The following is a 58,762-nucleotide window of genomic DNA, read 5'->3' as shown; positions in this document are numbered from 1 at the left end:
GTTTTGTTGCCTCCTGCACCAAGATGAGACCCTTCTCTCGCTGCCTTCTGTCAATACTGTAATAGAAACAGCTTTTGCTTGGATTGGCTGAAGCTCCTAATGTGCACCCAGGACCAGAAGGACTAGGGCTGGTCTCTTGCTATTATTTCTGTCTTTTTCAAAATACTGCTAATCTCACATTGGGGGACAAGGGTCTTCTCACTTATATTTTTACCCCCAACAACGTACATGAAATAAGCACTCAGAAAAGGTTGTCAAATGAATGGGGGTCTTAAAGCCCAGGAGGTCCAGCCCTTCAGGACGGATGCATCAAGCAAGACTCTAAGGATAGGATTATCCTCACTCAGATCAACCGGGACCCGCAGTGTGTGCTCAAGGCTGAAAGAGGATTTATCAAATTAAAAAGCCGAAGATACAGCCATAGTCCTCAAAGAGTTTTCAGTATCATTTGCAGCAGGAAAAAAAAAAAGCATCTTTATGAAAGGAGACAAGTTACGGTACAACTGCTAGCTTACACATGCTCCAGAAACTCAGAGAAGATAAAGAATCTTCCAGGCACGACCTTAGTTAAAGGAGAGTTCCGAGGGAAGCTGGGCTACAACTGGGCCAGCTTTGTATTCCAAAAGAGGAATCATAGTGTCAAGCACAAATTAGAAATGGAGTTAGGTGTGGGGAGGTGGCTAACACTCAGGCTCCTTTTCCGGAGCTTACACTCTTGAGGGAGACAGACAGAGGGAGAAATAACTGGAGAGAAAAGAATGCATTAGGAAGAAATAGGACCCGGAGAGATTAATATAAACCGGGTAGATCTGCAAAGGCTTAGTGAGGTTCCCCTTCAATGCTGGGGAGGAAAGTCTTATAAAAATAATTCAGATATTTAAGACAGGTGATCCCAGACTAGATAAAGACACAGGCCTATGGAATTAAATTTTCCAAATGTGGGACTCTGACGTGCTATTTTCTCTGCTCACTGGACTGCCAGTCTTCCCAATACATAAGTCTCTTGGACCCCCATCAATCACAATGGCATGTCTGGTATTTTCCTTCATATATAGCCTGCTGTCCTGCCTGAAGAAGGCACCCTGTTAGAGAGGTTAAGTCAGACACTTGGCTTTGAATTACAGATCAACCACTCAGTAGCTGCATGATTTTGGGCCAATCGGTTAATTTTTTTTTATTATTCTCAGTTCTCTGGTGTGTAAAGTGGGAATAAAAAATAATTTACATCATTTGAAGATGAAACAAAATAGTATTAGGTTGGTGCTAAAGTAATTGCGGTTCTTGCAATTATTTTTAACCTTTTAAATAGCAATTATTTTTGCACCAACCTAATACATGTTAGTCAAGTTGTTGGCACAATGGATGACAAATGGTAAGTGCACAATAAATGTTAGTAGTTATTAAAAACAAGAAGTGGGTTTAAACTGATGTCCAATCCAAACACTCAGGGCTAAGAAAGTCTGTCATAATTGAGCCCTGGTTAGTCACTTCTGTACAAATTAAGGGTGTCTACCAGCAGAAGCAAAGTCGATTTCATTTTTTAAAACGCTATTCAAAATAACCATGATCTCACCAGCTTCTCCTTGACCTTCCAAATGAAGGAAATGGTGGGTGGAAGGAGAAGGTCTCCCTATGACCCTGCTGGGAAAGGAAGAGGCCCAAGTCTGTCAGGGAAGCCTAGTGCACAGGCCACACTGAAAGCTTAGCTCTTTCCTGGTGCCACCTCCCAAAAGGTTCTCTAGGTTTGCTGGGAGGACCCATCTACTCAGCCTCCCCGAAGTCAGGTCAGGGGCTACAGAGATGGGACTTTCTGTCTACCAACCCAATAGCTATGGACTTCAGAGAATGTGGTTTTAAAAAATGCAGCAGCGGGTCAACCCGGTGGCTCAGGGGATTGGAGTGCCGTGCTTGGCAGCCAGTGTGAGCGGCCGTGGGCTACCGTGCACTGCCATGAGTGGCCGGCAGCCGGGAAGAGCTGCCGTGAGCTGCCAACCGACAACCGGCGACTGACTGCCTCAGCCCGGGGAGAGCGCAAGGCTCATAACACCAGCATGGGCCAGGGAGCTGTGTCCTACACAACTAGACTGAGAAACAACGGCTTGAACAGGAGTGGGGGGTGGGGGCTGGAAGAAGGGAGAAAAGACAGCAGCTCTGTATAGCATAAATTGTCAGGAAGAACTCTCATTCCCAAAAATCAAAGGTGCCTTCTGTGCAGAGAGATTACTAGAGTCACTTAAGGCTCCCTAGAAGATTTTTGGAGAGCTCTATTTAAAAAGTCCTGGACAGCTGCAGGGGCAGCTGGGGAAAGGAAGCGCCAGCCTTCTGGGTTGGTATGTGTGTATATGTGGTGGGGGCCAGGGGACACCAATTTCCTGTTTGGCCATTCTGCTTTGGCTAAAAGAAGAAAGGGTCTTTGCTGTTTGTTTTATAGGTTCTTGGAGAGGAGAGAGCTGAGTTGTGGATGTGAAGGTCCTGTGGGCCGAGAGTGGAGGCCGCCTTAGCCTCTGCCCTGTAACTGGGGGTTTATAGCTCCCCTGGTGACTTACCTTTTGAGCTTTTTTGTATCTTAGGGTTTAATGGTAGTGAACTGGCTCCTCTTGATAACTTATGGGATCCGATGGGAATCTGTTGAGGCAGTGAATCACTGCAGATAGATGCCTTGTATACATTTAAATTTGAATATAATGTTCTCTTAACATAATCACGTTCAAAGATAAGATCATTAGCAATCATTTATATAGGCACTCAAGTAATAAAAAAGTTACCTAAAGGCTACGATGAGTCTATTTTCAAGGTGCTCATGTTGAAACTGCAAGATTTGGCCACTGCCTCCCTCATCAGTTTGATCTCTGACATTCCTTGCCAACCCCTCATTCTATAATCCTAGGTAAATGCAGCCCGAGGATATGACAGAGGGATTAATGAAATAAGCTCTGCAGCCAAACTGCTCTCTCCCTTACAAACTGTGACGCTAGACAAGTTTCATTTCCTCTCTGTACCTCAGCCTCTTTATAAACAGGGATTATGGTATGTAGGGGTTTTTATGGACATCAAGTGAGCTAAGAATGTACAGCACTAGAATAGGACCTGACACTTAGTAAATAATAGTTATTATTACCAGAATGTCATTCCACTTGGAGGCCTGACAAACTCCGACTTCTTCTTTCAGACCCCGTTTAAGTGTCATCTGCTGTGTGAAGCCCACCCAGACCTCCCCTGGGCAGACTTAACAACCCCTTCATTAGTTCCACTCCTGTATTTTATATGTACTTTTATATGTCTTTTATTACATGGAACTTCAATCATGTTTAGTTTTCTGAATCCAAAAAGAAGGCTTCAAGGCTTGACGTCTGAAAAGAGAATTATCACTATGCGAGAGATTCTTGCTTTTATAAAGGGCAGCTCATTAACCCATTTGAGTCTGTAACTACTGAACTTGAACTGAACTGGTGAGGGCATATTTTGAGGGTGGAGTGCTTTCCGTGCTGGGCCTGCCTATTCCAGAGCTGTCAACATCCTGCCTTCCACCTGCTACCATTAGGGAGGCTGCCAGAGTGTAGTACATGTGGGAGCCCTGCCGCTCCCCTCACCGCCCCAACCACGCCTTCTTTCAGTTCCACAAAAGGCTTCTAGGCCTTCCCTACAGCTGCGCTTTCTCCCTCCAGGCTTCCCTTCTCCCTTTTCTTAGCCATTCTTCATTCAGTTTTCATTCCTTCCTCCACCCCCCAAGCCTTCTCTTATCTCCCAAGATGGTGAAATTATTCTCCTAGGTAGCCACTCAGCCCCTCAGCCTTACCCCTATCACAACCTGTACTACATTTTGTTGTAGTTCTATGTCTCCTTTTCTGCTAAATTGTAGGTTTCACAAGCCAGGGCATATGCTGCAAAACCAGCCCTAGGCACAGGCCCTGATCCATAGTTGATGTTTAATAAATGTTAAGAGAACCAATGGAATGAATAAATAGAATGTTTGGTAGTAAGCACCTGCATTACATTCCCCTGCCTTTTTTTATCTTCTCAAGGGATTCTATGCACCGTGGGGGTGGGGGGTGGGGGTAGCAGGTGGGGGAAGGCATCTCTAGGGTATAGAAAGAAATTGACTGGGAGAGCTGGACCCGAAACATTCAAACTAGAGACTCTCAGAATGTGAGTGTTTTGTCCTACTTCCTTCAAAATCCAGTCTTACCCAATTCACATGTTTTGAAAGAAAGAAAAAAGGAAAGAAAAGAAATACAGACAAAACACTTTAATGCTCAAATGTAAGTTTGGTTTCCTCTCAGGCCATACTGCCTGACACAGAAGCCACTAGTCACGTGAGCCACTGACTGTGCTCTTGAAATGGGGCTAGTCCGAACTGAGATGTACGACAAGTATAAAATACACCCTAGATCTTGAATGTGTGAAAAAAGGAATGTGAACTATTGGGCTTGTTGATTACAAGCTGAAATGATAATACTTTTTATATATTGAGTTAAAGAAAATATATTAAATTTAATTTCACCTCTTTTCTCTGTTTTCAGTATGGCTAGTAGATAATTTAAAATGGCATTTGTGGGCATGTCAAGGGTTAATGTGCAAGCTGGGTCAGGTGCTCAGATCTGCGTTTGCATTCTTTTCCTGGTCAACTGGATGCCCTTGAACCCTGGCATTTTCTCCACTGCTTTTAGTGTGATCTCTGGGGCTAGGACTTCAGTGTGGCAACAGGGTCTGCTCTGTGTTCTGCCCTTGGGTCCTATCTGCTCGGTTACTCACCACAGCTCTCGGTTTCTGTCTCGGGCCCTAGCCTGTGACCTGACCATAACACTACCCAGTTCCCTTTGGCCTGTGGTTTGGTTTTGGTTTTCTCTGTGTTGACTGCATGTGGGAATTTGGCAAAAAGAAATGAGGTGTGTTCTTTCGGCAGATATTTTGAAATCGCCTAAGGGAAAATATTGACAGATGAGAAATACATCACAAATGCCCCCAGTTGATAATTGTAATAAATATGTGCAAACTGTTTTCTCCTCCATTCCCTTGAATTAAGGGATGATGGATTCTCCCATGAAGCAACTGTCTGGGTAGAGGGTGGGGTGAATCAGTTGGCCACACAAATGTCCTGAGTCTTCAGCTGTGACTTTCTCTGCTGTGTCCAATTAATTCTCTCAGTACAGAAAGGTCAGCTCAGTTCTTTGGCCGGAATTTTATTCTCTGTAAAGTGACACTTTCTCAATCATGCCAACTTTAAAAGTCTATCTGCTTATATATGTGAGTGGGAAGAATAATTCTAAATACTGATCTTAAGCACACTCGTCTCTTCCAACTCTTTCATCGTTCCCTCGGTGCCACCAGAAGTTCTCCCCCTCCTCAGTCATGCCAGCATTTCTGCTTGTCTGTGGGACAGAACTATATCTATCTACACCTCAATCTATATCTCCCAACTTTTAGAAAGAAAAACATGCCTCTCTTGACTCAGTGGCTCTCTCCAGTAGTGTCTTACTTTTCTCTTTCGTTTCACACTGTGCTTGTATCACATGTGGTTTACTGCCTCGCCATTCTTTCTCTCTTTTCTTTTCTGCCACATGCCATCTGCTGTGACACTGTAGTGACCCTCAAGACACTGCATCAGTAAGGACCCGTCGGTTGGCAAATCCAGCGGTCCCCTGTCTGTCCCCATCCTTCCTGCCTTCAACACGGTGACTTTCAGCACTCACCACCCCTCCTTCTGATGCTTTTCTCCTCCTGGAGCTCCCACTACCACCAGAAGTTGTCGAGCCAGGCACGTCAGCTTTTCTATAAGTTTACTGGCCCTGAATAGTCCCTGGCAAGCTCATCTCCTTTCTCTATGCACTAACTATCCCCTCTTTAAAATGGTGTGCCACGACTTTTTCTCTCTCCTCAGACCTCCCACCAACCAACCACCACTCCTCACTCCTCCCCCATGGGTGACATTGGTGACATTCCTTCTCATTTGCCTGTGGTTACTTCAGAGCCAGCACCTGCAGCCACACCACATTCAACCCCTTCCCTCCAGTTCACAAGCGGAAGTGGCTTCCTAGCTAAAGCCAGGCCCTCCACCTTTGCCGTGCAGCCCTCCCTCCGTGCCATCTGATCACCAGTGATGTGTCTTCAGCCCCTCCCATTCTACTACATGCTCAATGTTTAGGATCTCGTCCACCTTAAAAAAAAAAAAAAAAAACTTCCTTGCTCTCTCTTTCCCTCTAGTTACTGCCTTCTCTCTCCTCTTCCACTTTAGCTAAAGTTCTCAAAATCAAGCCGATGCTGTTTCCTCCTCTTGCTTTCCACTCAGGTTTCCACCCTAAGGCTCTACAGAGATCTCCCTGCGTGCCATGAATTCTAAGTGCTTTATGGGAATTCCCTTACAGATGATGATGGTGATAGAACTGTCTGTGAAGTACCTGTGGAGGGCAGATGGATTTAGTACGTTCGCCCAGCTCACCTGGCAGGGGTTGGACACCAGACCGTTGAGTTGAGTCTGTGCCCTTGACCACCATGTTATACTGTGGCCCACTCCTCAGACTGATGGGGTCTGTTCTCAGCACTCAGCTCAGTGCCTCCCTTATAGTTGGAGATCAGTAAATGTGCCTGAATGACTGAACACATATTGCCACCCTGGTTCGGGTTCTTATTTTCTCACTCTTAGAATCACCCAATCAACGGGTTCTTAAAAAGTGCATGGGTTTGGGTTCATGTCTATTTTGCTGAAAAAAGGCATCATTTTCATGAGTTTTTCATAGGAGTCTATGTCCAAAAAAAGTTAATAACTTCTTGATTCATTCATTTTTCTGTCTTAAGTTTCATTTTCACCAACATCCTCCCCCTTACATCCTGTACGTTGCCAGTAGATGACTCAATTATCTATGTTTTGTTTTAATTCTGTCTGGTAAAAACACAGGGACAAGTAACCTCCCTCCACCTAAAAAATCCTGAATGCTTCTCTGGTTGGCTGCCTCCAAGATAAAAATCAAACACTCTGGCCCAATGGCCAACACTTTCAGTAATCAAGCCCCAGCACATTACCAGTATTACATCCCATTTTTCTCTGTTCCAAACTGATCTTCTTATAATTTCAAAACTTCTATTTAAACCCATGTTGTAGCAGTTCATTCAATAATGTATGTATTACATGCCTGACCTAGGCCAGGGGCTATGCCTGGGGCTGAGCACACACAGATGAATACGACACAGTCCTAACCCTTGAGTGGGAGAGAGCTGTGAAGACAAAATCCCCAAAATATGGGATGAGAAATTATTCATGGAAGTAATTCCTGCTTGGAGGTAGGGTGAAGCTAAGAGTAAACGTGGTTTTCTCTTTCTAAGTTAAACATGTCTGTATGCTTTACATGTTTCCTTTACAACAAGCATGCATTAATTCTGTAACCAGGAAAAAAGTCACATTAGGTAACGATTATAATTAGTTCAATTCTGACTACCTGAGTTCCAAGGGGGAAAAAACCATAACTGTCAAAGAATTAGTAAAATGAAGCTGCAAAACTGCCATTCTGTTGAGATTTTGCTTCTTAGCAGTTATCACCAGTTTGGCTCAAATAAACTCATAAATATTCCCTTTTAAAAAAACCAGTTAATAAAATGAATGAGGAAAGAACAATCAACCAATAGAAAAGTGGGCGAAAGCTCTGAATATGTATTTCCCAGAAGATATAACATTTATGACATTTATGGCCAATAAATATAGAAAGACACATTCAATCTCATTAATCATCAAGAAGTACAAACTGAGACCGCAGTGAGATTCCACTTGATATCTATTTGAGTTGTTACAATCAAGAAATCTGACCATACCAACTGTTGGCGAGGATGTGGATCAATGATATCTCATATACAATGTTGTCAGAACTGTAAATTGGTGAAAACCACTTCGGTAAACACTTTGGAATTATCTTGTAAAGTTCAAAGTTCACAAGATAAACTTTAGCCTTAGCCTCTGACCCAGCAATTCTACTCCTATGTAAACACGCAAGAGAAATTCTTGCACTTGTGCACCCATGGGTTTTACATGCACATTTTTAGAAGCAGTTTTGCAACGGCAAAAACCTGCAACAACCCAAATGTTCATTCCTCAGAAATTGGTGGTATTGCATGGGGTTCCCCTAAAGCAGAGATTGGGACAAACACTTGGGTGCTGGTTATTTATTTGGGAAGTGATCTCAGACAGCAGTGAGGCAGGGGAGGAGGACAAGTCTAGGTAGGGGTGTGAGTCCATGGGGACCTGTGAGAAGGGTACAAAATGCCTCTCCCAGAATTGCCCATCTGAAGGATGGGAGCCTGGGGCATTTACTCCTGGGCTCGTATTCCCCAAGGTTAACTCTCCTTACTGTCAGTCAGGCTGTGCCTGGGAGGGGGCTGAGAAGGCACTTATGGCTTTTGAGAAGGCCCGGAAGCAGAAATTTGGAGAGGCCCAAGGCCTACTATTTGTAGTGGAATTGTCAGTAACTGACTGCTCCCAGGAAACTGGACACGAAATATTTGGCTAAAATCAGAGGTGGGCCAAAGGGAAGAACACAGTGTACCAAGAGCGTTTGCTACAAGGAATAAAGTAATATTAGCATATTCACACATTGGAAAAGTCTACGGCAGCCACAATAAATATACTCATCTACGTACATGCAACAAACCTGAGATAAATCTTAGCAATACAACATGCAAAGTGAAAAAGAAGTACTAGGATAGTATGTGGGGAATGATACTCTTTGAATAAAAACAACAACTAAAATTAACAATGTGTTGGAAATGTGTATACACGTCTATACACACACACATATATTTTGTATGTGTGTATACATATACATAAATTTTTGAAAATTTAAAAAAACCCACCTTTTTCTGAATATTTGAATTCCAAGGAAAAAACTGCAAAAGATTATTCAAAGAACAAATAAAGAAATCCTGAAAATGAGAAAAGGATAAACAATTAATAGAAAAATTGGCAAAAAGATATGAACAGATATTTCACAAAAGAAGAAATATATATAGCTAACAAATATATATAAACACATTCAACCTCAACTTTTTGAAAAAAAGCAAGATATTTTAAGTTTAAAATTATTATAAAGTTAGGGCAATTTTTTAAATTAATTTTTTATTTTTAATAAAATATTTTTTAAAATAAAATATTTTTAAGACCAAGAAAATAATTACCTACAAGATTAAGCACTGGGTGGAGGGCATATATGTAAGTTGTCAATTCTAATTTTTACAGTGAATTATAAGTAACAACAGAGAGTCACACACATGAACCAATGAATGAATATAGGGTCCTGACCTATGGATTATGGTTAATCCAATCCTGTACATCTGAGGTCTAAGAGATAAGATTATATGGTATGATAAATACATTCAGGGGCACCCAGAAGATATACTGATAAAACAAAGGAGGGAGCTGGAAGATACTTCCTCAGTTCTGGGAAGGTCAGGGGAGGGTGACAAAGAGGTGACAGTTAATGGGCTGAGAAGAACAAGGAGAGAATTGCCAAACTGGGGAGGAGGCAGAGGGTGTGGGAGCACTTTCCAGATGGAAAGAGCAGTGCGGGCAGAGGTACAGGAAGGAGACAGTGTGGCACAATCAATAGATAATTACTGCTGGGAGGAAAGGAGAACGAGAGAAGTAGAGGCAAGTGAGGGATACAGACAAGAAAAGGTCCATGACAGGAAGGTTAGATGCTATTCCCCATCACAAGCAAACAAGAGCCCTGGAGGATTTAAAGCAGGGTGCTGACATGATTCACTTCAGGAGGATTCTCACAGCAGAGCAGAGGATTGGTTAGAGGGTGCTGGAGGTAGGAAGATGAGTTAGGATATTATGATCTCAGTGCAGGTGAAAAATAATAAAGGCCTAATTTATGCAGGAGCTCTGGTGTGTGTGGGCATGTATGGCCTAAACCAAAAGGTTTTTAAGTAGAATGGGCATAATTTTATTTCCCTGTTCTCCTGTGCTTTTTTAAATTAGCATTTATCACCCTTGACACATTTGCTCTTCTACTATCTGTCTCCCTTGCCACCATGGAAACTCCACTAGAGAAAGGATATTACTTTTGTTCCCTCAATCTCTAGGGCACATGATAGGTACCAAACAATTATTTGTTCAAGGCATGAGGTTTAGCTAGGAAGGAGAAATATAGGGTAATTACCAAAAGGGGAATAATTTCTAATGCTCTGGTCTAATTGAGCTTATACATATCTCCTATAACCTCTTCCTGGGCTCAGACTCTAGTTTAGTATTTGATCAGATAAAATGTTCCCTCTCTGGCCCTCATCTTTTTCTCAGCCTGAGTTAACAATCTTTCTTGCCCGTCTACCTATCCTACCTGCTCTCTAGCTACCTCCCCTTGGAATCTCCAGAAACACTGGTTTTCCAGATTCCCTTAAGGTCCTCGGTCACATGCTCAGACAGTTCTCACATTGTTATAAGATCATACCTGCTAGATAATTCTGTCTTTGTTTCTCCACTGTTCTTGAGGGCTGACCTTGAAGGACATCTGTGCTCATTTGCCCTTGGTCTTCCTCTTGGGTTCAGTCAGTGGGAGGTATGAGATCTGAGGGTGAGAGAGAGAGAGAGGTAGAGCTGTATTCTTCCAAGTTCCCATTGGCCCTCACTCTCCTTTAGCTATTGCTCTCACTGAACTCTGGTTCCATTTCTGTGGCCCTCTATGGTCAACAATGGCTTTTCAGCAGATGCTCGTCTTTTTGGCATCCCTCACCCCTGCCCACGACTTTGCACACAGTCCATTCATTAACTCTCTTCAGTTATACATTTTAATGCTGATCTTGGCTGATACAAAAGCACAAATGAAGACTGTATCTTTTTAAATAAATTGAGGTGGGAGTCACAAAATTCACTCTTTTAAAGTGTACGATTCAGTGATTCTTCGTAAAGTTGAGCAAATTGTATCTTTTTTCATTTAATATATAATTAAATGTTTTCCAAGTTACCCTTTTCTCAATACTCAATGGTAAGTTGCACAATGTTATGTACCATAAATAACTTAACCATTCATGGTTTAAACTTTCACTATCACAAACAAGGCTATAGCAAATATTGTGCATGGGGCCATTCTCTTTTGGGGAGGATAATTACCCAAGGGAAAGTTTCCAGGAGTGGTATTGATGAGTCCCATTAAGGCTCTTCAGAAATACTCTCAAATTGCTTTTTAAAAGGATTATACCAATTCACATTGCCACAGCTTTCTCTGAATGTACCAATTGCATCATCTCATCAGCACTGGAAAGTACATAATTATATATATATATAAAATATGATAAATATATATCATACATGTATTATATATAATATATATCATATATGTGGGTATCACAGAAGTGATATATATAATACATAATGATATATATTATATATAATAATATATATAATATATATATCACTTCTGTGATATATGTGTGTGTGTGTGTGTGTGTATCACTTCTGTGATACCCATACCAACCCTGAGCCATTTTTTATAATTCATTTTTTATAATTCACTCCTTTAATATACTTTTTCAATTAATTGATTACTATTGGGCCAGATCCAATTTGTTCGGGCAGAGATAAATCCTTATTCCCTAATCCTTTTGTTTTCATTGGAGGACAGGTAGAGGAGAACGTGTCCTGATTCTTCCAGAAGGAGTGACTTACCTAATTGGTGAATTTGGATCTGCCTGCCCTCAGAGAGAGGACAATCTTCTCTCACTCGGTTAAAGTTGCTAGACTTCTGCATGGGGGAGGTTGAAGTTTGGGGGAAGCTAATTTTAATTCAGGGAATATTAAAAAGTCTATTGGTCTTCTTTTTAGCTTTATTGGTAATGACGTGGATATTTTCATCTTTTCATTGGTTCCAAACTTGTAAGAAAGGGATGGTACTCACTGTCCCTGTAATTCTCCAACAGTTGTGGATAAGAGGGCCTCTATGTACTGTCATAGTGAAGACACATTATTTTCCCCTTTATTTCAGTCTGTGATTCTGTTCATTCAAACGAAAAGTTGTCTCTGGTTTGCAGGTGGTAGTCTAGCCTTGTATCAAGTCCAATCTGTATCTCAAGCTAGAAAAAGAAGAAAACATTATGGCTCCTGAGAAATATTGATATCAAGAAGTATTTACTGAAGGGAAGAAGAACTCAAACATGGCTCCTGCCAATCCTTCTGTACCCTCCGCCACTGCAAGTCCTGTTGATTTCTGGGACAGGTAAACATGGCATGCTTATAGTCACAGCCTGTATGGCTATTTAAGTGAGGACTGCAAACATAGCCTAGCCTCTTTTCAGTGTGCTTTAAGGCATTTTGTAACCGTATAGTGGGTCATAAAATCAATGTAGTAGGTCCTGACTAGTATTTAAAATGAAATAAAAATAACAAAGTTGAAAATATTTGCATGCAATGGGTATATATGTGTCAAAACAAAAATGTACATTTTAAGTATATGTGGTTTATTGTATGTCAACTACACGTCAATAAAGCTGTTAAAAACACCAAAAATAAAATCCTCCTTAAAATAAAGATGAACTTGAAGTAGAAAAAGAAAAAAGAAAAGAAAATATCAGCATGCAGAGCATAAAATAAGGGTAGTATTTCAGGAAACTTTTGTCTCAGAGGTGTGTACAAGTATTGTACTCAAATGTGTGTACATTCCGGGTTGAGATGTGGAATGTATTTTTTATGGAGGACCACAGTCAAAAAAGCTTGCAGAGAATATTATTCAGCCATAAAAAAAGAAGGAGATCCTGCCATTTTCAAAATCAGGATGGACCTTGAGGGCATTATACCATAAGTTAAATAAGTCAGATAGAGAAAGACAAATTCTGTATGATCTCACTTATATATGGGATCTTAAAAAAGCCAAACTCATAGAAAGTTGTAAAAAAAAAGCTTGCAAAGTACTAGTTTATGGTGCACATTTCTTCTTCCTTTCATGTTTGCTTTTTGCTAATTTGCTCTGAAAGTTTGGAATGCAAAAACTGTTGTTCCTACTTCATTGCTCTCAGTCAATCAAATGTCCAAATATCACTATGATAGAAGGGCTGACATCTCGAACCTCATTAAGTAAGAGGGGACAGGAAAATTTACTTTAAAATTTATCTACACAGTTCAAGTTCCAGGGGTTCTTCCCAGCCTGCGAATTACAAAGGGCTCAGGTTGGCATTGAGGCCCATAGCCCTAGCTTACCTTTACAGACTGACTCACCTGCTCACTCTTCTTCCCCAGGAATCTTGTGCTCTAACCAAACTGACCTCTGGGTGTTCCCAAAACACTCCACGCATTTCTCATTCTGCAGCCTTGATTGCATTGCTCCTTCTGCCTAGGTCAGCTTCCTCAACTAGCCCATCTCTGCTTGCCATTTTTCTTGACTTTAAGAGAAACATTAACATACTGTAAAAATAAGGAAATACAGAAGTCACAGAAGAAAAAAAACCCATTTTTTATCTATGCATGATATATATGTATATTTATATATTACAAGCTGATATATCATCTTAATCTTTTTCTTCAACATGACTTTTAATGGCTACAAATAAACTATAATTTATTGAACAATCACATAACACTGGGCATTTTGCTTGTTTTCACATACTGCTCTGTAGTGTCCAGAGTATAGAGACACATTTCCTAATAGAGCACAATAGAGTACTTTTTGGAAATAGGAAATTGGGGCCAGTGATAATTAGAGAAATGTAAGTTCCCCCACAAATCTTTGGAGATATTTCAGGTATGCTGGTTTCCCACTTTAAGTGGAATAGGGGTTTGAGCCAATTGCAATTTTTTTAAAAGGACAGTCACTCCAGCAGGCCTATAATGACTTTGGGGTCATCCAGGCAGCTGATTCATGAAAACATGCAGGGCTCAGTATGCAGGCCTCCCCACCTCAAAATATTTCTATCATTATGCATTAAGTCTGGTAGGAAGAGGTGTGCCTTTTCTCACCCCATCGCCATTTCCTTTTCTGAGACCTTAATTATCCCTTCTCTTATCTTATTCTCCTCTCTCAGCTCCAGAATTTGAGAGCTCCTCCTCAAACTGAAACGAAACAAAACAAAACACCTCTGCCCTTTACTCTCACTAACCCCCCGCCCCTACTGCCAAACTTCTGGACAGACTCGCCACCGTTCCTGCCTTCAGTGCTTCACCACCACATACTTTTTACCAGGTGGCGGAAACTTTGTTGCACCGCTCCTGTGGAGAGGCATCTCTTTCCTGGTTAGCAGTGGGAGCTCAATGCCAGATACCAGGGCTTCATCTCGGTGCTCCTACACCCTGACCTAGCTGCCACCTCAGTGCCGCCCGTTTCCAGGTACGCTGGGTGCTTAGCACTCCCTGCGGGTCACTATCCTGGCCTTCGGCCCGCCTCTCACCTTGCACGGTCATAGCTTCCCCAGGAACTCAGAGATGTCCCGGTCCACCTCTGAGAGGCACCCGTCGCCAGCCCTGCAACTCGGTTCGCGGCTCGTCCCACGGTTACCCCTGAGGCAGCGCGTCCGAGCGCCCCTCACCTCCGAGCCTGCGTGCAAGCCCTGTGTCCGTCTGGCACTGACCAAACACTCGAAGCGCCCCTACTAAGCGCCAGGCGCACGCCACCCTGCTTCCTGTCACCACCGCCCCTAGCGAGGCCCCACTACGTGCCAGCAAGAGGCCACGGTCCCGGCTCCAGAGGCGCGCGCTGGGGCGAGACATCGCGCAGGCAGATCCAGTCCCCCTAGTGGGCGACCTCGGCCCCACCAAAGGCCCTCGTCTAGGAGGCGCGTCACAGGACGACAGGCCCAGGTCTCAGGGAGCGGCCGCCGGGTCCAGCCGTGCGGGGTGCTCGCGGGGCTGGAGGGGCGGGGGCCCTGGGCCGGGGTCCCGGGTCCAGCCCCGCTCGCCGCTGCCGCCGTGGGGCCCGCGCGGCGCAGCCCGTCGCGGGCGGGACGCGGAGGCCGGGGCCCGGCCGGGGCAGCCCCTCAGCCACACCGCCCTGGGCCGGTGCCCAGGTCCGAGTCGCCTTCCGCCCGCTCCCCCGCCCGCGGCCCCAGCCGGGTCCCGCCGCCAGGCCGGCTCCCGCCCCCGCTCCGCCCCCGGAGCCGCAGCCCCGCCCGCCACCGCCGTCGCCATGTTGTGGCTCCCGCAGCCGGCGCCGGGGACGCGCGCGGCCGAGCCCGGGGCCTGCCGCCGCTGCCGCCGCCAGGTAAGCGCCCCCCGCGGGTCGGGCCAGGCGGGGCCCGGGCCGGGGCCGCGGCCCAGGCCGCCGGAGCGCGGGCGGGGGCTGAGCGGGGCCGGGGCGAGCCCACACTCGCGCCGCGGCCCGGCCCTGCAGCCAGGCGGACCCTGCCCGCCGCCCCAGGCGGAGCCGCTTCCCTGACCGCCGCCTGGCGGGCCCCGGCCGCCACCCACCCCGCCCCCGCGGGTGCCGCCGGCCCCTTCCGCCACCGCGACCCGCGGGGAGGCCGCGCACGCCGCTGTCCTCCCCGCGCGGGACAGGCCGCCTCGGCGACAGCCCGCGGCCCCCCGCCGGGACACCGATAACGGGGCCACTTTCCCCCGCTGGGACGCCCTGTCAGCCCGACCGTCCCCACCGCCCGAAGAGCTGGCGCCGTCATGAGGCAGACACTTCGCGGATCGACCCTTTTGGGCGCCCCTCAGTCCCCTACCCCCACCTCCGCCCAAGTTCTGACCCTGGGCAGACAGGTATTCCTGCCCCAGAGTTGGGGGTCCTCAGGGGGTGACTAGGCCTGTTGGTCAGGGTGGAAATTGTCTCTCTGCAGGGGCTCTTCCTGCCAACCTGGGGGGGAAGGCTCAATGTGACCCGAGGGAGGAGAGGAGCGTCTGCTGGACAGATGGCCTCCTGGCCTTGGATCCGCGGCTGTGAGGGGGAGGGGTCCGTAGGTCCTTAGGTATGTCTGCTTTTGAGAACCCCAGGCTTATTGGAGCTGCTCAGGGATTTTTTTTTTACTTTCTTTTTTTTTTTCAGTAGGCCAGAGGTGGCATTAAAAGTCCTGAATTGGAATAAACCCACAAGCCCATCCAGGGAAGCATGTCTGGCCCCCAGGACTTGCCTAGAATAGGACTGGCTGTAGGAGAATGGGACTTGGGGCAAGATGGTGTTTGGCCTAGGGTTAGCCCACTTGCCTTCAAGCTCCGTGTTCATGCAGGGCCTGTACGGAGCATCTGTTGGCCTGTACAGTGTGGCTGAGCATACATGGTGTGCACAGAGAGATGCCTGGCCTGGTGGGTGCTTGGTGGGATTGCAGGGATCTGCTTCCCCAAACTCACAGGTACATTACACAGTGAAAGAGAGGAGGAAGTATATTGCTTGCACACGTATTTTGACTATTTCCTGCTGATCAGGGTTTTGATTCATTCAGTAAGTTTTCACTGAGCACTTATTATGTGCCAGGCACTGGCCTATGTGTTGGGAATACAGTGGTAAAACCAGAAAGATATGTTTTGAGCTCATAACCTAGTGGGAAGGCCCAATAATAAATAATCTTGAAATGTCATTCAATAACAAATATTTATCAATAAATATGTGCCAGGCATTGTTTTAGAAGCAAGCAAAAATAACTGCCCTTGTGGAACTTTCTATTTCGTAGGGGAAAAGATAGACAACAAAGTAAAACGTGTAAGAAAAAATATAGTCTGTTAAAAAGTGCTAAATTCTGAAGAGAAAAGGAAAATAGGGAAGGAGGATATGAGATATTTGGTGGGGTTGAATTTATATTCAAGTGGCCTGAGAAGGCCTCCTAAGACGGTATCTTTTGAATAAAACTTTTAAGGAAGGATTTCAGTCATCATTTTAAATTGTGAAGAGTGCAAGGAAAGAAAGATGAAGAGATGGTGAGAAAGAGTAAAGGGCCTTGATTTGAGTTGGGGGCTCAGGGAAGGAAGTGACGTTTAGGCTGAGACCTGAAGGAAGGTTAAGAGTTAACCATGTGTGGAGCAGCACAGAGCCCGGCATGTCAGAGGAAGTGAAAGAGGCTTGTGTGGCTGGAGGGGGGAAAGAGAGAGGGGAGATAAGTTTGTGGAGAGGGGGGTCAGATCACAGGGGGCCTTGGGGACAGAATGCCTTCACTCCTTAGTTTGGATTGTATCCCCAGTGTTATTAGGAACCTTTGAAGGTTTTTAAGTATGTGACACAATGACATTTACATTTTAAAAGGTCTCTGGCCTTTGTGTGGGAACGAGATAAGCAGGTAAGTAAGGCAAGGCTTTCGGTGTTGAGTGGCCTAACTACTTGATCGGCTTGGAAAAGCCTCAAGCAGCCTGGGGGAGATCCTTTTCCTCAATGAGTCTATTTTGCCCAGCTTTTAGGAAAGGAAGGGAAAACGAATTAGCATTTATGGAGCTGCATGCTAGGTGGGGCAATCCATTTAGAAACTTTTGCATACATTATCATATTTAATCTAGTTTTCTCTGCACCCTGAGAGAAAGGGGTTGTCCTGCCCCTTGACAGATACAAGCCCAGAGGGGACAGAAAACAAGCCCAGAGGGGATAGACTACTTATCTAAAGCCACCTTTGTAACACAATCTGCATTCAAACCCCAGTCTGCCTGATTCCAGAGCCCAGTGGCTCTTGTGCTAGACTACTGGAGTTTGCATCTTGCTTTTACCACTTGCTAACGAATCATCTTGAGTTATTGAACCTCTCTTGTGCCTCAGTTTCCTGTTTAGAAAAGCCTCAAGTTTTTCCCAGATTACCTGCAGTTAAAAAGGACCTATCTCATAAGGTTGTTGTGAGGATCAAATTAACTAAGCCATGTAAACATGTAACACTTAGTTCAAATGTTAGTTGCTATTATTATTTAAATTTTTTAAACACCCATGCTGCCTCTCAGCATATGGTGGTCATTTTGGATGAGATTAAATATATAATTTAATTCTTAAATTTTGTGAGACGCTTGTTCCCTCCCTTTTCCTCTAAATAACTTAATGCCGTGTTCCATGTGATCAATCATTCAAGGTTGATCTCCCATTTCGAACCTGAGGCTGTGCTCCAACTTACGACTTACGGATACAAAGTGACTTCCTTCCCTGAAAAAGCTCAGGGTGTTCAGGGGAGGTCAGATATTTAAAAGGATGAGAGCTACAATGTACTTAAGAAGTTCTCTAATGCACCCTTAGTTAGAGACCTGTGGGAAACAGTCAGAACTAAATGCCTGGGGAAGTAGGGAAGGCCTCAAGGAGGAGGTGACTTTGGAACTGGGCTTTGGAGGAAGAATGGCGATTTTACAGGCAAGATTGGGCAAAACTTTCGAGGTAGAGAGAATCATGTATGAAAACATGGAGTCATGAGAGGCTTGGTTTGTTCCTGGGTGAGGCTGGAAAGCTAAGTTGGAGCTGTGAAAGGCGAATCAAGAAGTTTGGAATTTATTCTGTAAAGGACGGGGCGCCAGTACTAGGGGGCCTTCGATACATCACATAGACGCAGTGGTAGGTGTTGTACTTAGAGGGTAGAAACAGATGTCATCCTGGAGGTGGCTTTATTTTGGTGGGATCACTATGCTTCAGGATCTGGTTCTCCGTTTCGTAGACCCAAAATTCAGTTTTTAGGGCACTCAGCTGATTGGGTCCTGGGAGACTGACTTACTAATCAAACTTGGATGAGACTGATGCATAAACTCAGGGTATTAATTGGCCATGAGAAATGAAACTGCAGAATGACAGATGTTTCTGTCCGCTGGCCATTGCCTCCCCACACCCACCCACTTCTGGCGGGGGCTGGGTAATACTAACAAACTCTTGCTCCTCAATTCCTGTTTGTTTTTCTCAGGCTCCATGAAAACTAACCCTTTCTGTTAACATAATCTCTCCTCAGAGGCTGTACACTGTAGTCAGCAGTGGTTATTAATTGATGGAACAAATGATTCTGTATCGGTTGGGTGGGATCTTGTGTTTGTGTTTGTGAAACTTAAGGAAGAGGAGGAATAGCTTTTTTTTGGAAATATACTATTGGAAAAGGGGATTCCCTCAAAATTGGGTTCCTGGAGGAGATTCGCAGATTCTAAGTGGTGGGTAATTTTGTGGCTCGGAGTGGTTGTGGACAGGTGCATTGGAAGTTGCTCTGGGATCAGAGGTCTGTGAACTTCTGGAGAGGTTGGGGGACTTAAGGTTGTATTTGAAGGAGAGACTGATTCAAAAATCTTTATCTTCCCAACACATTGGAGACAGAAAGGAAAGTAGTAATGCCTGCCCTCTACTCACAGCCCAGTAACGCATGGCAAGCTTTCCTGTTGGATTGCAATCTTCATGAGGTTTAAGCTTCCTTTTCCACTCTTTCTGCTTCTGCAACACTGAAAAGAGGGGTGGACCCTCTAGAGTCCCGAATCTGTATTTTTTTTTTAACAGTAAAAAATTAAATCCAAATAGACCAACCTAGATTGTGGATTGATTTTCTTTTAAAACAATAAAATCAACTACCCACGAATGTACATGGTAGGACATGTAGGAAGTACCGATAAGTATACAAAGGAAATAAGACTAACTGGTAAATCCTACAACCCGGAGCTGCTGTCACCATTTTAATATTCAATGTTTGTATTAGACCTTTATCTCCAGCTCTATCTTTACATGTAAGTTTGTTTTAACTTTTCCTTTTCCTACAAAAATGGGAACATCCTGAGGAGGGGAGAGTTCTGAGTGCTGACGTCGGTGAGCTGGAGCAGTTGCGTGTCCCCACATCTGTGCCTTCCCATGTGTGGACACCGTGGCCAGTGCCCTCCCCTTCGTGCTCTGGGAGGGTAGGCTGTGATATCCATTAGCTAATTACTTTTGAGAAGTGTTTCCAGGGGATCAGGGTGTTACTCCATCCAAACATTTGCTTTTCTTTGACAGCGGGGAAGTGTGTATAGGTGTTGAAATGACATAGCCGATTCTTTTTATGACTCAAAGAAAAGTTAATGAACACCTTTCAAGTTTGGTGTCACCACGGAGTCATTTCTCAAACCTGTTAGCACTACTGGCTGTCCTCGTTCACTGTGTGACTTTCGGTAAATCCTGTACCTTCTCCATTTCAGATTCTGAGGGTTTTGTATCAAGAGGTAATGGTGGCCCTCTTTTCTCATTAACACACTGCAGGAGTTGAAAAGGATGATGGAGTCTATGTTTGTGATTGACTGTGGGAAGATGCCACACACACGATGTTGAGTGGAAAAAAATGTAGCACGTCTGCTGAACAGATGAACTCCTGGCTTCTAATCAGTGTGTGTGGGGGGCAGGGGGTCGGTGACTTTATCATTTCTGCTTGTGAGAGCTTCAGAATTACTGGAGCCATCTGAAAAGTTTTTGAGGAGTCCCAGTGGTGGGATTGTGGTGGTGTTTACTTTTTTCTTTTTTTTTTTTCCTACCATCTGCATTTTCTACAAGCTTATAGAAGACACCTTTGCAAAAACAAACAAAAATAAATATAACCAGTATATCTATTTTCATTTTGGAGGCAAGCGTTGAATTCCCTAAAACAGAAAGTCAAACTGCCGCGAGCTTTGTCCCTGTAGAAGATGTGTGCTGCTGGAGGTGGTCACCCCTCCTTGGGCACATCTCAGAGAAGATGCCTGGTTAGATGTGCAGTAGGCACAGCTCTTCTGACAGGTGATTGAGGCTAGGACTTCTGACTGCGGTAGGCTCTGAGTCCAGAGAGCAGGGCTGCACCCTTCTGGGTGGGAGGAGCTGCTGAGTAGTCTGACTTGGATTCTAGCTTCATTTGCTGGGTGTTTTCTGTAAGAGTGCTTTTACAAAAGTGCTTAAAGAAATCACTCCTTTCAGGCGTGGCCCAGGGCTGTCTCCCGTGGACCACAGCGCTGAGCCTCCTGTGGGCGGATATGAGGATGCTAGAAACCTTGGCATTACAACCTGGGGATCGTGGCACTCCAGAGGGAGGGGTTCCTGTGTGTGAGCCTCCTGTGCATTCCTGGGATGTCCCCGTTCTGGGGGCTCATCCTGTTCTAGAGGTGAGGGGGGCTGCCTTCCTCATACCTACCTTGTGTTTGGTCATAGGAGCCCGTTACCACACTCTGTGGGCCAGTGGAGGGAGTGGGCCTGGCCCCGCTTTTCTCCCCAGGTCTGCTGCCCTTGACAGCATTGTATGTTCTACCAATTCCGTTCCTGAAGTTGAGGTTGATCCTTTAGCAGCCGAAGGGCAGAGTGAGACCAGAGGGAGGAGGCTGGAAGATAGGTGTCCCCTGTAACTGCAAGCCAAGCCTCTGAGGGCTAGTCCAGGGCCTGCAGGCACCTCTGACTGAGGCCGGGCTTTGGCATTTTCAGAGGAGAAGAGAGCCCGGGGGGTGCAGCAAGCAGCTGTTCAGACTCTTCCGGGGCTTGGCGCAGCCGAGGCTCTGGCCTGTGTGGGCCAGGGCTGCATTGCCTTGTTAGCCAGACTCAGCAGACCTGGCCTGAACTGGCCGAGGTTGTGAGAACTGCCTTACGGCCTGCTACCTCACTAAGGCTTCCCGTCTTCAGGTCTTTACAAATACTAGATGTGTGGTTAATACTACCTTGGAATGTTTGCTTATATTTGAGATCCTGTGCAGCCCTCACTGATCAATAATCCACATAATCCAGTTGCTTAGGAAAGATCCCCCCTGGGCCCTCCCCAGAGCTGGCTGCGCCACAAGCATAAAGGAATCGTGTGAGCTGAACTTTGCCCTCAAGGGTTCCCCCACTGAAAGCAATTAGAGAACGCTTTGCTTCCAGACCAGAAGTGTCTTAAGGGGGCCTTTCTTTCTTGCTGAGGGTGGTGGTTACTTTCACACAGGTCACCCCCTGAGATGGCTGCGGTTACCTCTGGGGAACGTTCTCTGGTACCCAAAATGGATTGAATGGCCATTTGGGAGGAGAGAGGTGGTGGCAAGGATGTAATCTCATCTTCCATTGCTTCACTGTCTCCCCTTGACACTGCTTCTCTAAGCACCTGAACCCTTCAGGGGAAGGTAGCCACCTGCCCACAAAATATGAGCCCCAGTGCCTGTCATGCCACCATTACAGCTCCATTCCTCTGAGTCAACCCTGTTGCATTTCCATTTGGAGTCCACTTTTAAAATATTTATGCCCCCAGGAGGGGTCAGACTCTTAGCAGTTCATCAGCAAACAGTAGCTTTAATTACCAGGAATTAATTACGTCAACTGAGAGAAAGACTGGCACCCGGGCAGGCACTTGGGGGTAAGAGTGTCCGAAGGGACACTTTCCTGCAGGGCGGCAGTGAGGGAAACTCGCATGCACGTCAGGCAGGTGCTGCTAGCCCGCCTCACTGCTGACAGCCCGCCTCACTGCTGACTCTGGGCCACCGTGGAGCTCCTGGCGGGAGCACAGGGGACAGTGTGGTCAAGCACTGGTGGGGGACTTTGGGCCAAGTCCAAGTCCTAAAGGGTTGGGACGATTGTTTTTTCCTTCAGTGAAAAAATAATATATGCTCAGTTTAGAAATTTTGGGAACATTCAAGAAGAAAACAAACCCCTCGTAATTTTATACCCAACGATAGACTGCTGAAATGTATAGGTAGCGGGGAGCAGGGTAGGCCCAGCTTACAGAGGTTCTCAAAAGCCATGTCCGAGGGTTGGAGCCAACGTGGGAGGCTGTAGGAAAGGAAGATCGGTTTTCAGATGACGGAGGAGAGAGACTGGAGGTGGCGAGGAAAGAGGGAACGAGGAAAGGGATGGAGCCATGGAGTGGGACAGACGACATCAGCGGGACTGGTTGTGGCGGGACGCTCCCCAACTCCTATGTGGCTGCCTTGCAAAGGTTTCCAGCCTCCCCACCTGGTAGAGTTTAAATGAGTTTTGGAAGCAGGTGGAGTCTAAGTAGGAGAAAGGGAGGGAAGGGTGCCCCTCGGGTTCATGCGTCTGGTGGTGAGTGTGCAGTCAGATTCATGGACTGTGACCCAGGCTAAGAGCCCGTGTGTTTCTTCTGGTCCATCCGAGAGGAGCTGTCAGTGCTCCCAGACTTTCTTCTGAACCTGCAAATGTCAGGATGGCATCTGAAAATCCATGTGTTTGATCACCTTCTTTCACCCTCATTTTCTGTCTCCAAAATTATGTATTTCTCAGATCAAATTGTCTTTGACTCACAAACTCATTTGGTTTGGATTAATTGACTGGAAATATTCCTAAATGGTTTCTGTTTCATTAGGCTTCTAGCCTGTTTTAAAAAAGGCTTTTTGCCTCGATGAGATCAGTGGAGAAGTGATTTTGGTATAATCGGTTTCTTTATGAGCTTTTGATATAAATTATGTTTTGAGATTGGTGTTTCTGATGCATTCATTTCTAGAATAAATATTTGAGTGCTTGCTATGTGCTAGGCACTATTCTAGGCATTGGGGATATAGCAGGGAACAAAATAAACACAAAATCTTACCTTTATGGAGCTCCTATTCTAGTGTGTGTGGGCGTATAGACCATAAACAAGTAAAATATAAAATACGAGAGATGGTGGAAAGTATTACGGAGGAAAACAAAGCAGGAATGGAGGACAGGGAGGTTTGGTGGGGAGGGAAGTCAGAGAAGGCTCACTGATAAAAAGACATTTGAGCGGAGATCTGAGGGTGGTGCGAGGGAGCCAGGCAGATACCTGAGGGAGGAGCCATCGACGTGGAGAGAAAAGCAAGAGGAGTTTAAGGAACAGCAAGCAAGTCGGTGTAACGGACCGGAGTGAAGAGGGGAAGGTGGGAGGAGGAGGCCGGGGTGATCCCACTGAGCCTGTAAGTGGTGGTGGGGCCCTGCGTGAGATGGGGGCCCTGGGGCACCGTGCAGAGCACAGTGGGCTCCACCTCTTTGGGGGAGGATTGCCCTGGCTGCTGGTGATTGGCAGCCGTGAGGCTTGTGCAGCGGCTCTCAGCTCAGAGTGGGCATCCGCCTGTGACTCATCAGTTGGGAGCCTTTCCCAGGCCAGCTGCTTGGCCACCCAGGACTCCAGGGTCACCGGGAACACCGGTGTGTGTGCTGGGACGCACTGCATGCCCTGTTCCCTAACCACTGGGGAACTGTCACAGCTTCAGATTCCTGGGGCCCTGAATCCACTCCTGAGTCAGTCTCCAGGTGGGCCCACAAGTCTGCGTTGTTTTAACTTTTTGGGAGATTTTTGAGGCCAGTGGTCCCTGGTCTAAAGACAGTGGTTTTTCAACCCCAGACCTCAGTCACCTGTGTGTTAACATGCCTGCCCCCCTCCCCTGAAGATTCTGAAAAAATTGGTCAGAGGTGGGGTGAGGCATCAGTATTGCTCCCCAGATGTTTCTGACGTGCATCCAGGCCCAGACTCAGCCATCTGAGGGGTACCTAAGCCTCTGCCTGGTGCCTGAGGCAGAGATGTGGGTGGGTACCTGCGAGTAGGAGCCTTCAACCCCTCGGGGACGGCTGAGGCCGGGCCCATCCCCTTGCCAGGAATAACAGGGTCTTTCACAGTAATGACACTTTTCAGTTTATGTACTTTATCGGCTTTGATTACCTCACCCCTCTGGTTTCCTTGCTGTGGAGTCAGTGACTTAAATTAAATGGTTTCCTAGGGTCTCTTTGGCTCTGACAGTTCTTAATTTTTCTGGTGTTGGAAGAACCTGTAATCGAGAAGAATGTTCCAGGACACTGTTTTCTACTCTTGCTCTTTTGTCATACTCGTGGCAAAGGCTGTAGTGACTGTCTTTGTACCAAACTGAAGGGAAATGTGTGCTGCAGACAGTGGAACCCCGGGAAGGTGAGGGTGTTGGGCAATGGGAAACGTGACCTCCCAGTTCAGAGTTCTGAGTGGAAGGGCCGCTCGGACCTTGGACGCAGGCAGACAGAACCTGAGCGCTGCCACCCACTGGCGAGTTCCTTGTGGCGTGGGAATGGTGTTTTATAAACTTTAAAGCTCCTATAAATCCGCGTGTGCGGATGTGACCTGGCAGAATCGGGTGACCTCGCAGACGCAGCCGGCCAGGGTCAGTGAGGCCTAACTCAGGTGTGCCAGCCCCTCTCTGTAGCCAAGCTGTGTTACTGGGAACAAGAAGTGGGCTGAATAACCCAGAAGAACCCAGTGGCCACAGAAACCAAGGTTAACCTGGAAGAAATGACCAGGCCGCTCATCGGAGAGGCTCAGAACGAATTCGGGACATCAGACCCGAGACACCCCTGCCCTGTCCCCCGGTCTCTGACTTTCGTCCTCCTTTGGATAGCGTGGTACCTGCTTGTTAGTTTACATTTTGAAATGTGAAGGTCCGAATAGGAAAAATTTCAGGAAAAAAAAGTTTTCTCTATTTCTCTTCTGTAGAATTGGGATAATGAGTTTCATTCCCTTCTAGATTTTTCCATTAATATTGTCTGTAGCCCTCCTTAGCATCCAAAGTAAACACTAGTCTGTCAAAGTTAAAATAAAAATGAAGTTAAGTGAGGGAATGCAGGGTGAGAGAGTGAGTGAGCAGAATTAGAAATGAAGCTTTTTATTCTGTCATTTGTGGGTACCTGATGGATCGTTAACCCGTGTCCCCTCACTGGGCAATTAAATTGGAATCTTGTGGCTTGTGGCCAAGTTCTAGCAGTTTCCAAAGTGCCTGAGGTGATTCTCATGCATAGGTAGAGTGGGGACCACCTAGTTTTAAAAGTGGGCTCTGCCAACTTTTCACTCGTCTTCTCGTTCTCCTCTCCTGCTCAGTGCTGTCCCTACTCTGCCTCTTCATACCTGTGACTTTCTCCCACTTACCTGGCCCCGTGCCTCCTCTGCTTCCGCAGGCCTCCGAGCTGTGTGGAAAGGTCATTGGCCCGCACTTACCTTGTCCCTGTCCCCTGTGCCTGCTGCCAGGCAGCCCGACGTGTAGGGATTCAGCAGACGGCTGGCGCCTTCTGAGAAATTATGAAGTAAAGCTTGCTGGCCACTGAGGTTGGTGGCATAATACTTAACAAACACGTGATTGCTCTGTTTAAGGCAGTGTTGTAAGAGCTTGTCAAATATCAACTCATTTCATCCCTGGAACACCCATGTTACATATGGGGACACAAAGTAGTAGAACTGGAACTGGAATTGAGGTTGAGTCTGTACTCAGAACCGGCACGCGGTGAGAAAGGTCTGGCTGGGACAAGTTTTGTCTTTGACTGTATTTGAGGCCTGCATTGAACTTCTGTTGGAGATTTTTCTCAGGGTCTGTCTTACACTTTATTATTATTATTAACTTACACCTTTGTCTTCAGGCCTATTAAACACTTTTTTTTCCCTTTCCTTAGGTGGTGTTTGGACACTAGGCCATGTGCCTCGGTGGAAGTCAGTCCTTTCTCCACTGCTCTGCACCCGCAGCAACACTCACCACACCCTTGTTTTGAGACTCTCGCTGAGGTATGATGACCTGAGCTGGCGTGAAGAGCTGAGACTTCGGATGCAAGTTATTTTGTTGTTGTTGTTCCTTGGTAGTTATTATTTTTTAAAATTGTGGTAAAATATACATAACAAAATGGACCATTTTAACCATTTTTCCATGTTGTGACATTAAGTACATTCCCACTGTTGGGAAATCATCACCACCATCCATCTCCATAACCTTTGCATCTTCCCCAACAGAAACCCTTTGCCCGTTAAACACTAAATCCCCATTCCCTGCTCCCCCAGCGCCTGGCCACCGCCATTCTGCTTACCGTTTCTATGAGTTTGACCATTCCAGGTGCCTCATAGCAGTGGCATGGCGCAGGATTGGTCCTTTCGTGTCTGGCTTATGTCACGGAGCATAGTGTCCTCCCGGTCCGTCCATGTGGTAGCAGGTCTCAGGACTGTATTTCTTTTTAAGGCTGAATGCTACTCCATCGTATGTTTACAGCACATCGTGTTTACCCACGCCTCTGTCATGGCCACTTGGGTGGCTTCCACCTTTCAGCTGTGGTGAATAGTGCTGCTGTGGACATGGGTGTACAAATACCCTGAGATCCTGCTTTCAGTTCTTTTGGGCCTATAGTTAGAAGTGGACTTGCTGGATCCTATGGGAATTTTATGTTTAATTTTTCTGAGGAACCAGCATACTGTTTTCCACACTGTCTGCACCATTTATACTCCCACCGGCAATGAACAGGGATTATTCCAGTTTCTCCACGTCCTCGCCGACACTTGTTGTCTTCTGTTTTGTTCTTTTCTTTTGGAAGATAATAGCGTTCTAATGGGTGTGACCGTGGATCCATGGAGTCCACTCCATAGCGGTCTGGTGCCTTTTGTGCTGAAACGTCCAGATACAGAGAAAATAATATGATAAACCTCCTCACCCAGGACAGCAGTTAGTCGATTTGTGGCCAATCTTGTTTCATTTATATACTCCCTCCCTGCTCTCTTCTTCTTGCCCTGTGTTATTTTGAGGTAAATCTCAGACATCACTTCATTTTATCTGTAAACATTTCACTGTGTGTCTTAAAAACCGTATTGCATTTTGTCTGATGGGAGAAGGGCACACAGGGATGTTCCTTTGGACACATCATTCCCTATCGTTCCCCTGGGTCACCAGGGCTGTCGAGGGCACACATGTAGACCCTCAGATGTGGCAGCTGTTGCCATTCTGGGTTGTTGGTGAAAGGCTGCCTTGGCTGGGGCCCTGCTTTCCTGCCCAAGGCTGCTGCCTGACCAGCCATCATGAAAGAGCCCACCCTCATCTCTGCTGAGAGGGGAAGGAGAGAAGAGGGAGGAAGAGGAAGGTGAGGACGAGCATGAGAGAGAGAAGGGAGGGGCGTGGAGGAAGGGATGGGGGCCAGAGAGGGCCAGGAAGGAGAAGAGAGAGAGAGACAGAGAAACAGCGAGAGAGAGAGAGAGAGAGAGAGAGAGAGAGAGAGAGAGAGAGAGAGAGAGTGTGTGTGTGTGTGTGTGTGTGTGTGTGTAGGTTTGAGGAAGACAGAAAAAGAGAAGGAGTGAGAGACAGAACCCCTGGGGGAGAAACTTCACCAGGCCCTTGATTCATCAGCTCCTCAACTCCCGTGGTCATCTAAGGTAACTGCAGAGGCACCCCAAGACTGCAGCTTGTCCCTTGTGTCCCCTCAAACCTTTTGATTTTGCTATCTTCGGGCCTGGCGTTTGCCTGTGGTAGATGAGACTGGAGGCCAGTTGCAACCACCAAACACATGGGAACCAGAGAAGGGCAGGAGTGGTCCTGTGAGCTGACCACCTTCTCTTTCCCCGGGTCCTTTGCTCAGAGAGTGGAGGCTTGGCCCCCAGCAGGTCCGAGGCTACTGGCTTCCAGCTTTGATTTGAGCGTCCCCACCACCAAGAGGTGATGCTTTTACTAATTCAGTGGGAGGGGCTCCTCGAGGATAATGTGTGAACTAGAGGTGTCCTGTCCCCCTTTTTTTTCTCAGTCTCCGGGTCCTGTTCCCTTCTAACAAAGTTCAGTGCCCAGTTAGTGCTGAGAGATTTGCCAGTAATGAAAGGTATGGGGGGCCCCAGTCTCAGAGTATCGGTTTTATCGCGGGTCTTAGCTCTGTTTAAAGTGTGTTTGTTGCCTGTAGTTCCCACGTGTAGCATGTCGGCCGGCTGTACAGTCCTGTAGAGTTTCAGCTCCCTCCAGTACCGTCCCCCTTTCCTCCTCTTTATCTTTTTAAAACCATAACAGCTCTATTGAGATATATTTCACATGGCAGACAATTCACCCTTTTAAAGTGCACAATTCAGTGGTTTTTAGTCTATTCACAGAATTGTGTCCCCTTTTCTTAAGACTCAAGACCACCCTCTGCCCTCCTCTTTCTTTCTGTGGTTTTCAGAGCTAGCCTTCCCTCTCCATTGGTGTCACACTGATCCCATCCTCAAGACAGATGACCTTATTGTGGGGACATTGGCCAGGAGGTACTTTCCACCGATAAAATATTTAACTTAATCAGCCTGCAGGAGCCCGGGATTCACAGCCAAGAGCTACTTCAGGTAGACCCCTCCCCACTGGCAAAGTCCCATCACTACTCAAGGTCTCCCTATTTAAGGCAAGTTTTTAAAAGCTAAATGCAGTTAATGTTGCAAATTTGCCAGTTACTTGAGGGATAATAAACCTACTTAGGAATCTGTGACTCTTCTAGAACAGTCTTAATTCTGCACAGATAATCCAGTCATCTCACTCTCCCTTTCTGATGGTGGGTTCCTTTCAAGTAAAGACACTGGAGCTTAAAAGCAGACAATAAAGATACGAGCAATTATGTAATAAGTCGGGTGGTAGTCAGCGCTGTGAAGAAAAATAAAACAGGCTAAAGGGACAGAGATCGATGGTGAGGGTGGGGATTGGTGTCTTATGTGCAGTGATCAGGGAAGCCTCCTTGACAAAGTGATATTTGAGTAAAGAGCCGAAGGAGAAGAGGAGTGAGTCCATGGGGATCTGAGGGAAAGAACATTCCAAGCAGCGGGAATAGTGATGCGGAAGCTCTGAGCAGGAACGGGCCCAGCGTGCCTGAGGAGCCGCAAGGAGGCCAGTGCACGCCTGGGGCAGCCAGGGTGACAGAGACGGGAGGAGGGGGCGTTAGATCATCCCCGCCAGGTGGCCCTGGTGAAGCCTGGGTTTCCCTCTGTCATGGGTCAGCGTGGGGGGGCTCGAGGACAGGAGTGATGTGACTTGGTGGGTGTTTAAAGGCAGCACTCGGGCTGCTATGTGTAGAAGGGATAGTAAAAGGAAGAGTGGAGCAAGCAGACCAGTCAGCAGGCTTTTGCGGGAACCCAGGGAAGAGAGGACGACGGCACAGGTGGTGAGCAACGGCTCGTGTGGATGTAGTTTGAGGAAGCAGTTCACAGGGTTTGCATGTGCGTCAGGTGGAGAGAACAGAGGAGGGAGAACTTAAGGATGCCAGGGTTTTGGCCTAAGCCACTGCAAGGGTGGAGTTGTCAGTTCCTGAAATGAGGGATTCTGGGAGGAAATCAAGGGTTAGATTTTGGCCGTATTCGGTTTGGGATACCCATCCAAGTAGAAATTCACGTGTAGAAGTGAGGGGATGCTAAGTAATAACTTAGCAGGTGCCCATAGAGGGGCTTCCGAAATAGCAGGAGAGAGAACATTTTGCCGAAATAGCTGCAGTAAAGGTAGAAAATTATGCCGTGAGGAGGAATAAGTGAGAGAAGGACCAGGCTTGTGATGGGGGCAGGCAGAGGAAGCCTTAGCCCTTCCTGGCCTGTTGGGCGCCTGGGCCCCGGGCGAGCCCTTCAGGGGTACCACAGAGCTGTGGCTGCCGGGCGTTTGAGTGGGCTGTGTGTGGGTACTCCTGAGCAAGGTCTTGTCCTTCCCTCTGTGCCCTCTATGCCAGGCATCAGTCTGGGCATCTGGTAAACGTTGGGTGATGCTCCCTTTCTGAGCCCGAGTTCTCTGCGTATACGATGCAGAGGTTGAACTAGCCCAGTGCACTAGGATCAACTGGGAGGCATTATAAAAATGCAAGGATCCATCCCAGACCTACCGAATCAGAATTTCCGTGGTGGGAGCGGAGATTCTGTGTTTTAAAGTCACTCCCATGTTATTTTTTTTTGCAGTCAGTCCAGCAGCAGTCGGCGGACGGGCATTTGGAAGCCACTGGACCTAAGAACTCCCGAGGCCCCCTCCAGCTCTGACAGCCTGTGAGTCTTGTCAGAATGCTTGCAGTATCACTCTGTGGGGTACTGTTGGGAAGTGGGGTTTTTGGTGGGATGGAATGGCCTGGAAGGGGACAAGGGCAAGTACGTCAGCCAGAGGTTTGGCGATGCATGCGGAACGGTTCTGGGAGGGGTAGGGGCAGTGGCAGCCAGGTGTGTTAGCGCTTGGAAAGAGAGGTAAAAGGACATGACCCCAACTTTGGAGAGGCTCACAGACTGATGAGAAAACTCAGGATTCCAGCCCGGGGTGGGAAGTGCACCGTGGAGGAGGGGGGAGGAGGAGGGCAGAGGACAGCCGTGCTTAGGGAAGCAGCACATCTGTGTCCAGGGGGGACCTGGAGCAGAAGCTAGAGGGGAAGGGGAGTTCTCAGGAAGATTTATGTTGCCACTGGGGGTAGGGTATCAGGGATTCCTCTCTAGTCAGGAGGAGTGGCTCGGGCCCTTGCACAGAGGCGTGAGCAAAGTCTGAGAGAACCACCAGGGAATGAGGAGGACCCTGGGAAGTGGATGGAGACATGGGCAGAGACCCGATGGAAGTGGATCCTCCGAGCCCAGTGAAAAGCTTGAGCTTGGTCCTGAAGGTGACGGGGGTTTTGAACAGGGACATCTCTGTGATCAGATCCATGTTTTACAGCCACCGTTCTGGCAAATGTGTGCGGGAGGGGCTAAGGCCAAACAGGGAAGACAATGAAGAGTGTTGTTGTTCCGCCCGCATTCACGGGCACCTGCTTTCTCATAGACTCCTGACAATCTCTTTGGGCTGGTTTTGCTCATGATTAGAATACGAGGTGCCTCCTGAAGCGAAACTTTGGCTACTGACTGACTTAGATTATCTGTGACTTGGGGTCACTTAGATCTATGAGCAGGCTCCAGATGTGCTTTCAGGAGGCCGTGATATGTATAAGGTGAAGTGTCTGCGTGTCCACTTTAGGAGTTAATTTTACGTAGAAATCCAATAGTTCTAGATTAATTTGACCAACTGTTGCAGCCTAGCCTGTTGAAGGACTCAGAGATCCTTTCAAATTAGTTTAATTTTACATAGTAAACCAAGACCTGCTGTCGTATTAAACCTCCCTATGCTGTCACACAGTTAATTGGTGACAGCATGGGGGAAAGCCAGTTCTTGTGGTTCCCAATTTCTTATTCTTTTAACTCTTTCATTCCCAGCCAGGGGCTTCATCCTGGGTCCAGGAATGTAGGACTCTTCTTTCTGTTTCCTTTGATCCAGCTAAAGTTTTTCCCTTCTGTACCACCTAGGGAAACGAAGTCTGTTTCTGATCAGCGTTCCAGCCAGAGTCCAGGCCGAAGCTCCTGCCAGACACACGGGAGCAGGGCTCACTCTCACGCTTGCTTGTTTATTCCCTTTGTCCTTGCCAGCTTCCATCCCTGGTACAGAAGAAGCTCCCCTACCTGGCAGCCAGCTCAAGCATTTCCTTCTGCTCCCAGCTTCTGCTACAAAACCTCAATCAATCAATCTCTCTCTCTCTCTCTCTCTCTACACACACACACACACACACACACACACACACACACACACGTACATACACTTGAGTTATTCTTTGCTCTAATGCCCCTGCAATGCTAGAAAGCTGAGGGTAACTTTCATTTACCCATTTTTAAACCCTTAACCATGAGCACAGAGTATATCAATACGTAAGCCATGTTCAGCCATGTGGGGGAGCAGGGTAAAGAGTTCACCCACAGGTTGTAAAACATACACACATCCTTCCTTCTAGTCCTGAGCCAACAAACAATGGCAAATTCAAGGAAATTTGCTTTTGTTGTCTTCCAGCCCAGTGTTCCTTAAATCACTGAGATTTCACTCTGTGCAGCTTTCACTGTCATTGTAGAAATCTGTGACACGTTGTTTGCTTCCTTGTCTCAAACACAATATGCTGGCTAGAGATCAGATTTTTCTTAATGCATTTGGAGTACCTCCACCCCCTTGATGTCCTGTCACTGCACTTTTATTAACCTGCTGTTACTGAACTTAATATTGTTCAGAAAAACAGATGACCACGTTCAATGTTACTTTGAAATTCAAAGGCTTCAAAGCTGAGGGAAAGAAAGCTCAGAACTAAGAACAACTCCTTGTTCTTAGTTCCTCAGAGCCTTTTATTTATTTTTTTGTTTCTAAATTTGAATGAGTGTGGACATTCTACATGTATATATTTTACTTGTAACAACTTCAGTATCTATTCTGACTGATGGATAAAGTTATCTTTTACTTGTCTACATCTTTTGTTTCAAACTTCAGAATGCTGCCCTCTCCTCTCTGGTATTTTGAGGTTTGGTGAACAAAACCATACTTCAGTTACACTCCCCTTTCCTCTGACTCTTCATCTCTGCAGAATGAAACAGGGTTCTAATCTTTAGGCTCTCATAAGAAAGCTCTTTGTCTACTGCATAACTCAGTCATTTCTCAGGAGCTTTTCCAGCACTGCTGTGTCTTTCTTAGGATGTGGGGACCCCAAACTGGGAAGCACATTCAGTCATGGACACGGAGTGGTTTTGGACAAGGGCAGGGTCACAGGTTTTATGTTGTTTCCGGTGTCCTTAGTGTTTTCTGGGTCTTTTGTGATGAGATATGCAACGTGGTGTCTTCAGGGAACAATCTAAGTTGACTAGAAAATAATTTTGTCATAAATAATCCTGTAATGGTATACTTGTCATGTGCATATCTCTTTCCTTAGGATAAATTTCTGGAAGTGGAATTATTGGGCCTTATGTATTCATTGCTAAATTGCTCTTTTTGTGTCTGGTTTTATGAAACATTTTTTACTTAAAAATGAGGCGTCTCTGAGGATGTCATCCATGAATAAACCTAAGTTAAGGCATGGGACATGATTGACATAAAATTAGTGTTGGAGGGTGCTTTGCAGCTGTTTTACAAGAAATAGTACTGTTTTAAACTACGGTAGTTCTCTATTGAGATTGAAGCCTGAGAGGTGAAAACCCCTCTGGGTCAGGAGAGCATCTGAAACAGAATTTTGTGCTAAATTGCTTTTTAGATAGGTTATATCAATTTATACTATCTTAAAAATGCTTACTTTACCACATCTCTGCCAGCACTAAGGATTATTAGTTTTTGAAAACCTTGGTCAATTTGGTAAGCCAGAATGGTTTCTCATTATTTTAATTTACATTTCTCTGATTTTATTGGTAGACTTTCTTTACAGTTTCTCCCTCTGCTTTTATAACAGAGTACATTTTGATTAGTTTCTAATTTTCTACTTATAATCAGTGTGTGATACTTTAGAGCAAGACTTAAAGAAATATAAACACCCAGGTACACCATGAGTCCCTTAGTCACTGTTATTGATTGCTGGTGTTTTGTTTGTCTGTTTGTTTGTTTTTTCCTTACTAGGGCTAAATAGAAAATAGGACTGGATCTTTGGCTTTCAAAAGAGTCAGCTTTCCTATTTAAAATCCAACGGTTATAAAGGTTTTTCCTGCTGCTGCTGAGGAGTTGCCACACCATTTTTCTAGCAAGAAATACCTTACCTCACCCCTAACCCTTTGGAGCCAATGCCCGAGATTTCTCTGTGTGGAGAACATTATTTTCTTCTGATGTAGTATCTCTGCTTCAAGTTAGACAGTGGTATGCTCCCTGCTAGGCCCCACACACGCCACCAACTTCCACTGCTCCTCCCCCACATGCTTCCCCGGCTCCTTAAGAAGCCCAATCTATTCTGCCTCCCTCCCCGCATCTTTTCTTTTTGTTGTTGTTTCTTTGGTATTGGGACACTACATGCTCTCACTGATATCCAGTGTATTCCCCTTGGTTATGGCTCCAACACTTCCTATCATTTGTTCAGAAACTTTATATCTCGTGTCAGTGAGATAGTCGGCCAGTCCATGTTTAGTACGATAGATAATTGGCATTTCACTGTATTATAATCCTCCATAATTAGGTATCTTCCCAATGGGGGTGGGTATTTTTCATTTTCTGTGAGAACTCTTAAGTAGGCAGATGTGTTTTGTTAGGAGGGGCCTGGGAGGGGGGCAAGAAACACAACCTGCTAACGTGTTGATCCCTTGGGGGTGGTAATAGATACACCTCTACCACGCCACCTGCTCCCCTGTGGTTCTAAGTGTATTTTTTCTTTATTTTCCCTTTTAAAAATTATCAAAACAGTCTATCAGCACAAAAACTTGTGGAAAAAATAACCCACCAGTTATCCCACCACCCTGCAGACTTATTTTTCTCTTTTATTCTTGGCTCAAATTCATATTTAGTTTTACACTGTTATAATCAGTCTGATATGACAGCATTTTATATTAGTTTTTTTTAACTTAACACTATTAGTACTTTCCCACGTTGCTATGTAGACTATAGAATTGGGATTTTTTAAAAAATTCAATTTATAGGGGTAACATTGAGTAATAACATTACACGAATTTCAGGTGTAAAACTTTATGACATCTGTGTACTCCATTGTGTGTTCACCACCCAAAGTCTAGTCTCCTTCTGTCACCATATATTTGACCCCCTTTACCTACTTCGTCCTCTCCCACCCCCCCAGCCCCTCTGGTACCCACCATTCTGCTGTCTGTAGCTATGAGTTTGTTCATTTGTTGCTTTTTGTTTTATATCCCACATATGAGCGAAATCATACGATTCTTGGCCTTTTCTGACTTACTTCAATTAGGGTGGTATTCTTAAGATCTATCCATGTTGTTGAAATGATAATCTTTCATCTTTTTTATAGCTGAGTAGTATTCCATTGTATATCCATCTTCTTTATCCAATCACCCGTCGGAGGACACTTAGCATAATTAGGATTTTTAATGACTGCATAGTAGTCTATCAGTCAACCATTCCCTGTTCTTGGACAGTTAGATTGTGTGTGTGTGTGTGTGTGTGTGTGTGTGTGTGTGTGTTGTGTTGTTTTAATGATGCTGTATACCTTTGCATATAGCTTTTGGGAACTTTTGTTCTTAGGATATATGTCTGGCAGTGGGGTTCCTGGACCCAAGGATTTGTCACTTATCTGGTTCTCTGCAGGAACTGTATTGCTTTCTAAAAGAGTTGTGTCATCCAGGAAGGTTTTCAGTATAAATATGGTATAAGGAATACATAAGCAGGTAAGACTCTGGGGTGCTGAAACACATGTGGGATTTATAGGCTGAACAAGGAAAGTGGTCGGTCTTTCTTCCTCTTTCTGGCAAGTTCGAGCCCGCCAGCTTCATGTTTCACTAAGAGAGTGTAGTAGTCATTTCCTAAAGGAAGGACCTTGGGTTTCCTGTGCTGTAGTAGTTCTGCAGCTCTGCTTCTCCAGATCAGGAAGGAAACAAGTGGATTTTCTTTTCTTTGTGTATTAAGTTAAAATGAAAGTTAGGGCTTCTCTAAAACTGTTCCCTGGCCAATTTGTAACTATGTGCTTTGAGAGTAACCCTGCCATTCACCAACCGATAACAGTTTTAGGGTGAAAATTAAGTAATCAAGTAGATGCTGACTAGAGAGAAAAACACCTAGAGGATAATATGCTTTTAAAGTGTATTTATGAGACAGCTTAAATCCTGGCAATAGCAAATCATTTGTGAATTTGATTGAATTTCATGCAGCAAAAAAACCAAAGTTATACAAACTTGATGAATACTAGCGAGTAAATTAGTAGAATTTATAGCTGACTCAGATATATGAATCAGAAGTTTTCTAAAGAAAGGAGGTGCTGAGCCATGCACTTTTCTTAAGGGGCAGAGTGATTGATTTTTTGCTAGTGCCTATGACCATGGAGCGATGATTTCACTGACAAGTGGAGGGTACCTCTTTTTGGCTTCTGCAACCAGCCCGGAATTCCCAGGTATCGAGGTTTAGGGCCTGCCAGGCAGGCTTCTCACTACATATAAGCTTTTCTTTCCACCCCTCCCCCTATGTCCCCAGCATTTTGGAAACCTATTGGGGTAAAACACAGGCCCGTGACTTCCCATAGCACGGGGGTTTATGCATGAGTGTGCTGGCTGTGTGTGTGCATTAGTGTGTGATGACAATGGTGTTGATTCCGTTCTCTGTTTGTCCTGTAGCCCTTGCCAGCGTCTCACCATGGGGGACATGAAAACTCCAGATTTTGATGACCTTCTGGCTGCCTTCGACATCCCAGACCCCACCAGCCTCGATGCCAAGGAGGCCATCCAGACCCCCAGTGAGGAGAGTGAGAGTCCCCTCAAACCTCCTGGCATGTGTATGGATGACAGTGTGCCCTTGTCTCACGCGGGGGCAGCTGCAGATGTGCCGGCCGTGAGTGTCATTGTCAAGAACACCAGCCGCCAGGAGTCGTTGGAGGCGGAGAAAGACCACATCACTCCCAGCCTCCTCCACAATGGCTTCCGGGGCTCGGACCTGCCTCCAGATGCCCACAGCCTGGGCCACAACTGTGGGAAGTTTGATTCCACTTTCATGAACGGAGACAGTGCCAGGAGTTTCCCGGGCAAGCTGGAGCCTTCCAAGTCAGAGCCGCTTCCGACCTTTAACCAGTTCAGTCCGATCTCCAGCCCGGAACCCGAGGATGCCATCAAAGATAACGGGTGTGGGCTGAAGCCCAAGCACTCGGAGAGCTATTTCCCACCCCCTCCGGGGTGTGGGCCTGTCGGGGGCCCAGTCCTGGAGGCTCTGACTAGGTTTCCAGTCCCAGAGCTGAATATGTTTGACCACTTCTGTAAGAACGAGCCCAAGCCGGAACCCCTGCCCCTGGGGAGTCAGCAGGAACATGAGCGAGGGGGGCAGAAGGCGGTGGATCCTCACAAAGAGCTGGACACCAGTCGCTTCTTTGGGGAAGCTTTGGAGTTCAACAGCCACCCTGGCAAGGGGCTCACAGCGGAGCTCGGTGCCTGCTCGTCTGTCCCCCCGAGGCAGCGTCTTAAGCCAGCTCATTCCAAGCTGTCCTCTTGTGTTGCAGCCTTGGTGGCCCTACAGGCCAAAAGAGTCGCCAGTGTCACTAAGGAGGATCAGCCTGGCCACACAAAGGACCCCTTGGGGTCCACTAAAGAGGGCTCCAAAGGCAGCCCCAAAATGCCCAAGTCACCAAAGAGTCCCCGGAGCCCTCTGGAGGCCAGTAGAAAAAGTAGCAAGCCATCGGACAGCCCTCGGAGCGTCTGCAGTGACAGCAGCAGCAAAGGCTCCCCTTCTGTGGCTGCCAGCTCCCCTCCAGCAATTCCCAAAGTCAGAATCAAAACCATTAAGACATCCTCGGGGGAAATCAAACGGACTGTCACCAGGATCCTGCCAGACCCGGATGATCCCAATAAGTCCCCCGTTGGGTCACCTCTAGGGAGCGCCATAGCCGAGGCGCCGAGCGAGGCGCCAGAGGAAGAGGTCACTGCCCTACCTGCAGTGGAGCACTTTCCCGAGGGGAGCACAAATTCAGGGAGCCCCCAGGGTGACAGGAAAGGGGTGGAGAGCCTGACGAAGGCCAGTGAATCTTCGTCTCCCAGCTGCAGCTCTGGGTCCCGGGTCCCCAAGGGGGCTGCCCCGGGGTCACAGGTGAGCAAGAAGCAACAGCAGAGCACCACCCTGCAGGCGGCCAGCCCGGCCCCTGCCAACCTCCTTCCCAAAGCCGTGCACCTGGCCAACCTGAACCTGGTGCCCCACAGCGTGGCGGCGTCTGTGACGGCCAAGTCCTCCGCGCAGAGGCGGAGCCAGCCACAGCTCACGCAGATGTCGGTGCCGCTGGTTCACCAGGTGAAGAAGGCCCCGCCCCTGGTGGTGGAGGTCTTCAACAAGGTCCTCCACAGCTCCAACCCCGTGCCCCTGTACGCGCCAAACCTCAGCCCGCCTGCCGACAGCAGGATCCACGTGCCGGCCAGTGGCTACTGCTGCCTGGAGTGCGGGGACGCGTTCGCCTTAGAGAAGAGCCTGAGCCAGCACTACGGCCGGCGCAGCGTCCACATCGAGGTGCTGTGCACCCTCTGCGCACACACGCTGGTCTTCTTCAACAAGTGCAGCCTGCTGCGGCACGCGCGCGAGCACAAGAGCAAGGGGCTGGTCATGCAGTGCTCGCAGCTGCTCGTCAAGCCCATCTCCGCGGACCAGATGTTCGCCCCCGCGGCCCCCGCGAACCCCGTCCCCCCCGCAGCGCCGGGCCCCCCTCCCTCTCCGAAGCACGGCCCCACCTCTGCCAGTGGCAGCTCCACCATTCCCGCGTTGCCGCTCTACCCAGACCCGGTGAGGCTCATCCGGCACGGAATCAAGTGTCTGGAATGTCATAAGCAGATACGTGACCACACTGTCATGGCTGCACATTTCCAGCGGACGTCGGAGGAAACCGAGGGGCTGGTAAGTGGCCCTTCCTGTGGTGGCTGTCAGGCCTTGGTTCACACGGGCTCCCCGTTGGGCAGGGACGAAAAAGCTCGTGGATGAGGGCAGCGGTGACATCTTATGAATCTTAGAAGACGATGTCTAGCCTGCAGGTTAGGGACCCACTTGAGTCTGTAGTGTTTACTGGGTATATTGGTATTTACTGGGAAAAGCGGCCTTCCAACAACTGAGGGGAGACCCGGACGATTTGGTGAGGGTCTTTATGGAGTTCCCATTCTAGTAGGCTGTGCAGGCCCAGGGTCAGGCCTGGGCTGGGTCTCTCCTGGATGGTGGTGCCCTGGTCTCTGGCAGGTGTCAGGGCAGTCTTCCAGGGTCCCCAAAGGGCTCGGGGCGGAGGTAGGTGCGACACTGCCCCGCCTCAGCCTGTACTTCTAAGAATCTGCATTTACTACATTCTGCTCACAGAGGACACATCTCTTTGTGCAGAATCCTTTGGGGAAACTGCAATAGGGCCAGTGTCAGGGCTGATGTGGAAGGAAGGAGAACAGACTGATATGTGGGCCTCTTCCTGTCATCCCTGTTCGCAATACTCTAGAAGAGCAGCTGTGCTGATCTGCTTGTTCCCATTCTTGGTTATGCTTGATGAGATCTGGCTTTCTTTAAAAAAAGGCATCTGTGCTGAAAATACCCTTTGGCACTCTCTGTGTCGGTGACTGTCTGTTAGCAAGGTCTTGTGAAGAAGTAGGCCTCCAGGAGGCTCTTCTCTTCCTCCTTCAGGTGCCAGGAGTCTTTTCATGGCCTGGCCCAGCCTGCCTTCCACCCAGCCTCCGTCAGCCAGGGCTACAGAGGCCTGGGACGAAAGCAGAACAGCGCTTTTTACTGCAGCAGGGGCCTGCACACCTGCTGGTGGCCGGTGAGCTTTGCACATGTGCTCCGAGTGCCCACTATGTGCACAGAGTGCCCACTGTGTGCACAGAGGCTCTGGGCTGAGTACAGGGCTGCCAGTAGATGGGCACTGCATAGTTCCTTTTGGAGCTCACGATGGCACAGCCAGGGCAGGGCTCCCCACCCAGGCAGCTGCAGTGTGTGCAGACTGAGAGCCGGGCTGAAACAGGCTTATCAACATTGTGGCAGAGTGCCTCGGGGACTAAATCACCGTGACGCCACACGTGACATTTGCGTTGGCTCTGCAAGGGATGAGGGTGGATGGAGAGGGGGAGAGGCAGTGTGTGCAGGTAGAAAGTGCCACTTGCTGTTTGAGGAACAGGGAATTGTCGGGAGTGAGGCCAGCCTTGGGAGTGTTAGGGTAGAGACGGGAGGTGGAATTTGGGGGACGCTGTGGCTCCTGCAGCCCCAAAAGTTGCCGTAGGGTTGCTGTTGCCTGTCATGTCCACCTTCTCTGTTTCTGTTTGTGGTTTCCTTCTGATGAGTCAGGTGGAGTATGGCCACCACTTTTCCTCAGGTCTTCTTGCTGTGCCCGCATGGGTGACTTGGTCCTGATTGGCTTCCTGAGTCATGGATCAGGACCATTGCCAGTGGAGGTCTGAGGCCTGGGCCTATGGTTTTTTCCTCACACTCTTCCTCGCCTGCTTTCTAAAATCTGAGCAGGGTCTGAGTTGAGGTTCCCTTCTCATCCTATATCTTCTCTGTGTCACTCTCCTCGAGTGGGAGCTGGACAAGGTGGCCCCCCAGGCAGGAAGGTTGGGAATACCCAGGAGGGCTGTCAGGCTTCTCCGCCTCGTTCTAATCCCTCAAAATCTCTTGCTGATAAAAGTGTCCTCTGAGTCTCAGAGGAAGTTTAAGATGTGAGCTCTGGGATCAAAACCTAGCCTGGATGGCTATTGGACTTGGATTTCCCGAAACGGTTCCCTGGCTTCAGGCCACGTCCAGGACAGGGGTGGCCGGGTTGGGTGGGGCTGCACTGTAGGGTAGGGACTGCCGGACAGCACGTTCGGGCGTCTGTCATCTCCCTGGGAGTCTGCCTTCCTCTGCAGTGGCTGGAGGGGTCCTGCCTCTTGCTTTCCAAGCCATCCTATGGCAGATCCTCTGTGCAGATGACAGCACAGACTTTCTTCTTGTTCTTAAACTTTTATTTGACTATAATGTCATTATCACACTGAACAAAATTAATAACAATTCCTTAATATTTTCTAGTACAAGTCCATATTCCAGTTTTCCCATTCATGTCAAAAATCGTCTTTTTTACAGTTGGGCTTGTTTTGAATCAGGATCCAAACCTGGACCACACTTTACGTTTGTTTGTTAAGTCTTTTAAACGTCTCATCTAGAGCAGTACCTCATCCCACTACACCCCATAGGCATCCTTCCCTCGCCCCCCCCCCTTTTTTTTTGTCACTGATTTGGTGAAGAAACTGGGTCCTGAGGATTTTCCAGCATGCTTCTGGGTTTGATGGATTACTTCCTCATGTAATTAACTTGATTTTCTATATCCCATCTTTTATCTGTGGACTCGAAGTTAGTGATAAACACTTGATTAGATGCAGGCTCAGTGTTGAGGAGCGGGGAGGACTGTGTTCCTCATATTTCATGACTTCAGGGAGGTGCAAAGTGCTTGATTGTCTCAGTTTAGCGATGCTGAACTTAGCAGGGTTTCTGGTTGGTGGTGTTCTGGTCCCTTCCTTGTAAAGTTGCCTATCTTTACCCAACGATTCTACTATCTGTTCATAATCACTGCTCGAGTCAGCAGAAAGGTGTTTTCCTAATTGTTTTATTTCTTTTTGTTTATTAGCTGGGATCCTGTATAAATTATCTTTCCCTCTTCCATGAGGGCTGTTTGGTTACCCTGAAATATAGTTTATGTTGGAAAATGGGATAGAGTCATAATTTGTTTTCCTTAGTTAACGGTTTTCATAGTAGTAGTGAGTTGATGCCCTAACAATCTCAAATAGTGTTTTAAGAGTCCCTCTTCTATTATTTTTTAAAATCGCGGTAAAATACACATAAAGTGGACCATCTTAATCATTTTTTTAGTGTACAGTTCAGTAGCGTTAAGCACATTTACACTCTTTTGCAATCAATTTCCAGAACTCTTCGTCTTGCAAAACTGAAACTCTGGACCCATTAGACAGCAGCTCCCCATTCCCCTCCCTCTGGCCCCTGGCAACCACCATTCTGCTTCCTGTTTCTATGAATTTGATGACTCTAATTTCACGTGGCATGATGACCTCAAGGTTCATACATGTTGTAACATGTGTTAGAATTTCCTTCCTTTTTAAGGCTGAATAATATTCCATTGTATGTACAGAACACATTTTATTTATCTCTTCATCCATTGATGGATGTGGGTTGCTTCCACCTTTTGGGTTTTGTGAATAATGCTGCTATGAACACGGGTGTACACACATCTTTTTAAGACCCTGATTTCAATTCTTTTGAGTATATACCACCCCAAAATACAATTGCTGGATCATGTGGTAGTTCTATATTTAATTTTTTGAGGAATCACCGTACTGTTTCCTCAGTGACTGCACTATTTCACATTCCCACCAACAGTGAACAAAGGTTCCAGTTTCACCACATCCTCACCAACATTTGCTATTTCGTTTTTTTGTTTTTTGTTTGTTTTTTGATAGTAGCCAGGTGTCAGGTGACCCCCTCCCACCCCCCATTATTTTTCATTGTAGCGCTATGATGAACTCACTGATTTTTATATATTCAAAATGTTTATGTATCCAGTCACTCTTTTGGATGCTCAGGTTATCCCCTCTTTGATCAACAGGAGCCCCTTCAAGCTGACTCCTGTGTGCGTTTGACGTGAACCCATGAAGCCTGAGAAGCTTCCTTACTTTCAGCCTAAACAAGATGTCCTGGGCACATTTCTTGTGCTAAAGCTCGAATAAGCCATTTTTCCAGGTTTCTTTTAGCGATGAATGGTATTTAGAGGCCACATTCTGGGCACAGGAGATGCACATTACTATGGCTTTGTTTCCAGGCCTCTCTAGTGGCCAGAGCGAAGAAATATACATTTTTAAAAAGAGGAAAGAAAGATCATGAGTTTATATTGGTATTCAAATGTAAGATCATAGAGTTTTTATGTATGGATTTTATACAGAAAATCTTGGTTCCTAAGATTTTCCTACTACACACACACACACACACACACACACACACACAGACACACACACCAATTTCAAAGTATCGAAACGAATATTATTTGTAACAGTAGGACAGCTGCATAAAGTTGAAGGTGTATTTGCATTTCTTCCTAGAATGTATCACATTAAGGATGTATAGGTCAAAATGCTGTGTTTGAAAGGTCACGGGGAGTAATTCTTTTCTCTACATGGTTGATATATAGTTACTTCATATATAGTTAGGTTACTTGTTTCTGTTTTCAATTTTTAGGGAATACTTTTGTTTATTTAGTTTAATTTCAGAGTATTTTTAAGTTGTATAAAACATTTGATTCCAAAGTTAAAGTGACATATAACAAGGAACATTCAGAGAAGTCTTGCTTCCACCCCTGTCCTTTTAGCCCTGTTCCCTCCTTCCCCATAGGCGATTTTTGTTCACTTTTTGTTTATTGCTCCATTGCTCCTTTTTTTGCAAATATAAGCAAATATTTGTGTATGTGTGTGTGTGTATGTGATATTCTCTTATTTACACAAAAGGGCATGCTCATTTACTATTCTGTACCTAAAGTAATATTTTTAAAAAAAAAACACTTAGGGCTGGCCCGGTGGCTCAGGTGGTTGGAGTGCCGTGCTCCTAACGCCCAGGTTGCCATGAACAACGGCTCTTGCTGGAGCTGGGCTGCCGTGAGCTGGTCGGCGTGAGCTGCCGTGTGCTGCCACCAATGACTGACTTCCTCAGCGCAAGGCTCAGAACACCAGCATGGGCCAGGGAGCTGTGTCCTACACAACTAGACTGAGAAACAGCGGCTTGAACCGGAGAGGGGGGGAAGGCGGAAGAAGGGGGGAAAAACAACAACAACAACAGAAAAACAAACACTTTATTATGGAATGTCCCAAACATGCATAAAAGTGGAAAGAATGGTATAATGAACCCTTCTTTAACAATTACCAATTCATGGCCCATCTTGTTCCATGTATTTTCTTACCCCTCCCCTCCAATGGATTATTTTTAAGTAAATCCCAACATCATCTTATCTGTAAGTATTTCAGTATGCATCTCTAAAAGGTAGGGGTTTCCCCCCAGATATAGACATGATATCATCACATCTCGAAATTAATTTCTCATTATCAAATCTTAATACTGGTTTCAAGTATCAAATATCCCAATATTGTCATTAAGTTAGGGTTCAATGTCTGTGATTGTCATTCGTTTTTACATTTGGCTTGCTTGAATCAGGATCCAAATAAGTGCTATACATACATTGCAATTGTTGAAAATTTCTTTTAAATCTCTTTAAATCTGTAAGTTCCCCTTCCCTCCCTGTCTTTTTCCTTGCAATCTATTTGTCCTGTAGAGGCCCCACATTCTGGATTTTGCTGATTAAGGCAGAGATCCTTTCTCGTTCTGCCTCACAACTTGTCCCTCTGCACAACTCCTCTGACCCCCCTTAGTGACAGTGCAGTTGCATCCTCTTTACTAAGCAGAGCTTCTCCAGATGCGGGCACCATCTCAGCCCATTGCTCCCCCCTCTGGCTGGCTGGGCTCTGCCCATTAGCGCTTGAGTGAGTCTGGCTGTAGGACTTGTCTTCCCTTGGTTCTGTCCTGGGGCTGGGAGCAAAGGAGCTGCCACCTATTCTGGCCCTTTCTGTGGGTGTATGTGGTCAGCTGTGGCTTAGGGTACCCCCACCCACCCAGAGTGGGCAGACAGGGCTGAGGGAATGGAAACTGGTGAGACCTCTCAGTCCGCCTAGGGGACTTCTGCAGCCAGTCAAGGTCGGCTCAGGTCCCCTTTGGAAGTCAGTGAACCATCTGACTGGAGGTGTTGAGTAGAAACCACCTCTGCCAATCCAGGGAGAGGCCCTGGTAGGTCTGGCAGTGAAGTAAGGTCTTGTGATTCAAGCAGTGCCTTAGGCCTCTGGAAGGGAAAAGCTGGTCCTCCACTAAGTGAGAGGGAAGAAACACACCGTCCTAGAGCAGGACTACTCTTCGGGAAAACAGGGTCAGATCTGTCTCTGATGAATAAGGGGAGAGCTAATTGCTTGGGTGTCAGTATTAACACTTTTAATGAGGTGTGGGGTGTCCAAGTAACCCAAGCGTTGGGAGAGAGAGGTTGGGGGAGGGCTTATTCAGACCTGTGTCCAGGCAGCGTCTGGCACCTGTTTGGAGATCCACAGGCCCGTGGCACCTGCATGAACTGCTTTCTTGGTGTTCTTTCCTAGACTTGCCCGGTGTGCCAGATGCTGCTGCCCAACCAGTGCAGTTTCTGTGCCCACCAGCGGATCCACACACACAAGTCCCCTTACTGCTGTCCAGAGTGTGGGGCCCTCTGTCGCTCTGCCTACTTCCAGACCCACGTAAAGGAGAACTGCCTGCACTATGCCCGCAAGGTGGGCTACAGGTAGGTAGCCTGGCTCGCTGTCCTGTCCTGGGCTTGCCCAGCGGCTGGTCCTTCTCCTGGGCCAGAACTTGTTTCAGACAGAGCTTTGGTCCTCAGAGCCCTGGCCCCCAGCCTAACAAGGCAAGCATGTTGATTGGTGTGTGGACAGTTTTATTTTCTAGAGAACAAGAAGAGCAAGGGGGAAAAGAATACAGAGTTAACAAATTAAACAATGGAAAAAACAGCTTTGAAGGGGAAGGTTTGGGAGAGATGAGAATATATATAACATTCACTTTGTCAGCTTGGTTTTTAAAAAGTTAGAAGTTTAATTTGCTCACAATGTGTTTTGGCATGTTAAAGTACTATTTCAATAATGAATGTACTAATGGCAGCACTTTGAAATGTTCTCAATTTTTGTTGACAAAAGGATCTGCAAGACACCAAACTCAAAGGACGCTAGTTTGTTCCTGTTGATTACTTTTTGTCAGTTTGTGAGGAGCAAGCAAACCCGAGAACGGAAAAAATGATCAGCCTCACAGTAAAACCAAGAAAACTCTATTTTAGACTGAATCTCCTCCATTGTGTCAAACATATATAAACACTCATTTTCAGGAAAAAGATCAAAATGGGAGTGGGAGACTCCCTCCAAAACACATTGATGTGTAACTTTCACATCGCTACATCTTCTCATGTTTTACTTTATCATTTTCACTTGTGAAACTTATTATTTTTTTTTTTGCCCAAACTTAATAAGCTTTTTCTCTCTTTGGTATTTAAAAACGTGTATCAATTTAGTTCATATCATACACTTTTTTGAGGACTATTGTGTTTAGCACTGTGCCAGACACTCGAGATTCAAAGATAATTAAGGCATAGCCCCTGCCCTCGAGGGGGCTTCAGTCAGGCAGGTTACATGTCCACACTCATTGTAACCCTGAATGGTAAGTCTCATAGTGGAGGGATGGTCCGGAAAACTTCACACGGGAGATACTAGGTCTTCAGGCAGAAGAAAGGGGGCGAGACTCTCTGGCAAGCCTATGGGCAGGGATACCAGCACACACCAAAGGGGTTACAGGAAGATTAGCATTGCTATAGAGGTGGGTCGAGATGAATGGGGGGGAATGGGCAGAAATGAGACCAGCAGTTGGTAGAGGCCAGGCTTTGCAAGACCTCTTGTTCCTTGGAAGACATTTGGTTTTTGGGTTTTTGTCCAGTGGAGAGTGAGGCGCTGCAGAAAGATTTGCAGCGTGGCAGTGATCCAGCTAGATCTGTTTCTGGGAAGCTGACACATATATTAGGGAAGGAGGAGACTAGAGACTGGCTGAGAGGTAAGTGTGACAGTCCAGATGAGATGCTGAAGGCCTCAGCTCGGGCATGGCAGTGGGGATGGAGAGAAAGTAGATTAGACAGAGATTCGGGAAGTAGAAGCATTAGGGCTTGATGATAGCTCGTAGATGGGTGAGAATGAAGAGGGTTAGTGATGACTCCTAGGTTTCAATTTTGGTATAAACATTTGCAAATGTATACTAATTCCTTTGCACGTTATGGGGAAAGGAGAATCTAAAGTGCATGAAAAACAAAATAATGAGGGAGAATCAAAAGTCCATGAGAAACAAAATAACCAGAGATGGGTTGTACAAAGCCCTTGCTACCATGTTGCTGAAGAGCAGTGGTTGGCAGTATCCCAGGCTACATTTTTAAACCAAACACCTGACGTGTGTTTTCATAGTATCCTGTAATGTTTGAAAATACCTTTCTAACTTTGACTTAAGTGTATCCTGCTTGTTCCAAAATCCAATCCAATCCAATCAAAATGCAATCATCACTTAGATTGTTATCTTGGAATCTTGAACCCAAGAAATTTCCAATAGCACCAATGGACTAATAGTATTTTTGGCCTTCTAACTATTTAATTTTACTTTCTTTAAGAGTAAAAAGAAACAGTATCTCAAAAGCAGTTCAGTGTATGGAATGTCAGTTAGGAATGTGTTGTGATTCAGCTATAGATGGATTACTGAAGATAATTTACATTAAAATCTTCAGTGATCTGGGCTTGAAGTCCAAAGACACACTAACACAGTATTCATTACAGTTAAGATCTTCACCTATTAATATATTTTTTGGTAACAGCTTTATTCAGATATAATTCTTATACCATATAATTCACCCATTTAGAGTGTACAATCCAATGGTTTTTAGTAAGTTTAGGGTTCTGATTTTGGTGTACAATCACCAAAATCAATTTTAGAACATTTTCATTACCATAAAACAAACCCTATATTCACAATCCTCTCATCCACCCAGTAATTTATTCTCTAATTTATTTTCAACCACTAATCTATTCTCTGTCTCATAGATTTTCTCTTTTGGACATTTCATGTAAATGGAATCATACAATATGTGCTCTTATAATATTTCCAAGATTCATCAATGTTGTAATCAACATTTCATTCTTTTTTACTGGCTGAATGATAGATACTCCATTGTGGTTGTATACCACATATTGTTTATGCTTTTCATCAGTTGATAGACATCTTTTGGCTCTTATGAACAATGCTGCTAGTGAACAATCATGTACAAGGTATTGTGTGGACACACCACATTTCCCCAAAAATAAAGCCTGGCCAGACCATCAGCTCTAATGTGTCGTTTGGAGCAAAAATTAACATAAGACCTGGTCTTATTTTACTATAATATAGGACTGGGTTTTATGTAATATAATAGTATAATATAATATAATATAATATAATATAATATAATACAATACAGTACTGGGTCTTATATTAATTTTGGCTCCAAAAGACGCATTAGAGCTGATGTTCCAGCTAGGCCTGCTTTTTCGGGGAAACACAATATGTTTTCAGTTCTTGTGGATATATACCTAGAGTAGAATAACTGGGTCATATGGTAACTGTTTAACTTTTTGAGGAACTGCCAGACTGTTTTCCAGAAGGGTTGTACCATGTTTACTATCCTACTGGCAGTGTATAAGGGTTCTGATTTCTTTATGTCGTCACCAACATGTTATGTCAGATTTTTGATTATAGCCATCCTTGTGGGTGTAAATGTTATCTCATTATAGTTTTGATTTGTCTTTCCCTGATGGCTTATGGTGTTGAGCATCTTTTCACGTGTTTTTTGGATACTTGTATATCTATCTATCTTCTTTGGAGAAATGGCTATTTAGATCCTTTGCCTATTTTTAAATTGGGTTATTTGTTGTAAGAGTTCTTTATGTATTCTGGATACAAGTCTCTTGTCAGTTACATGATTTGCAAATATTTTCTCCTGTATTAATATTTTTAAATAAATTTTTGAAAGGTACCTATGTTCAATTTATTGAGCTCTACTACAGTTTTACAATATTGTTTTATATTAGTTTTGCTTTTTCTTGAAGACAATGTAAAAGTCCTGTGCATTTTATATATATGTATTTTATGTAAAATGTATATATACACTTTATATATGCACATATTTTTAGAATTGATAAATTATTCTGCTCTTTGTTGATAATTGGGACAGTGGCCAATGATGTCATAAGGGAGTAAGTTTAGACTATTTTTAATAATGTTATTTTCTTATTTGATTATTAGCAAAATTAATTTTACTGCTCTTTATCTTTTCTGAAACCATGTATTTCACAGTATATGATTTTATAATTGTCTGCTTCCTCTTTTTCTCTTAAGAAATTGGTAAAGAGTTGTGTCCTGGGGTTGGATTTCTCTCTGCGCACTCTTCATCAGCTTGTCAACCCTGCTCAGTTCAGTCCTGCCCTGAGGCTGCTCAGCCTGTGTTCTTCCACCTTCACGTTCTTACTTTCAGTGGTTTCTTTGAAGTGTGTGCACTGGGTGACTAGGATGGATTTTCAGTCGCATTTTCGAAGCATATATTTATTAATATATTGTTCCTTTAGGAGCACAAATAAGGCCACTTAAGAGATTCTTGCCACATATCGGTTGTACTTGGCCACTTGGGATGAATTTGGAAATGTGTGCATTTTTTTCTCATCATACCTTGCACTTCTGTGTGCTAGAAGTTGGTCACTATTTTGTTTAGCTGGAGAGAAAAGAAAATATAATTAAGTCAGTAGTGTGTACAGAAACTCTAAAGCATTGGAGTTCATTGTAAGGAGCTTTCTGATTCTGTGGGCTGATCCTTATTGCTAGTAAGTTTTTGAAGGCAATTCTGTACCCCCACTCCCCCCACCTCCACCAAACTCACACACACACACACACACACACAAGGAAGAAAAACAAAAGACTGGTCAGGATTCTGTGGTGATTTCTGTGGATTGCGAAAGTGGACTAATAAAGTGAATTGAAGGGAAATATTTAGGAGTCAAAGAATTCTTAAGTGGGGGTGTGTCTTTTCTTTCGGTAAAAGTGACAGCCTCTCTTCTAGAGCCTAACAGAGGTCAAGTTATGGGGGCAGAAAAGGAAGGTCAAGGGGGTTTTCTTCTGTAGAGGAGACCTGTGTGTGTTTATGGCCAGAAGGAAGACAACACAGGAGAGGGTCTAGGAACCCCGGTGGACGCAGGCTCGCATGGAGGACAGTCACATATTGAAGAAAGGAAAGGCAGTATTTATAGAGAGAGATTTTGCAGTTGAAAGAAGAGTCCAATGTGGCCTCAATTTCAGAAAAAATGGTTTCAGGCAGTTCATACATTATAAAAATGACATAGCCACCAAACAAAACTCAGAAAATTCAAATTGGTAGGGAGAAAGAGAAATAAACATTATCCGTGGTCGCACCAAAGAGCCCGCACAACACAGATGGGCTGTGGGGTCCAGAATGGCAGCAGCCACACACGTGGCCGTTGAGCACTTGAAATGTGGCCAGGGTGACTGGCCAGTTTGTTTGATGAACTTAAATTTCACTTGCCGCACGGACAGGACAGTGTAGAAAGTTTCCGCCATCACAGCGCTATTCTCCAGCACGTCTTCCTGGGCTCCGGGCTCTTGGTTTTCATGTCGTTGTTGTGGGGAGCGTAGTATTTCCCAACTTTTCCTCGGTGGCCATCCCTGCTAATGAAGTACCAGCCTGGGGGAGGGCACGGGCTTTCTGCAGCCCCTTCTGAAATTCCTCTTGGATTCTTGCAGTTGTATCCCCCTTGAGTGGTCACTGTTCGTGTCATTTTTGGACCACTCCCCGCCCTCTCCACCCCCACCACCTTTTCTTAGCTGGGCTCCACTGTTCGGTTTGCAGAAGAATTTCCTCTGGCCAGTGAGGGGAAGGGAGCGTTTCTTTCCCCTTCTCTACCAGGCATGGCCTTGGGCTTAGGGGGCCCTGGGTGACCACTCGTGCCAGACGGCAGCAGGCAGGCTCTCAGGATGTGTGAGTGCTGAAAGGAGGGTCCCCAAGATGGCTCTGTTCCTGCTCTCCATCCCTCACCTCTGGGTCTGACACTCTCCCCCGCCAACCTCTGTCATCCAGGTGCATCCATTGCGGGGTCGTCCACCTGACCTTGGCCTTGCTGAAAAGCCACATCCAGGAGCGACACTGCCAGGTTTTCCACAAATGTGCTTTCTGCCCCATGGCCTTCAAGACTGCCAGCAGCACGGCGGACCACAGCGCCACCCAGCACCCCACGCAGCCGCAGAGACCCTCTCAGTGAGTGCAGCTCCGGGCCAGCAGGCCTATGGGGCAGAGCCGAGTGGCCTGGGTGCTCGTGGGGGGCGGCTGTTGGGACGCGCTGGGGGCCAGGGACTGTCCACACTGGCCCAGAGTGGTGCTTTCCCAAACCTGACCCTGGTTCCGAGAGAGTGCAGACGGGGGTGCAGGGCGCGCGGTGCTGCCCGCAGAACCTTCGCCACCTCACGCCCTGGGGCTTGTCTCCCAGGCTCATGTATAAGTGCTCCTGTGAGATGGTCTTCAACAAGAAGAGGCACATCCAGCAGCATTTTTACCAGAATGCCAGCACGGCGCAGGTGGGCGTCTTCAAGTGCCCTGAGTGCCCGCTCTTGTTCCTGCAGAAGCCGGAGCTGATGCAGCACGTCAAGGTGGGATGCCCTGGGGCAGGAGGCTGGGAGGGGGCACCTGCCTCAGGCCGGGGTCTGACTCTGTGCCTCTTTCCCCTTGCCCAGTCAGTAATCGCTCTCCCCATCCCCAGAGCACCCACGGTGTTCCCCGAAACGTAGACGAGCTGTCAAGCCTCCAGTCTTCAGTGGACACGTCCTCCAGCCGCCCTGGCTCTCGAGTTCCCGCTGAGCCCCCAGCCACTAGTGTGGCTGCTCGGGGCAGCTCCCTGCCCTCTGGCCGCTGGGGCAGGTCTGAGGCCCATCGCAGGGCTGAGGCCAAGCCCCGACTGAGGAGCACTGGTTGGACCTGCCAGGAGTGCCAGGAGTGGGTTCCTGATCGGGAGAGCTACGTGTCCCACATGAAAAAGAGCCACGGTCGGGTAAGTGCAGCCCCAGGGCCACAGTGCCACCCAGACTCTGCACTTCTCTCCCCCGATATGCCTGACCCCTTACTTAGGGTTTGGGTGATTTGGGCAGCGTGGGTACCACAGATTTTGAGGTCTTTGGGGCATTCTCCTTTCTGCCCCATCATCTGAGAGGAAAGACACGCCCAGAACTCTCTCACGGTCCTGATGCTTTGCTTTCTGTGACCGCCTGTAGACACTGAAGCGGTACCCGTGCCGGCAGTGTGACCAGTCCTTCCACACCCCCAGCAGCCTGCGCAAACACATCCGCAACAACCACGACACTGTCAAGAAAGTCTACACCTGTGGGTGAGTGAGTCTGCGGAGGTGGGAGCCAGTGGGCCTGAAATCCATAACGACTGCCCATGGTACCTCGGGGCTTTTCTCTGCTGTGAGATCAGGGATCAGAGGCCAGAGACAGGCGAATTTCTAAATGGAGAGGTGCTGTGGCAAGGTCAGAAATTGGGGCAGGTCAGAAACCAGCTTCCAGAACCTGGGGGCTCCTGAGCCCTCCCCCTTCTCACCTCCCTGCCCCTGGGCGGTCCTGAGGTTTAAGCACATTGCTGGGACGTGACCATGTGCCGCGTTGGGCCAAGAGGCGTCAGCACCATCTGTGCTTTAGGTCATACCCAGGCCTCTGTCCTACTGACCACCAGCCCAGCACTTGGGCCTCTGGGCAGTGAGATCGGGGAATGGAGAGTGAGGTCATGGCCGAGGGCCAGTACAAATATTCTGACTTGCTATTGTCTGCCACCTTGGCTGGCTTGCTGGCTCAACATCTCCGGGGAATACCCAGCACTCCCTAGCCAGCCTGAGGACCACCCAGTTCGCGGCCTGTCTGCTCCAGACTCTCCACTGGAGCCTCTGCCTGCCAGCCGGGCCTGCTTGGCTCCACTGGGCTCTGTAGCCTGTCGTCTCACACGATTTCTTTGGCTGTCCTTTTGCAGGTATTGCACAGAGGACAGTCCCAGCTTTCCTCGGCCTTCCCTCCTGGAGAGTCACATCAGCCTTATGCATGGTATCAGAAACCCTGATTTGAGCCAGACATCCAAAGTCAGACCTCCAGGTGGACATTCCTCTCAGGTGAGTGTGGGGCCCCTACCCACTGGGGCAGCTTGCTCGGGGAGGCCTGGAGCTGGAGCCGCACTAGGCAGGCCACAGGGGATCCATTTGTCACTGTGGCCATGCTGTGACCAGCAGCGACAACTTCCCTCAGTGTGGGTCACTCACTGTGTGACCCACCTGGGACTGCACACCAGTAAAGCACAGGGACAAAAACCCACGAGGTAGGCCGTCATCCTCTTGTGTCTGTTGTTTCCTCATCACTGTGAGCCTTCCTTAGGGGTGTGTCGCGCTCCATGACATGGGAGAGTGTCACACACACCGGCCTGCTTCTGCCTCAGCGCAGTCCTAGAACTGTCAGGTGACGGCGCAGGGCCGTGCTTGGCTGCACCCCCACCCCACGCATTATGAGAGGAGCCAGGCTCCAACTCTTGCTCTCCTGGACACTTGTCCTATGACCTCATCCTTGTTCCATGCCCATTCCCGTGGCTGGGGAACTTCGGGAGCAGCCTGGTTTTCCTCCTCACTGTAGGCTCTTCACGCCCCATGGTCAGGAGCTGCTCTTCAGAGGGGCCCGGCATGTCAGGGAAACTCAGAGGCTCCTGGAGTTCCAGGACATTCTTTCTTGGTTGTTCAGAGAAGGATGCTGGTCAGCAAAGGCCCTTCCACACATAGCAGGGAGGTGTCAATTGTCCTTTTGGCAACATCTATCTATGGTGAAAATGCACACACTCTGGGCAGCCGGGTAGCTCAGTCGTTAGAGCGGGGTGCTCTTAACAACAATGTTGTCAGTTTGATCCCCACGTGGGCCACCGTGAGCTACGCCCTTTATAACTAGATGGAAACAACTACTTGACTTAGAGCTGATGGGACCTGGAAAAACACACTTAAATAAATAAAAAGTTAAAGAGAAAAAAATACACATACTCCCCTCTCCTCCAAACGCACACACCCTTTAATCCAGCAAGTCTGCTTCTCAGATTTATCTGTGACATATCTTTGGCCTTGGGCACCAGGAATTGTGTTCAAGGACGTTCACAGCAGCGCTGTGTGCATGACAGAGATGGAACTCGACTAAGTGTTCGTCATTGTGGACTGTCCACCCCCACAGTGGGTTCATGGGCCGCTGTTAGGAGAATGGAGCCTCTGTATAAGCTCTCCTGGAGACAAGAGCTAGTACGTTGTGAACTGAAAAGCTCAGGGCGAAGACGTGTGCACGTAATGCTGTCATTTTGTAAAAGATGGCACTTTTAGGTTTGTGCGCAGGGTCTCCTGTGGAGGAGCCACAGAACTGGATGATACGATGTCCTCTGGAGAAGGGCAGGAGGGCTGTAATCTCTGTGCCCTTCCTGTATCTCTGGAATGCTGTGCCACAAGCATACGTTACATTAATGAAAGCAAACAGCTCCCCCCCCCCAAACAAATCAAAGCTAAATCGGCATTCAGGGCGGGGTGACCCTGGAACCTGCAAGGCCATGGGCTGCACACATCGTGTCTGGGGGCTCCTGTCTCGGGCTCGGCTCGGCCAGAACTCACCTCACGCTGTGTCTCCTGCAGGTGAACCATCTGAAGAGACGGGTCAGTGGGGCGGCGGATGCTCCGGGCACCAGCAACAGTGCCACCGTGTCCGCCACCAAGAGGCACAAGTCCCTGTTCCAGTGTGCGAAGTGCAGCTTTGCCACAGACTCGGGGCTGGACTTCCAGAGGCACATACCTCAGCACCAGGCGGACAGCTCCACAGCCCAGTGTCTGCTCTGCGGCCTGTGCTACACATCTGCCAGCTCCCTCAGCCGCCACCTCTTCATCGTCCACAAGGTGAGGGACCAGGACGAGGAGGAGCCCGCGGCGCCGGCGCCGGCGGAGGCCGCGGAGCCAGAGGAGGGCTCCGGGGAGGAGGTGCCCATGGAGACCAGGGAGAACGGACTGGACGAGTGTGCCGGCGAGCCTTTGTCAGCTGACCCAGAGGCCAGGAGGTCACCGGGCCCGGCCCCTGAGGAGGACGGTGCCCAAGAGGCTCACAGTCAACCCCAGGCCTCTCAGGACCAGGACAGCTGCGCACTGTCCCCTCAGGTGTGACCACAGGCTGGGCCGTGTGTGCAGTCTGGTGGTGCCGTGGCGTCCTCCGCCTGCCACGTGGACACTGGGCAATAAACAGCTCTGCCTGGTGTGTGTGGCAGGCTGTGCCCTGGAGCAGTGTCTGCCTGAGCTGCAGGTGCGGGGTGTGCCCCAGCCCCAGGAGATGTGGGGTCGCCCAGGACCCTCACAGATCTGAATTCACTTCTGTTATTTATGGCTTTGTGCTGCTTCTCGGTACCCCAACTCTTGTCTGTGTCCTTCCCACCCCCGGCTGTTTCAGTGGCCCGACCCCAATGCTGTCCACTCCGCTTGGAACCCCTCAGCGGCTGTGCTCTTCCGGGAGGCTGCCCACCTGCTGCCCTCAGCTGGGGAACTCCCCCCAGCTCCTGGGCCAGCGGATGGCAGCTCTCTTCCCTGCCATCAGAGCCTGAGGAGGGGACACGGGGGTGACACAGTCCCTCCTAGAGCGCTCTGCCCGGCCTGGCCTGGCAAGGGCCTTAGTCACCTCACCCTTCCTCCCTGTCTTCTCTGAGTCTTTCCCCCCAGAATGTTCCTGGAGAATTGATTGTCACACTGGCTCCTCCTGTCTGTGTGGGGGAGAAACTCCTGCAGCACAGCTCTGTTTGGAAGCCGGGAGAGCAGGCAGGCAGGCAGGCGCCGAGAGGCAGACCCGCAGCAGTGTGTGTCCCTGTCTTGCGGCTGGCCTGCCTCCCTGATAAGTGGGGTTTGGGGCACACAGACATTGGGATATCTGTTTTCTTCCTCCTGTGCCATTAGAGAGGCTGCTGCTCCAGACAGGCCAGCCCCTCCGCCTCTTGGCTACACTCGTGTTGCTCAGACTATATTTCAAATAAAAAATTCTTCTTACCATGCAGGTGGGCTCTTGTATTCCTCTTCAAGTGAGCCTGACCCCACCTTGCTCCACCCGAAGGGTCTTTCCCCCACGTCCCACAGTGTTCCCAGTGTCCATGGAGGGTCCTCTCTAGATTCTGGAGCTGTGGTTAGGAAACCAGGAGCTTGCTACTTCTTGGTTCGCTAGAGACCTTCCGAAGAGGTCAGGGGAGGGTCTTAATGCTGGTCCAGAGTCACCTCCAAGGTCTCCTCTGGGCTGGCGACATCAGCTTTAGAACCTATTGACATTTTCTGGGCACCTCCATCTCCTGCAAATGAATTTTCAACCTAACAGCACCCTTTACTGGTGGGAGTGGGTTAGGGGATAGAAGGGGGAATTCTGTAATTTTCTTGCAGTGCTCAAGAGGTCTTGGTATTGCCACTGTTACAGGCAACTCGAGTGTGTCAGAGTTAGGATTAGATACCTTGTTTCCCCGAAAATAAGACCTAGCCAGACCATTAGCTCTAATGCATTTTTTTGAAGCAAAAATCAATATAAGACCCCAGTATATTATATTATATTATATTATATTATATTATATTATATTATATTATATTATATTATGTTATATTATATTATAAATCCCAGTCTTACAATTATATAAGACCGGGTCTTATATTAAAATAAGACCCGGTCTTATATTAATTTTTGCTCCAAAAGACACATTAGAGCTGATGGTCTGGCTAGGTCTTGTTTTCGGGGAAACACGGTATTCTAGGCCGGGCTGTCTTTTCACTGATGGCAGTTACGTAGGGCCTGACCCCACAAAGAGCAGGCAGTGTGTGTGGGGTGTCCTCTGACCTCTGACCCAAGCGGCTGCTGCAGCCCTGCCTGGATGGGATGTGGGGCCAGGCCTGGCAGGATCTAGTGCAGTAAAGGGCATTTACAAGTTTATAAAGGCAGGCACTGCTTATCAATGATAAATTCTTGTCAGATAAATAGATCTGACCTTTCCACAATTGAAAACAAAAAACATTTCCTTCTCTTACCAAACGCCACATTTTTAGTGGGAACGCTAACGGCGGTGGGAAAGGTTAGTGCCTGCCTCAGTTTCGGAAAGACTCTGCTGTTTAATGATTTCTATGCTATGTCCCTGCTTCCCAAGGAGGCAGTAAGGGCAAGCTGGGCCTGATTCTGGCTGCCTGCAAAGCCAGAGCTACTCCAACTTGGCTGTCATCCCTTTCCTAATTCCCACTCTGCACCCCGGGGTCCAGTCATAGAAATTATAGAGAGGGCTGGTAGGAGGGTTTGAAATGGAAGCCCAGAAACAGTAGTAGCTGGAGAAGGAGCGAGGAGGTGGTGAAATCGCAGGTTTGACCACCTTCCCTGACCTCAGATCCATTTCTCCTTCCTGAGAGTGGCGTGGAGTGGAAAGAATGCCGAGCCTTTCACCGGGAAACCTGGGTCATAGCCTGGGTTCTGCCCGTACCAGCTCCTAACAAGGCCACTCCCCTTCAAAAGAGAGTTAGTCATTCCCACCCGACCGCTGCTCGGGCTTTTGTGAAATGATGAGTATGGAAGCACTTTCTAGTTTATGAAACACTATGTAAAAGTGAGGGATTCTGGACATGACTTCAGGGCACGGAGGGTGGAATGCACCTCCCGTGCCATTCATACTTGGATGCTGACTGTCCGTTATGACTGGTCCGGGACACCTCCATTATTCAGTTATTGTGATGACAGGAGAATTTTAAGCCCTGCTCGTGTGCCCAGCATCTTGCTAAACACTTTCTAGTGACTCTCATTTAGTCTTCACAACAATCTCACCATTATCCTCCGTTGGAGAGGGAAGAAAACCGAGGCTCAAAGAGGTTAAATAGCTTGCTGGGCCCCCTGTAAGCAATGGGGCCGCGTGAAGCCCATCCGGTTCTAAAGTCCACAATATGGACCATTGTGCTGCCTTAGGGACCTGGCTGCTTGGGCCAGCCGCCAGTTTGTCAGCGGTTTGCAGCCATCCAGACATCCACTTTCCTACCTCCCCTTCGGATGGGGTACCAGGTTCTCTCTGGAGTCAGTCTGTGCCTTGTCACCTCAAGGAGGGCCCCTGCACATCACATTTGCTTGTAACGAAAGCACACGCAGTGTCTCTTTGCCCTTTAATTTTCACTGGGCTTTAACTTGCCACTTGAAGACCATCACTTTTGGGGGCCATCCCAGAAAAGGTTGCCCAGCCCTCACAGGGAACGTGGTTCCCTCAGGGTCCAGTATCTTTTGATCTTTTCTTTTTTAAGGTGTTTTTTAATGGTTGAGCTATCATCTGTTATCAGAAACTGCTTGCTGTAACAAGCACTTATCTGCACATTAGCTGGAGTGCTCTCCTGATCAAGTTAAACAGATAAAATCCCCACCCTCGTAGAAACTACAATTTAATACACGCTGAGGCTTGACAAATGACTAGTATTTATTTTCCAACTGCTTTATCTCTGTAAAATGATATGCCGAGTTACTATAAGCTAATTGAGTGCGTAGAAAGAACTGTTCCCTTAAGTGTTCCCTGTTATGTAAACAGTCTGGGTTTTGAAAACACTTGTGGCTCAGCAAGTTCAACACCCTTTGCCTTCTCCAAGACTGAGGATTTCCCACCCCACTGCCTGCTTGTTCACCACTGCATAGTCAGCACTGAGCACACCTTATTTTACTTGTTTTTAACATTTTTTGGTTTTTTTAAAAGTTAATACATATCCATGGTAAGACAGCCAAACAATACAAAAGAGGACACAGTGAAAAGTAAGCTTCCCATAGAGGTGAGCCTTCAGTTCCCTGCCCGCTCTCCAGAGTTAATCGCTGTTATCTATACCTTGTGTATCCTTTCTGAGCAATTCTATGCATTTACAAGTTTATAAATATGTATATTTATATATCTATTTTTAATACAAATGGTAGCATTCTGTACACAGTGTTCTGAAGCTTGCTTTTTTCACTTACATAATGGAGATTGTTCCAAATTCATCCAGTGGGTCGGCCTAATTCTTTAAAAGCTCCTAGCACAGTTCCTTGCATTCAGTTCAGAGTGTTTGAGTGAGTGAATGAATGCATGAATGGAAGAATCTGATTCAACTGGTAGCTACAAAGTTCTCTCATGGCCTGATCTGAGCA

General features: G+C 47.2%; 1 protein-coding gene and 1 long non-coding RNA gene across 6 annotated transcripts; one reads left to right on the top strand and one right to left on the bottom strand.

Moving 5' to 3' along the window:
* Nucleotides 1-2,126: 2,126 nt before the first annotated feature.
* On the bottom strand, nt 2,127-14,886 carry LOC117018865 (uncharacterized). Of its 2 annotated transcripts, XR_004422342.1 has the most exons (6): nt 14,356-14,886; nt 13,190-13,375; nt 11,877-12,051; nt 10,434-10,550; nt 8,836-8,904; nt 2,127-2,625 (listed from the first exon to the last, which is right to left on the bottom strand). It is a non-coding gene; the product is annotated as an uncharacterized LOC117018865 (long non-coding RNA). The 2 variants fall into 2 exon arrangements; XR_004422341.1 differs by lacking the exon at nt 2,127-2,625 and having other exon boundaries at nt 7,629-8,904; nt 14,356-14,884.
* Nucleotides 14,887-15,069: 183 nt separating this feature from the next.
* Nucleotides 15,070-55,648, top strand: ZNF592 (zinc finger protein 592). 4 transcript variants are annotated; one of them, XM_033100122.1, is made up of 11 exons: nt 15,070-15,164; nt 26,151-26,259; nt 30,388-30,471; nt 36,514-38,761; nt 45,058-45,236; nt 50,649-50,825; nt 51,055-51,214; nt 51,325-51,612; nt 51,833-51,945; nt 52,584-52,719; nt 54,256-55,648. In XM_033100122.1, the coding sequence occupies exons 4-11, from the start codon at nt 36,533-36,535 to the stop codon at nt 54,772-54,774; spliced, it is 3,801 nt and encodes a 1,266-aa protein (XP_032956013.1). In that variant the 5' UTR covers nt 15,070-15,164; nt 26,151-26,259; nt 30,388-30,471; nt 36,514-36,532; the 3' UTR covers nt 54,775-55,648. The 4 variants fall into 4 exon arrangements, with proteins under 4 accessions (XP_032956013.1, XP_032956014.1, XP_032956016.1 ...); XM_033100123.1 differs by lacking the exon at nt 15,070-15,164 and adding an exon at nt 15,464-15,664; XM_033100125.1 differs by lacking the exons at nt 15,070-15,164; nt 26,151-26,259 and adding an exon at nt 26,310-26,330.
* Nucleotides 55,649-58,762: the final 3,114 nt, after the last annotated feature.

This window comes from Rhinolophus ferrumequinum, chromosome 28 (genome assembly GCF_004115265.2).
Source record: "Rhinolophus ferrumequinum isolate MPI-CBG mRhiFer1 chromosome 28, mRhiFer1_v1.p, whole genome shotgun sequence".
NCBI classification, from domain to species: domain Eukaryota; kingdom Metazoa; phylum Chordata; class Mammalia; order Chiroptera; family Rhinolophidae; genus Rhinolophus; species Rhinolophus ferrumequinum.
This window is presented reverse-complemented; position numbering and strand designations above follow the sequence as displayed.

Excerpts from the sequence above, each read along its gene's own strand:
- ZNF592 (XM_033100122.1), top strand. The coding sequence starts at position 36,533 with ATGGGGGACATGAAAACTCCAGATTTTGATGACCTTCTGGCTGCCTTC. Across the intron at positions 45,237-50,648 it reads GCCCGCAAGGTGGGCTACAG|GTGCATCCATTGCGGGGTCG; the intron begins GTAGGTAGCCTG and ends TCTGTCATCCAG. Across the intron at positions 52,720-54,255 it reads CAGGTGGACATTCCTCTCAG|GTGAACCATCTGAAGAGACG; the intron begins GTGAGTGTGGGG and ends TGTCTCCTGCAG.